Raw genomic sequence first — 72,089 nt, forward strand, 5'->3', positions numbered from 1 at the left:
TATATATAGTTTGATACGTCATACACTGAAGTAAAATGGCACATAAATGTGACCTCAGTCAATGGGTCCCCAGTTAAGTGGTCAGTTGCCTTTTTCTGTTACCCATCACAGCCGACTCAGAGTCCTCTCTCTTTAACTACCTCTGGCAAACATCGAGGAAAGGCAGCAGAGCACTGTGGGAATTTCCTGCCTTGATAAACAAACTGATTGAAACAGTATGTTTTGGAAAGATTCTATGCCCAAAGGAAATGGGAGGGGGGATGCTTTGTGAAAACAGGAACAAGAAATAAAAAAACGAACATTGTAGTAAGCACTATTAAAGGGAACACCTGGTGTAGAAAAGGCTACAAATGGCCTGCGTTAGCCCTGTGAAAGTCAAGGCCATGTGAATTCACAGTGACTATGTCCTCATAACACTAAATTTCCCCACCACGAAGCTGAACCATGGTGCAGAACGCATGCCCTTAGGTGTTTGATACAAATATGTGGTATGCAGTCATGGCACCTCCCTCTCAGAGATGAACTGCCAGTTACCCTGCAGTTGTTCAGTTCTGTCCTGTGCTCTTTCAGCTATTGGTTTAAAAGGTAGGCACTACAAATGCAGAGTATAAGCATTCAAACCTTGCTTGTTGCAACAGGCTTCTTGTTGCAACATTCCCCTCATTCACATATGCAACCACAGATATACACATACCCTGGAGGTGTTACAATGTGTCAATTTGACCATATCTATGATGGCGCAAAAGGACACAGCATTACAGTCTCCTCACAGTCACCGGATTTGGTGTCATGATATGGTTGCTTTAAACATCTCTGCTCATTAGTTAAGTTAAAGTTAAGTTAAAGTTAAAAAGTTAAGTTAAAACTTACTTTTTATCTCTTTATCTTGTTTAAAAAGACATATGATAAAACTGCATATATATCTGTGGTAAAGGAAATGACCAATGGCAAGTTGTCAACCATATTCCTCTGAGCGACATTGATATGAGTCTGTTGAAAGTCCTACCAAATCTGAACAGAAATGATGATAATTTAGCATTCTGGCAGCAGATAAACTGCAATTAACTGTGTCACTACATCTGTTAAATATATTTTCAATTGTGAAAGCATAACATAATTGAACCAGATAGCCTTAAGCATGGTCCATGGGCTACTTGTGCTGAACTATAAACTTCTATCGTTAATTTCTGTTTAGCTGTAAAAATGCTTTGGGTAAAGGAGCATCAAATCATCACATCATTCAAAACAAAAAGAGGCACAATATCTAACCTTGTAGGTTGATTTGGAGAAATCCTGTGAATAGAATGTGGTAAATAGTTTTCAAATAATTGAAAATACAGAAAATAATCAATGTAGTAAAAATGAATTGCTTTTAGTTGATACTGCCATATTGACTAATGAAGCAGGACCTCAGTTAGCTATTCAAGTTGGCCACTTTGTTATTTACCAAACTTTAGCTCTCACAGAACAGATGTTTGGAAATCTCACAAGGCCAGTAAATATGTTACATGCTTGGGTTACCATGACCAGCTGTGTAATTAATGTCTCATGTCTTTCTTTTGAACATCGGATCATTGGTATTGACCAACAGGGGCAAGCACTGACTTCTCAAGAAAGAAAAGATGAATTAATGGCAGTAGACAGAAGATAATGATTAATGTGAAACTTAGGATTCTCAGTTCTGCCTGTAAAATATTTTTCTCCACATACAAACAACTGCTGCCACTATTGTATGTAATATCAATACTCACTGTTTACATCAGATTTGTCATATAAAGGAGAAAGAGTTAATTGTCTTATGTCTTGTTACTTTATTTATATATGTTTACATACGTGTAATCTGAATGCCTTTCCTATTAAATTGTTATTAAATGTAATCTCATGTGTATGGTATTTTGTGTACTTTCCTGGTCAAGTGCCTCAAATGGCTTAGTAATATGTGAGAAAAACAATGTTATATGGATGCAACACAAGATACTTGGGTTCTTGGCACTTATTTAAATATTGCCATACAAACCTTCACATCCCAGCTAATAAAAAAAATATATATAGTATAGAAGTATTTGGCCACACCTGTTTTTCAGGGTTTGGGCTAGGCCCCTTATCTCCAGTGAAGGGCAATCTTAATGCTTCAGCATACAAAGACATTTTGGACAATGCTATGCTTCCAACTTTGTGGCAACAGTTTGGGGAAGGCCCTGTGACTGTGCCCCAGTGCACAAAGCAAGGACTATAAAGACATGGTTTGATGAGCTTGGTGTGGAAGAACTTGACTGGCTCGCACAGAGCCCTGACCTCAACCCCATCAAGCACCTTTGGGATGAACTGGAATGGAGACTGCAAGCCAGGCCTTCTCGTCCAACATCAGTGCCTGACCTCATAAATGCTCTACAGAATGAATGGGCACAAATTTCCAGAGAAACACTCCAAAATTTTGTGGAAAGCCTTCCAAGAAGAGTGGAAGCTGTTATAGCTGCAAAAGGGGGACCAACTCTATATTAAAGTATATGTATTTGAATACAATGTCATTACCATGGTCAGGCATCCGAATACTTTTGTCCATATAGTGTGTGTGTGTGTGTGTGTGTGTGTGTGTGTATATATATATATATATATGTATATATATATATATATATATATATATATATATATATACAGTATGGGTCTTTATGGTAAAGTTATTTCTTACACATGATATGCAGTACATTCTGTCTAAATTAGCGGAGAGTAGTTTCTCTTGTTAAACTTGTGATGCTTGCATTGAAATACAAGTTCCTTATTATATTGCAGGCAATGGCACAATATATCTCTTTTGAAAGTGATATGTTGCCACTCTGTAACGGTTGGATGGCTCTTCTGACTCACTGACTAGTAGCACTGTTCCTGCTCTCCAAGATGGTGTCTTCCATTATTATCAGTTAGCATGCACTGTTTGCTACGCTCACAAACTGAGTATCAAATCTTCAGTCTCCTGAGACACACACAATGCACACAGAGCCGCACCACCATTACTGAGTTGCGTTCCATATTCATCCATTTTGATGATGTGATGACTGATCTCATGGAAATTGTTTTTTTTTTGTGTTCTCTTGCCCTGCACCAGAAAACTAACTTATAGCTTTGGTGTTTATTGCATTGGAGAATGTGAGGCTGCAACATTCCTGGCAAGGTAGCAGGTTATTAATGACATTGTATCGCACTGAAAATGTAGGCCATTAATCATATGATTTTTACTGTGTCAACTCCATTATCACTGAAAGTGTTGCTTGTTGTTTTATGTGGTTATCTAACATGCCACACATGTTCAGTACCACCCATTATTACAGAATAATACACTAGACCTTGAAATCACACCTCAGACTTTGCTGAGGCTGCATTCTGAGACAGATTGTGTAAATGGTAATGGAAATCTGTGGCAGTCAATACAAGTAATTTCAAGAAACTTTTATTTGGTTTAAAAGGCAAACATTTTTATTCCTTCAAGCATACAGAGAAATTACTGAAAGTGATACAAAGCTCACAGACATATGACTATGAATCGCTGTACACGAGGGGTGTTCCAGTCCGTAGCAGCATCTACAAAGATTTAAACAAGAAGCTTCCTACCTTTTAAGAGCTGTGTGCAGTTTGGACCCAATTAAGAGCCATGTCTTTCTTTTAACTCTGCATAAGTCAAAGAAATCTACAGATTGCAGAGACAGTCTGACAGTCTGCATTTTGGCAGTCAGAAGTTTCCTCACATGCATGAGAGTATATAATCTTCAGGAATCAACAGCATATAAAAGAAAATGTAGTCCTCTTCCTCCTGGGTGGGATAAAATGGTATTAGCAGGGATAAAACCAGGCTGAGCATGCTTTGGTGATGACAATCTGCAAAATCATAATTCAACATGTTTATTACTGGCTGTTGGCATGTGTCAGCCTCACGATCTTGCCATCACTATTAGATGTCAAGGCTGAAAGACACTGATTTGGAATTTGGCCAGGACACATAAGTAGAGTGTTAGTAATGGGGTCTGCCATTGGCCACCTTCTGCTTTCATCTAGAGGACCTCACACTTCCATGCATGCCTTTCCTCACTCAGACACCACCTTATACCAAAGTGTTGTGCTGGCACACAAGTACAGGCCCACTGGAATATAGGTCCCATGGCCGTGAAAGGCTGCACAATGACTTTCACAGCTGGGCAATGCAGGCTCTGTGGGAGCTGAGGAGAGGTCAGTACACATGCATATCACTTTTATACCTCCACTTCACCCACTGCCATAGGCTTGTTAGCTGTCTGTGTGCTTAATCACCAATGACTTCATATTGGTCGCTGCAAGCAGCAGATGCATTGATCCTCTTAGAAAAGGCTTCTGTTGCCATAAACATTCACAGAAATGTTGTCTGAGTATTATTATTTTGAGTTGAACATGTAACAAAATAAATGTAGCTGGAACAGTTCAGAGTTTTAGACATATCTGAATATAAGTGGATGACAGTGTAGCATAGTGGTAAGGAGCAGGACTCCTACCCGAAAGGTGGTTGGTTTGGTTCCCCGCCGGGGCACTGCTACTTTACCTGTGGGCAAGTTACTTAACCCACAATTGCCTCTGTAGATATCCTGCTGTATAAATGGATAACATGTAAAAATTGTAACCTATATAAGTCACTCTGGAAAAGAGTGTGTGCTAAATGCCAACAATGTGATATTTATCTTTGCAAAATATTCCAACCATTCTGCATGTGTTGAGAAGAACGAGGGGACCTCATTCCATTTTTGGCAGAAATGTGAAGGGTACCCCATGGGGCAGATAGAGCCCCTCCTGCTGCATGCTACAGCCTGCAAAAGGGAACAATCTGGAATCTGTTTTTTTTCCCGCTGCACTTTTACATGAGCAAAACTGAAAACAAATGATCAATTTGTGTATCAGGCCCTTATTCAGTAAAACTAACAATGCTCACCTTTTTATGACAAGGCACATTTATATATCTGAAATTTTTGTGAAGACCTGGTTTCACAGCAGTATCCCAGATGAGATCTGAACCATGGCTGCATCACAAGGGGCATTTTTGCTCACTTGTCCCAGGTACTTCCCTTCAAAATGATGCAGAGTCATCTGCTCAAGGGTGTCCCAATTGAGACTGAATAACTTTCACTTGGGCGGTGTATATCTTCACAATCCTACATGTAGCGAATAGTGACAGCACTCTGTCACACTGCCCTCCCCTTCAGGAAGCGCGCCCATGCGCTTCACGCACCATGGCGTCCCTCACGCATTCTCTTGCCATACTTCTCCCATCCCAGGGTGCCCCACTCACCAGTGCTTCACCCATCTCTGGGGTCCCTCACACCGTGCTTCACTCATCTCTGGGGTCCTTCACACCGGAGTCAACCTAACCTGGGGGTTCCTCATACGGCTCACACACCGGGCACGCCTCCGATGGCCTCGCGGCAAGCCATCCCACTTCTGACACCATTTGTAGCAAAGGGCGAGAGCAGTCACCCCACCCGGCCTCGAACCCAGATCTATGGGGTACCAAACATGCGACTTTGACCGCGACGCCAAAGAGCCAGGCTCGTTGGTATGGCAGTCAGAGCGCATACTCAACTGTAGTGATGGCACTCCGTCACACTACAGCTGGGCAGTGCATTCAATAGAAAAAGGAACTAGTGCTACCTCAAAGGTCTCCCAAGGTGCATGAAAATTAGCCAGTGTGTGGAATTTCAACAACTCTTTGAGGCTAAATGGAAGAAAATTACATTTTTAAAGTATAGAGTATCTGTAAAGAAATAAACAGTAACATTTTCTTCCCTTGTATTTCCAAGGGTTTCTGAAAGAGCTCTGAATACGGCTAATCTCGTTCTGTCTCCAGGGTGATTTAGTTACTCAAGCATGTCAGGTTTCGCAAAGTCACTTTGACAAAGGGTTTCAAAACATGGCTGCATTACCAAATTACATACTGATGTCTGCAGCTCTTTCTTTGCTGAGAGTCATGTGACTGATAACCGATAATGTTATTCTCCAGAATAATCACACACGCTGATTACAGCAGCATTCAGTCGCATAACGCCAAACATGGAAATAAATGGATGGAAAAAGGGGAACAAATGTCAGAGTCTTTTATACCTAAATTCTGCCATACATGGTAAAAACAAAACAATGCTAATCTGGCTGCAAGAAGGCCTTGTCAGTACAAGTAAGGTGCAATGTGGATTAAGGGAGTTTGGGATGTGGAAAATATAAAGGCCCTGAGTCCTGCTCTTGGTGGCTGACACATCATCTGATAGGAAAGCTGAGTGAGAGCCACAGTTACCATCACTGGTCTCAGGACTGTGTGGGAACTGGATGCATTAAAGGAAAGTACCTCCAGATAAGTGTGAAACAAGGGGTCAATTACAAAGCTCCCCCTTAAGCTCTCAAGCCTTTAGTAAGAGTTTTCAGCTCGTAATGTGCCATGTGTGTAACGAAGCAGTCAATCCAGGATATGGGGGAGCGAAGCACAAAGGAGTCATAAAAACTGACAATGTGGAAAACACCTTCACTTAGTTGACATACTTATGCTGCTGCCCACTCTCTGTCAGTGAATGGTGTGACTGAAGAATGAGTCTTGAGTTCATAATATAGGCACATATGAAGAGAAACATATAGTAGTTCTTTTTTAGCTCTGACCCATATAGAAAATAACCCAGTGAGCACACAGCGCTACTGTAAGAGAAATGTGTTAGAGCATCTAATTGCTTTTCTCCACAAGTCAACATTAGAGGAAGAGGTGAGCAAGACAGCTGCTTTCCTTTTTCAAAGAGAAAATTCCATGCTTCTGTGTATGTATTTATGTACATTAAGATTTACTGTTGAGTTTACTCAGGCAGAGAGTGCAGTCTAGGCAGAGATGGGCAATGCCATGAAGAGCTAAAGTCCTGCATGTTATATTTACTTCTCAATTAGTAACATATATACTGTTGAAACACAGTTCATTTCCATCTAAATTAAACAGCTAAGAGCTTAAGTAGGATGGAAACCAGCAAAGAGTGTGGTTCTCTGCTCTGAAATTGCCCATTCATAGCTATTGTTACTGTATTTCAAAATTTAAAGTGCTGCATGGTGAAAGATGTGAATGCAATTGCAGTTCATTGTGGGCAATGCTGTTTATAAATTAGGTTGAGTGACATTCTGTGTCAGGTGGCATACTGAAATGAGTCCATATACTGACGACCTGAAAGGACAAGCACCAGTCACAGGTTTAGGTTCATCAAAGGTCCACAGTTCTTCTCTACAAACCTTTACTACACTTCGTTCAGGTTTCAGGGCACTTGATTCCAAATTTAGATATGATCATGAGAGTGGCCCATTTTGTATCATGTAATCTAATAAAAACCTTTTCTAATGGTCCATGCAACCAGCACATACATTGGACATGTTAGGAGAACACAGCATATGCTAATTAACTCTCAAGAGAAATCTGATGTTTTCCATATCAGCTTCAAACACACTCATTTAGAGTGTTAACAACCCACAATCAAAGGATGCACTGCAACACATAAACCCTCTTCCTTCAGCATAATCCACCCACTCCAATAATCAGTTCAAAGCACCTAAAAATAAAATGTAAAAATGTGAACAATCAAAATGAATTCCTCCGTACCCTTATCGAATACCACCAAAGCTGTATAAATAAATCAGTAATTAATGACACAATAATGCATTAAGAGATTCAGGAAGGCCCCACTTGCACATCACTGCATTACTCTTCCTAAATGTAAAATTTAAGTTACTTAAAAAACCTTTTTTGCATGTCACAGACAGAGAGAAAAACACAAAAAATGAAGTCTATGTTCAACAATGTTCCATTCATGATTTTCTTTTTTCCCCAAAGACAAAGTATTCCACTGACTCGGTCCTGTATCTGTGCGTTTACTAATGTGTAGCAGTGGTAAGCATCTTGGCTATTGCTCAGGGATTAAGCACTCAAGTCAATCCACAGACTTGGAGTTACTTGATTGGATAAGACAGTTTTATTTTCATATGAAAAAATACAGTCAAACACTGGGCCCAAACTTCATGTCGGCAAAAGGGAGTACAATTATATGACTGGAGCCATTATATGACTGACCAGGCCACATCTTTCAGCCAGCCCACAGCCACTCACCTGGTGCAACTCAGCTCTCCCATGGCATATTTAGGGTTCCCCAGTTTCTCAATGGGTGTAAAGTACTGTTGAGGGAAAATGCATGCAGTAGTGTGTTGACTGAGGTGATAAATGAATCTGGATACTGAATAATTTTGTATGAGAAACTGCACTGGTGTTTGATTCTGGATTGTGTATTGTGTACTACACTCTTGGACTTGGATTTGTGTGCTGCACTATGAATCAGCCTAGCTGGCCAGTAATACAGAGGGGCTCGGGGAGGTGCAGGTAAGCTCCAAACAGAGTTAGGATTTGTTTTCTCTCTTTGTTTTGTGCTGGCACTGTGGGCACTGCATGTACGTTGCACTAAAACTCATTGGTCCTTTCTGAATTACCTTGTGTTTGGTCCTTCGCTTCATTACAAAACCCCATGCCTTACCTCTGGTCCCGTCACAGCGTTTTACTGAAGATTTGTTCTGTAAACTCAGTATCACCCTACACCCTAATACCCTATATTATGAGGTTCATGAGTTTCAACATGGAATACATCCCGATGTGCCATCACAGATGAAACCAGCAGCTGTGAGTGTTCCTGCCAAGATCTTTCCTACTCCCGTTGCCTTATGTTGCATCTGTTGCAACAGGTTGTGGCTGACATCTGTCATCTGGTTGCAATAGATTTGAAGACTGATAAACAAGGTCCACCCAAAAAACTTTTAATCATGTACTCAATCTATGCACAGAATGATTGTTTAGTGTAACATGCCTAATATTGCATTTGGACATACAACTCTAACCAGGATATAATCATTTTAGTTCATTGAAAGCTTAAGTATTTATTATTTCTTCAACATAACACAGTTGGGTTGTTTTTCAGCAATGCTGTATGCTTACTGCTTACAATGTCCTGCATACATTGGCACTGTCCTATTCATCAGTGATTTCTATTGTAGATGAAGATTTACATTAGAATATGAAAAAATATAAAAGACTTTTGATTCAATCCAATGGAAATTCCAGGTTCATATTATTTTTTGTGAAATGCCAGCCAGAATAGATAACATCTAAGTAAACTAACAGAATAGGTAACATGTAAGGACTGGTGTCAGTGGCACAGTTTAGAGCTGTTTATTTTTTACCCCAGTGCTCATGCACACAATGGGACAATAAACATTTGCTCTATAGTGTTAATTGTATGATCAAAAGGTTTAAAAGCCTGGGCTTTCTTGCTGTGGTAGATCGCACATGGCCCCGCCTCATGAATTCCCCTCTGCTCAGTCACTGTGCATCCCAGTAATGTTTTGCTGCACACTGCACAAGTATGAAAATATCACAATGTTCATACAACAGTATAAGGTCATGTGTTATGGTGTAGGGAAACATTTTGACTTACACATATAAGTTCATTAAATTTCCCTGTGATGACTCACTTTAGGCTGTATGTACACACAAAGGTAGCAAATGAGAGTAAAAAATATTCATTCCTATATCTTATCTTTTTTCTCTGAAAAATATGTCCATGTAAAATATTATGTCCATGGCTAATCTTTTCAATGCATAAATGATGGTTATTCAGACATTTCTGAGTGCTTTGCATTTGTATTATCTGTAAAAATAAGGCTAATCTATTTTTACTTTAGAGTGACTGCCTAATATCCCTAGAAGTAATACTCTTAGAGCTACAAAACAATGTTTGAAAAGAGTGAACAGAACTCTTTCAGCCATTTATGACTGATTTATTGCATAGTGTTGTATTCTTTTCACCCTGTTGTCTCACTGAAAAATTCCAATGACTCATTTTATATGTGATGATGCTTAAAAAATATGCAGTTAGTTGATATTAACATTAGAAAAAAAGTGCATTTTATTCCCATTAAAACATATTCATCCTTTTATTTAAAAACAAAAATATCTTTTTAACATGTTATTTTAAAGAATAATAAATCCAAAATGGCACCAGATACAGAGAGCGCCTAGCGATGACAGAAATGTTGTTGATGTCATCTTATTGATGCAAGCACTTCTAAAGCCGTCAGATTCCAATCTTTCACTTTCTTCCTCCTCTCTATGGAATGTGTCATAAAGCGAGAATCAAAATTTACACAGCTGCGATTGCTGGGACACTGGAACGCTCCCCTTTTTACCCCTTCACATGGCCTTTCCTTCTCCCCTCACCCCAGTGTCTCGGTGCCATTTAGGTGAATGTGCTGGAGTGGAGTGGATAACCAGGGGAGACAGACAGGGGTAGGATCCTGGCAAAAGGGAGGTGAGGGAGGGGACTTGGAGATGGAGAAAGAGCTGTGGCTTTTTCATTTGGAGGCTTCAGTGCAAGACGCTTTCTTCTCTTGTTCAATATCTGAAAGCAAAGAGAGCTAAATGTCAATTAAGCTTTGAGCCAAGGTCAGAAGAGGAGTTGCATACCTGCATATGCCTGGGTTATGACTATATGGTTAAAACTGTGGCCTTGCATTGTGCATGGAAAATAATGGCAAAAAAGAGGCAACCATTGCTGACAGATGAAGCCATTACACACTTGATGGCCCATAGTGGTACAATGATGAGGCAAAGGGTCAAGGGATTGCAGCATTTATCTGAACTTCCACTAAACTAATGACTTCATGAGTAAACAATTACAAACCATAAATTGATACATTATTAAGTTGATCTTTTTGAAACAGAAAAGAGAAGCCTGATGGTGGGAAACTGCCATTATTGCTCCAAACATGACCACAATCACAGACAGGTTCTCAATAAATCTAATAGGTGCTCATTCTCAATTAATTTTTGAATTCAGTTGTGCTTTAATGCCAAGACAAAAGTAAGCAGTGTTGCCAAGGCATTCATGTCCAGTACAAAGTTTAAACACAACAGGACAGAACATACACAATCACACATATACACACAACAAACGGAAATATATATTTAAAAAACAACAAATAAAAAGTAAAAGTTATAGGTAGAAGTAAAAATCAACAATCATAGTAGCCACAGTAGTATAAATAATCCCTCTTCCATCCATGCAATTACAAATCAGATACTGTTTGAAAGATGGATGTAGGTTTGTCACTATTAACTGATAAACAGCACCATTAATGAGCCATCCTGTCCTGCATTCTGCTTCAGCTGTGGTCAAGCTGGAGTACAATTCAGGCTAAGCAGACATTTTCCTGCTGGCCATCAAAGAGACTGCTGATAAATAACAGCAGGGGCCCTAGTGCATGGTACAGAGGGGATCTGAACTGCAGTGGGGGTAATGTACAAGAGCAGCAGTCCACTTTGCGCAAGTGACACCACCCCATTAGCCCTGGCAGCAGCTCTGCTGTGTGGGAGATAGAAAGCAGCATTGCCAAATTCCCAAATTCCTGTTCCCGCCAACATGCAAACCCTGAACTTCTGCTGACTTCTCCCTCACTTGTGTTTCTTGGCCTGATTGCAAAGCACAGCTCAGGGAACAAAGCGTACTGTTTGATATGCGCTTCATTATGTGCCGGGTGAGTTATGGCTCTCCAGACGCAAGCAGCTTCCTTCCTCTCTGTGCCTTGGCACAAAGGGCCCACCATACACCCATTTACCCATTGTCAGCCAATCTACCAAAGAAAAATACAATGCATTTCATCTCAAGGATGTATGTCACCTTCAAGTTTTAAAGTAGCTGTAATAAAGAGGCCACTCAACTATAGGTGGAACAGGAAAAAAAAACACAAACTGGCCCAACAGAGTGGCAAATGTGTTATGGATAAAGCACTGCCAAATCATGAATGTAAAGTATCTACATCTACAAAACATCTCTTCACCTCCTGCTTTATAATTGTCTCCCAGTATAGCTAATGAAAAGGGAGGTTGACCTGTAGGGGGTTGAAGGAGTGAGGAGGGTGGTAGGAGCACTTACCCTCCTTGGAGGGCAGGGTGTTCTTCTCTTCCGTGGTGGTCTTCTTTAAACACTTCTTGTCAAAGTTCTGCACTTCCTCTTTGACGGGATTGTTGTCACTCATTTTGGTGGATCTGTCCACAAAGAGAAGGTTGGAATTGAATGCAGCGTACAGTTACAGTCCTACAACACCACAGAAAGCTACATCATCCTCTGCTTTTATTGTTTTTTTCTATGCCTTTTCCTTTAATGTAACCTATATTTTGGAATTGCCAACTAGGTTTGTCTCTCTGTAACAATCACTGCACCTGTGCTGGAGTGATGATGTGAGACTGCAATCTTCTGATACACTGGAATGGAGCCAACGGATATATTTTTCAAACTGCAAGTCACCCAGCACACTACAGTAGAGTGGGTATTCATTGAAGGATTGATAGATGCTATGCTACTGACACCAATCAAGCAAATCACAGGCATCTGGTGAATTGCAAGTGAAACAAGAGCAGTGAAACAAGGAAACCGTGGAAAACCCCTATCCGTGGTGGAACAAAGGAAATTTTGTCTGCCACTGTAGGTTCCCAGTCATCGTTGCCTGATGACATGCCTAAGATCAAAGCCAGGACATAGAGCTCAGACTGCACTCAAAGTGAGCACCCTAACCACTGAGCTACTCTGGGACCAGGTCTAATGCCTTATTTCATTCTTTCCCTCAGTTCAATATTAAACCTCCCACATGAAATGAGTCAGGAATAAGAGATTCAATCCCTCCTACTGCTGATAGGTCTCATATTGGGAGTGTGCAGAGGAAATCAGGACTGCACAAGAGAGGAAATCAGGGCTGCACACACAATGGGTAACTCATCTCAGGGGAATGGCTGAGACAGAGCCCATGTTTACTCAGGAAAGGAGGTTCCAACAATGGATGAATGGCAAGAAGAGGCTGACAGAAATATTTCCCTGAACCCATTTATAATCTCTTCAACACAATCCATTTCATCCAGGCTCTACCCTCAAAAACACAGTCATTTAAGGTGAACTCAATTTCCTGGCACAGCTTTCCCCAATGTCAGCATTTCATTTTGTAAAGAAAAAGGACAGTGCAAGACAGAGAGAAGTCAATGTCCTTAATTAGTATCCAGTGCTGGTCTGTAGATCACATTGGATCTTCCTCAAACAAACTTGGCTGCTTTGCAGTGAAAATTGATCCTACCCTTTCCTCTCTTTTATACATGACACTATAAGTGTGCTAGCAATTTGTGTCACAAAAGAGTGGCATACTCCCACTAACCCATCATTAATGAAAAATCGGCTCCTTGTATTGTCCAATCTATATTGCCTGAGGAACAACAGTTTGGAATGAGATGCATCAATATCACAGGTCATGGGCATTCCCTTTTGATGTGATTGGGGGGGGGGGGGGGGGGGGGGGTCCTACATGCCTTCACCTTGATTCTGTTGGTCAGTATCACTGGAAAAGGTTTGACACATTGCAGCAGGATGAGACTTGTAGCGACTGAAAGGCTGCTGGAGACACACTTACACAACTTAAAACCCCCCCAATTATATTCTATCCAGCCTCCTGCTGTTAGATAATCCAGTCTTCTTACGCAGCACTGCACCCCTCTGGGCCAGCCAGCCCTGCTGCATCCCCACCCCCTTTCCTCCACAAGAGCTGCCACGTGGGGAAAATCCTCTCCACAGATGGAAAATTAGAGCCACTCCAATGGAATTCACAGGTCTGAGCATTACTTACACATGACTTAACCGTTTTATATGTCATAAAAATAAATAAATAGTTATTCTATAATACATTGCGCAGAGGCCACACATTTTCTACTTTTTTAAACTCTTCACAGAAAGCAATTTTTTGGCATTTGTTGGCAGTGCAAGAGGATTACATTTAATCACTCTACATGTAGTTTGAGTTAAAAAAGCCGTTTGTTTACGCACCTGCGTGCACTGCTTGTAATACGATGAATTCATGACAATCAGTTATGTGAACAGCGAGTCGCCCTTCTGCCTTCCCTCAATGTCAGTGTTATTGTTCTCTGAAAAAAGCATCTATCTATAAAACAATATGGCGATTTTTCACAGTCTTCCTTTCATAACGGAATGTGCTCCAATCAGGGGACAAGACAAACAATTGACGAAACCACGCTAGAGAAATACGATAAAATATGCCATATTTAGTCGCGACCCACGAAGGATGCGAGAGGAATGGGCGACAGTTCCTGCGCCTGGTGTTGCGCAGCAGTCATTCTCTCGCTAGGGCTGCCCCGCATGACAGACAGGCTGCCGCAGACCGCGAGACGCACACAACAGGAAAGCGGCGGAGCGAATCCCTAGTCTAAATAGACAACTGAAAATTTAGGGGAAATATGTGGGTGCAACATGACTACAATGTTTTGCATAAATAATAACAATGTAGCGGTTGTACAATTTACACATAAAATAAAACAAAACACACACACACACAAAACGTTTAAAGCCGAAGGAAACATATAAGGAATGTCATACATATTAAATGATAGAAATTTATTAGATTAATCCAACTGGATTAAGATTTTAACAATGCATTGCTTCAGGTAAGTATTGTAAATACATCTAATGTTATAAAGTCCTGTTATGCAATAAGGCATTAAGAGGTTTAGCAGCTGAACAGCTATCTCGTTGACAATTTGCTAAAAAATCGTATGAAAAAGACCGAGGTGATTAGTGATATTTGATGTTTACCTATATCCACAGATTAAATATTCATTAACGAACACTGTATTGATATATCTTATCTTTTATTCCACTTGGCAATCCTACCTGAGACACAGCGCTGCTGAATCCTCTGTGTTATACTCCTTAAGGTATTTCTGTGACAACCGTACGCGCAAAGAAGTTTAAATAGAACAGTACGCCTACTCCACCTTAACTTTGGAACCAACCCGCTTTCAGACATTGGCCCAAAGTCACCCAATCCTCTGTATTATTGGACAGAACAGCAATCCCTCAAAATACACCTGACAAGTAGAAAGGCTTTGCGCTGCAAAACATGAAAGCTTTTATTTCATCCACGTTTACACATTCACAAGTCTAAAATAAATTACTTCGGAATTTAAGATAGATTCAAGCTCACAATCTACTGTGATATCTTTTTAAAATCACCCTGCGACGAGGAAGACGATCTAATTTCCTTATCATATGCGCGATGTCTTCATTTAAGCCTGTACATGATACAACGGCGCAACCTTCTGGCAAAGTTTGCTAGTTAGAGATTACAATGGAATTTCAAAGAGTCATGAATAGGAATACATGACAAAGTGCTCACACACAATAATGTTCTAACATAAATGAGACATATCAACTGAAAGCACTTTACGGGGAATGTGACCATTAAATGTAACATTTGAGCATGCGCATCAATGAAAGACCACGAAACAGCACCCTCTGTTGATACTGTTCTGGGTGACATGATTCATAAAATAGAGTAGAATCTGTCTTGGCATTTTGGGAAAGTGATTAAATGCAGAACAAAAATGATATACCAGGACTATGAAAACACCTCTCTAAAACTTATAAAACTTGTTGGACACCAAACATTAGTAATCCTTACAGAATCTCCAACATTGCAAGAGCTCTGCAGCCTCCATGGCTCCATTTGCAAATGTAACCATGCTCTGTACTTAAATAATTGAAATCAACATGATCTAACTGCATTTTGTCAAACTGTATTTTTATATTTATGCATACAAAAAATGAGACAGGAAAGAAAATCCACATATTGCTGCTTCTGAGTGATTTTATTTGCACATACAAATAAAATAAACAATGTCTTTGCCCCTAGAGATCTTCCTTACGACAAACAACATTGCCATCTGTAACAATGCGACATACATGCAAACTAACAGGAGGAGAAAATTACAAAACACAAATAATTTAATTTAAAACACACAAATCAGAAGTTGCGGGAGCACATCCACAGCACTGCTAAGTCAGAGCTCTTCAGCCACACCTGTACTTAAGTATTGCCAGTCAAGGAAGGCAGGTGTGGCTCATTAATAGCTGGTTGAAGCAATAATTAACCGGTTAATACAATAATTAACCTGTTGGAAGTGAACTTGGTGTACATGCATGCATAGGTGATTTAAATAAAGGATCCTTAACTATGTGTAACAATATATTAATTAGCTTAGATTAGATTAAACTTTATTGTCATTGTGCAGAGCATAGGTACAAAGCCAATGAAATGCAGTTAGCATCTAACCAGAAGAGCAAAAGAATAGTATTACTTACAAATGAGTGCAGGTAGAAGTATGTACTACAGCATAAGTATGTACAATATAAATAATAGTAATCTGAACAATTTGAGAAGTTCAACCTGTGCTGGAATGAGCAGTGCCAATATAAAAGTACTGAGACAGTGCAGTAATGAGTGCAATAATGCTTAGTGCTGTGGTATGGAGCTCAGTAGGGTCACAGCCTCAGGGAAGAAGTTCTTCCTGAGCCTCCTGGTGAGGGAGAGGAGGCTCCTGTTAACGCCTGCCTGATGGGAGGAGAGTAAAAAGTCCATGGTTAGGGTGGGATGCATCCTTGATAATGCTTTTTGTCCCGCCCATGCAGCGTTTATGGTAAATGTTGTCAATGGTGGGCAACTGGGTGCTGGTGTTCCGTTGGGGTGCTTTCACCACCCGCTGGAGTGCTTTAAGGTCTGATGCGGAGCCGTTGCCATGCCACACTGTGATACAGTTGGTGAGTATGCTCTCAATGGTACAGCGGTAAGAGTCCACCAGTATCCAAGGACACAAGTGAGCTTTCTTAAGGCTCCACAGGAAGTAAAGGCACTGTTGTGCCTTTTTGATCAGGATGGAGGAGTTCAGGGACCAGGTGAGATTGCTGGAGATGTGGACGACAAGGAATTTGAAGCTTGATGCACACTCCACTACAACTCTGTTGATGTAGATGGGGGTGTGTGCGTGGCTCCTAGCTCACCTGAAGTTCACAATGATCTCCTTGGTCTTCTGAGTGTTAAGGGCCAGGTTGTTGTTGGCTGTTGTTGTTGCTAATACATTATTAGCAACACAATACAGTATTAGCATAAATACCTTCCAGGTCAAATGTGATGTTTGTCGATGTTGATGTAATTGTTCTTAGTGCAAATTACAGACATTATACTATGTAGGGCAATGTGATACAAATTATTATTATTATTATTATTATTAATTTTAAGCAATTCATAGTTGGATAATTGAACTTATGCTATGTAACCTACCAGTTTCCACAATGACATCAATTATAAAGAAGTTCAAGGCTGGGATTGTTGCTTCCCTGTAAGAAAAAGCATGGCAGAATTTCCTCCTCCCACCACCCACAACATCCTGTAAGAAAAACAATTTTCTAGGACAGTAATTATTCATTTATTCAGGAAAATCATTTTGTCAAATTAATTCTCACATTTACAGGCATGCTTGTCAACACTGGGATTGCTGAAAGAAAGGTGATGCTGTTGTGAAAAGAACAGCATCCTCTCGCTCCTCACCCTAAAAATACCACAACTTAACCATTTGTTAGAAAGTTACAAACAGTCATATAATGTTTTTTTTTCCTTTAGAATACTGGACATGCCTTCCTTATTTATACTCCTTCATAGTCCTGTTATAATTATTTTGAGAAAAACAATTTAAAATAAAATCAAACTATGCTGCTCTTTTTAGAGCTGTTGGTAATATATTCCAGGATTTTCCCTGTCGAATCATATTTTGTTTTAACTTTTAACAGGTGTTAATTTATTGAAGTTTCAAAGGAAGATTCAGGAGGACAATCTTCCCTTCCCTTTCTTCTAGACAATCCCTACACAATTAACAAACCCATCCCACCCCCAAGTAGAAAAACCCACTAATCACTTCCTTTTGTGTCAGCTGTTTATGGCAGCCCTCCTCCACCCCATCTGCTCCTCATTTCTACTCCTATATATGATGTCCATTTGATGGGGATGGGATTTGGGGGGGGGGGGGGGGCAGCAGCAGCTTATTCTGTTAAAATTAATGCCTACTGCAACATTATGAATAAATCTGGAGGATGCTGTATGCCTGCACATGCATGCAGATGATATTACATATAAAATACCTTTTCAATTAACTTGAATTCAGAGACAAGTACCACTATTTCGAAATCAGAGGTTTTATTTCTCTTTTAATCCGAATACATTCTGCAGAGCCTCCTGACTGAGGAAGCAGATACACACACAGAAAAAGCAAGACAGCAAATGCCTAAAGAGATTTCACTGTCCTGCTCACATTTCACACTTTAAGGCCACAGATGCCCCTTATTTCAACAACGGGCACTCTATTTCCAAAGCAACTTCTTCTTAAAAAGAACTGCGATTTCAGCCAATTTGTATTGACATGTGTGCATGTGCATGCACGCACACACACCCATACAGACACATGCACTAATATGCATGCCCAGACACAGTGAAGAACAGCAGGAAACACATCAGAATAAAAGAGACACACAATACATTTTTGGAAATCTGACAGCCATGTGCATGATGCTCACGTCAACTCTCTCGTCTGTGGGTTTGAGGACACCACCCTACACAGGAGTTGTTAGAGGAGGACCATGTGGACCATCCAAATGGCAGGAGAGTGGATTTCATTTTGCTGTTCCTTACAGAGTGCATGCCTTTAAAGCTTTCTTTGCTAAATGGATAAGCTGTACATAATGATAGTTTGCACTACACTCACATCATAGGTTGAATGTTTTATCACAAAACAAAGCAGCAACATAACTAGTGTTTTAAAGGGCTGGTTGAACAGTTCTGCGACTTAATTTTTAAAATCCAATATAGCATTAATGAGCCATGGGATCAAGGACACTTGGAATAGTAACAACCGCTAATGCCATCAAGTGTGACAGAAATCTGGCAAACAAGGTTTCACTTTGAGGAAATGTGCAGAAACACACAGACTAATACACCAGGACTGCAAGCACATACACATGGCTTTATTTAAAAACAGCTGAAATAAAACATTACACATTTGTCTTTAAAACTCAAAGAAAAAAAATAGCAAATAAGCAGCCTTGTTTCTTCAGGAAGCCAAAGCCCCAAATCTGGGCAAAAAAATACCTTGAGAAACAGCAAAGTACAGACTTTTTCAATACGACCCACAATCACAGAGCAGAGGCTCCCTCTAAAACTGGGCTTCAGCAGCATTGTAAACTACAGCTCAAATTCCATTAAATGCTTGACGCTATAAAATAAACAGGCAAACTGAAAACTGAACTAAGTAACTGAACTCAGCAGCTAACAAGTCCAATGGTTGAGCATGTCGACGGTCAGCGTAACAGAATATGGCAAAAAGACCAAGGGAAGGGAGAAAATCCGAGGCTGGTTTGGAGGCCAAACGTAGCATGGCTGAGGGAGGGGGGAGGAGACTAGTAGCACCAGCCCATCCCTTGAAGTTGACTCTATCTGGCGGTCAAAAGACTACAGTGGGTGGAGTAGAGCACTACAACATTTCTTCCTCCTTTGGTAAAGCTGTGGTACAGCCTCCTCAGGGCAGACCGCAGTTCTCCTGGCACGGGACATGTTACAAGGGAACATGGCTGAAGAGATAGGAGACAGACTCGCCATTGTGCGTCCGGCGAATGGCCTCGGCGAGGATCATGGAGATGTCGATGACCTGCAGGGACAGAACAGATTAGCTTTGACTCAGGGCCATCTTTTCCATTTCCTATTACATTGGCGCTCCATAAGCAATGTCTGCAGCCATTTTCAGGCCAATGGAATTTAGGCCTACTTATAAGTAATTGGGGAACCACAGATGGAACAGACCTTTAGAAACAGAACTGTTTTAAATGCAAAATTGAAATCAAAATGTACAAATGTTAAGTATTACTGTTACTGTTACAGTATTACTATTACTGACCTGAGATCAGGAGAGGGAAAAAATTAGAGAAAGAGAGAGTTTATTTCTGAGCAAGTCTAAAAGTACAGTGATTTGATGACTTCTAAATGCGATGTTTTTTGTTTGTTTCTTGACTGACCACCAGAGTTGTCAGTCACCTGTTAGAATTTTCCATTTAGTTTGTCTGTAGCTAGCTAACTCACAAACCTTTCACTTTCATTGTGATCAAGCTAAAGATTGCGGTCTCTGATGAATTATTAGAACATGTTGGATCTGTGCCCATGGGAAAAAATACAAGGCATTCAAAGAGAATCACAAATGATGAAATGGCACAAATAGGCTGCAGTCGCTCAGCTGCAGCTAATCATGTTTATCACACTGACAAATGACCAGACGTTGATATAATATACTACAGGCTTAAGGGGAACACACTAAATGGGTCGATCTTGCTCATCAGTCATCTTCCTCCATAGTGATTGTGGAAAAATATAAAACTAGTCCAACAGATTGCAGTGGGATTACAGTGGGCATTTGCAAATAATGTCAGTGACCATTCACATGATGTAAGCAATGATGTAATTGCAAGATGGCTTTGCAGTATCTTACAGAAAGATAAAAAATACTTGTATAAATGTTTTATATATAAGTATACACTTTTTTACACTTAATTTTCAGCAAGGTAGCTCTAAATATGCTAAATATTCCTCTTTAAGTCATACGAAACTCACATCACATACTCATGGCCATGTGCCCAGGGTGAGGTCTGACCTGTATTTTAGAGCAGTGTTTCATCTTATCTTCCTGTGGGATGGTGTTGGTGACAACCACAGCCTCAAAGCTGGCATTGTTGATGCGAGAGATGGCTGGGCCAGAGAAGATCCCATGAGTCAGGATGGCGTATACTTTGGTGGCACCAGCTGACACCAACCTAGGAGTTCATTAAACATGAGTTAGAGCTGTATTTAGCTGCAGATACAAAAAGCATACTCCAAGATAACTGACAAATTGAAGTAAGGATAGTGATCTCTACATCCCAGCATTTTGCAATGAAACACATTTTGACCGATATGATTCATTTTGCCATTCCCATTTTGACAAGCCGTAGCAGAAATGATTTCACATATTATACTCTTCAGCTTGAACTGTGCTCTTGTGGACTAAACACAAGACTGAATGACAGGAATATGCAAAAATTAATAACAAATCTGTTAAATGCATATGAGTGGAAACCATGTGCAGTTTTTTTCATGGGTCTCAGAGGTACAATGGTAGTCTTGTGAATTTCCCTGCACAAGCACAAGTTTGTGGGCTCCCGTTGAAAGCTGCAAGATTCATGACCAAAGCAGGCCTTCCAATTCAGTATCACTGATCATGGCGAAAAAGTTTTGCTTTTAAGCATGTAAGCTAATGAAGGTTTCAGTGAGGCTAGAAACAGTTTACTGCAGACAATTCTTAGCTCATTATCAATGCATTACGTAAAGAACAACAATAGATGAATTTCTGTACACAATCTACTCCTATTTCCATACGGTTTCTGACTGGGAGGACTGGAGATTGGATATTGTAAAGAATTATTTGGACTATCCCCATTCTGGAATATCAATTTTGGCAATAAAGCTTATCTCCTTGGCAACAAGGTTTTTAGTCAAAAATATCCATGTATGCATTTGAATGAATCTTCCCTTCAACTATGACATGGACATCATGTAAATAAGTGACCACAGCATGTAAATCATCCTCAACACAAACTGCATATCACCTTTTCTGCGCCAAATGCCAGAAGCTCATGCTATCTTCCAGATAACAGGACTCCTGATTCACAATAATATTTACAGGATGTTATTGAGTTAATTATAAAGTCAAAGTAAATCTGATTATTAGGTTTTTCAAGAATTGTAATTGCAATTGTAAGCAAAACATCTACTGTGTTACTAAGATTTCATTTTACTAATTATTATTAACAGAAGAAATAATCTGTTTTTTCTAGTTTATCAAGGAAATAAATTCCTAGGCCTGTTTATTGCAACATTCAAAACAAGCCACTCAGGATTTATCCACCCCACTCCTATTTTCAGAGATCAACCCACATTCTCCACTATGTACTACATGGAGTTGTATTCTGTAGATGGCTGGCTACTATCCAATAATGTTTTTGTGAACCTGGGCTTCATCAAATATCTGCACTAATATTGTGCATGACAATTTTGAAACTGTTCTTTCCGTGTCTTGGTACCTAACCATTTTTGACACAATTTTCAGTTTGAATACCTGTAAGAAATATTCAGGATAGGGGCTCCTGAGTGGTACCAACAGCTGGTTTCAGGCGCAGGCTGAGCTGTATGATCCAGGGTCTACACTATCCGTGTCATTTGCCCTTGTTCCTCCAAGGTATTCTTGTCCATCTACTTTCAGCACCCTGAGAAACATTTATGCCTCCAATGGAATTTATGTCTAGATTCACCATCGGGCTTGTGTGGAAAACATTTGTGCTATGCCTGCTTATGTATCAGAGGATTCCGTGTACCTTACCGTATGTTCCTAAGTGGATTCCACAACTGTCTATAGGGAATGAGCCCAAAAAGAAATAGTTGGCATGACTGAGACCTTTGATTATTTTACAGGGTATTTTTAGAGTCTTGATGTTTAAGTACAGGTCCAGACAAAATGATGGGACGGTTTCCCCCTTTGAAGTTACAGTAGGTAGGTTTAACACTCAATGGAAGGGGCTTTACTTGTCAGCTGCATGACAGATGGTGCCACATGTGTCAGCCATGTCGTCAACCAAAATGGCAACCCGGTCCTTCACGTCCCCCACCAGAACCATGCGGTCAACCTCATTGGCCTTCTTTCTCTCCTTGTGGATGAGAGCAAAGTCCACATTGAGACGGTCAGCGATGGAGGTGACTCTGCCGGAAGGAAGACAGAGCTGGCTTTGTAAGTATCAAATAGGTCAGTACAGTGCATACAAATTTAACTGCTGACTTAGGTTTGCTTAACTAAACACCTAAAAAGTAGAGGTGACTGAAATGAATAACATCATTGTTAATTGATTAATAGATCAAAGGAGAGCAATAAAACAAAATGAAAGATGTCACAAATCTTTTGGGTAAATATATCAGTACAATTTCACAATAGCTTTTTTTTAAAAAAATTGAAATTTCTGCACACAAAAGCCACTGAAACAGAACTTGAAGCACACAAAACAAATTGGGCGTACCAACACATTTCAAGATTCAGAAGTGACATTCCACACCATAATTTAATGCTTCTCTTCAGCAGAAGTACACACTTTAAAATCTAGTTACATAATGATAGACCATGTACGGGGCTTGCGTGGGGAGTATCAGCTTTGACCAGCAGAGGGCACCTCACCTCTTTGCACCTCCAGCATCTGGAGACACGATGGTGCAATTCTTCCACTCATTGATGTTCTCCTTGATCCATTTGAGCACAGCTGGCTCAGCATACAGGTTGTCTACTGGGATGTCAAAGAAGCCCTACAAATCCAACAACAAGCAGGCAGGGGATAAAACTGGTCATACTTCATCTTTAAAACGGTGACGGATGGTCCATTTTGTGTGGCCACTGGCTTAACACACCAAGGTAATATGTAGGAAACAATTTAAATGGTTTAATTTATACATAAATTATAAAGAGAGATGCAGCTCTACTTTGTTACTTGTGTCCAACACACAACAAATTTAATATAATGCATTTTACATGCATGATTGCATTATCCAGGGGTTTTCCAGACAGAATTAAAAAAAAAAAAAACTGAAGGAAAAAAAAAGGATCAATCAGTGAAAATGAAAGCAATGAAAATTATTTCCTGACCCGTAGCAAAGAGGCAATTGAGTTAAAAACCCAGAAAATATTTCAATACAAAAAAAAAACACTACACAAATATATATTTAAGTTTGTGTGCATCATCACAAGGGAAATTATGGAATTGGGGAATTGGGAGAGGGTGGGCACCTGTATCTGTGAGGCGTGGAGATCCATGGTGATGATGTGATCAGCCCCGGCAACGGACAGCATGTTGGCCACCAGCTTGGCGGAGATGGGTGCCCGACTCTGCAGAGAAATGCCACTGTGAAATGCCACCTCCCACTGCTTCAGCCAAATGGAATAATTCTGTTCAGTTTGCTTGATTGTTCTGTAGTTCCATTTTCATTTTTTCATCTCTTTCCACTGTATTTCCATTTTTCCCTTTCATTGTTTTCAGCCTTGTTACTCCATTTAATAGAAAATATTTACATAAGATCATTTCAGTCATAAAAACAAAATTTAATATCTATGATCAAACCTTACAATTTACAGTCTTAATGACCTGTTTTTTAGGAGGTGAAAGGGTTCTCTCATATTTTAGCATACAGTAGAATATGTTATGATAGGTGTTCCTGTGCAAGAAAATGAGAATGTGGAAACTATTTGAAAATAATTTGAAACATCTAATTTCATTTGAAAACAAAAATTCCACTTCCAAAGGTAAATTATGCAATTCTGTGTGGGATTTTAGGATTGTGGAAAAGTATGGACCCTTCTTCCTGCAAATTATTAAGCACTTTGCAAAGGAACAAATGTTCCCAGTGTCGAATGTTAAAGCATATACAGGAAGTAATAGAAATGACCTGAAACTTTTAGCCTGATAGAAAAAGCTAGCAAAAAGTGTGCTTAGGAAGTCCCAAGTGACTCAGTAGGCAAGGCATTCACTTTAAACAGAGCAGACCCTATGGCCCAGGTTCCAGACTGGCCATGTCATTTGTTGACAATGTCAAGGAGAGCAGCAAAATCATTCCACCAGGAATAGGGGTGGGTAGGTCAAAATCAAAGTAAATGACATCAAAAGCGCATTTATACAATTGAGATGGTCACAAAGTGCTACTGGATTTGCCAGAGAGAATAAAAAAAACCCAGGCCAATTAGGGGAAAAAATGGAAAATTGTTCTCTTATTCCTGGAAAAGGTGGTTGAGAGACTCCTGAAAATACTGAAAACTTTAACATAGGGAGGTTGGCCACGGTCTCCTCATCTCACTGCCCCCAGGCACCCTGTGATTGGTCAGGTGCCTGCGAGTTGCACAGATGACATCAGTGGTGTAGTGCCCACCTCCACTGCAATGCACTGTGTGTCTTGTAGTGCAAAAAAAAAAGCCACTGGCTGAAAAATTGAGTACATCAGAGGACAGCATTCAGCTTGCCTCAGCACTCAGACATTAATAAAGACGTTGTCGCTACCACTGGCGATTCCAAAAATAGAGTTGCACAAAGGGCAAAAAGAACTTTAAAAAGGCTGCTTGGAGAGGTGTATAGATGTAAACCAATTCACCCATTTCTTTTTTTTTTTTTTTGTTTTAGAAGTTGCCACATCCCAATCTAGTTTTTTCAGCACCTGGAGAGCGGTAGGTTCAGATGCTGTGGAAAAGCAACATGCTGGTGTAAAAGGACTAGACGCGTCTCCCTCACCCCCACCTTGTCCTTCTTGTCTTGACGGGCGTAGGGGAAGCAGGGGATGACAGCAGTGACTCGGGAGGCCGAGGCGATCTTACAGGCGTTGATCATTATCAGCAGCTCCATCAGGTTGTCGTTGATCTCCCCGCAGCCGCTCTGCACTATGTAGACATCCTCCCCCCTCACACTCTCCCCGATCTCCACACTGCAGACACAGCAGGCAGGCAAATACTGATAAAAACATTTGTAAGAACTAACACTGTGTAGAGCGTTTTCTTTACCACACGCCTTATGTTACCACCAACCATGTTAACAAACCATACGCTCCTTGGCAATCTTAGGAATATGCAGTGGCTGTAAGAATCAAGCAACCCAGTTATAAGAATCACTGTTACATGCAACAGGATACTCTACCAAGTACACTGTCATGGGACATGCCATGTAATGAAACCATTTACAATTTGTATTTAAGTGTATTTTATTTAGTACATTTGTATTTAGAGGAAAAAACCTGAGCAGTTTTGTCAAGTGCCTGAATACAAGCCAATATGAAAAGAAAAGGAAGACTTCCTACAGGCCAGATATACTGCCTTGCTTCATCTGTAATTCTGGTTTTAAAACTGAGTAACTTATGAGAATCAAATAGCATGGGATGGATTTGATTCTTGTAAGTATATCAAACAGTAATTGTACTGTATCTAGCAAACCGCAGGTAGGAAAAAACATTCAAGTGCCATCATCTGACAACTATGGCACACACTTTAAATGTGCACTGCTTGTAAGAAAGACCACACAGTAATACTAGCTTTCCATTTTATTAAAGGTACTTATTCACTCCTGTTGCTAAGTCCATGCATTCAGAGAACAATGTATGCTGGAACCCACCCAACTATGTATTCAGTTTCAAAGGAACTGCTCGGGATGCTAATTGTGCAAGCGGACAGGCAAATGCTTATGGTTGCACACAGTGGCTTGGGGGAAAACATTGAGGCTGATAACAGAATTATAGTACAGTGAAATGATTAAATGCAGTGAATGCTTCAGAAAATATTTTGCCGAGTAATGACATTTTAAAATGGCAACTGCAGAATTACAATGGGAAGAGGACAGCTGAAAAAGTATCAGCTGAAAAAAGGCAACTGACTTGCAGTGGGAAACAATTTGTTACTTTCTGCTGGGCTTATTCTTGCCATAAAAAAAAACATTTCCAAAGAAAAAAACATTTCCTCAAGTGCCTTTTGTCAAAGGCATCTGCTAGTGAAAATTCCTCCCCTAAACCCATTCTCCACCCCGTACAGGCAAGTACACAACACTCCCACATTATTCTCTCCTACAGGACTGACCATGGCTTGCTTAACTTTGACATTTTCATATTTTAACTTAGCTTTTAAAAAGTAATACTACAAAAAACATTTCTATGAAAGCACAAGCATGTTTACCTCATTTAAAATCCAGTTTGTCTTGCCTGAGAGTTGTTTCATTTGGTTAGCCATTGCAGAGGAAAAAAAAAACAACCTGAGTCACACTAACAGCATATCCTGTGTGCATAACATCAAGGCCTGGGGCGTGATTTTGTTGCATCAGTGGATATAATTAGCAGTGGTTCTGCCTTGCCACTGTGAAGCCTCCAGTCCCTTGGGCTTTTACTCTATGCATTTATCCATCATCCAGTTCTGACCTTGAAAAAGGTAGGTTTTGCCAAAATTACTGGTAAAAGACAATTTTTCAGATGTACAACAGCATGACAAAAGCTCTCAGACACTGGTTAAGAAAAAAATGCTCCAAAGAGTTTTTGATTTGGACACAGATAAGTCACCCTGGTGGGTCTTCCAAAAAAACAAAAACAAAAAAAAAAACTAACCCATAAGCACGAAATGATGCAACCCAATAGGTATCAGTTCCTCATAATAGATTTTTGCCGTTGCGAATCAGCATTGTTTGGGGCTAAAGTTCCTAACCCTGATAGTGGCTAGACATGAGTTTCATGATCAATGTTTTAAGAGACAATGCATGTTAAAAGTCAATGTATGAACCTTTTGATAGCAAAGCTTTATTGTTGAGTGTTTACAAAAAAGGGAACATATACACATATTAGCTATGAAAAAAACAGATTTAAGCTCCAATGTCTTTGAAATCATTTGAGCTTTAGTATGCACATTAGTTTGCATTTAATGTGACGTATAATTGACAAAGGCCTGGCTAAACTGATTATTTATGGTGATGCTGGCCTTAAATGTCTGCCTTACAGTTAAATGTAAAACAGTTATAAATTAACTAATAAACTGTAAACGTATACAGTTGAGCATAACTTCTTAGCCATTCAGCTATTTAGTAACCTCTAAGCAATGTTGTTATGCTCTTTTCCCACTACCATGCCAGTACTAGAGCGTTTTGTTCTGCCCAGTTTTCCACTGCATTCTTTGGTGAATAAATTATGGTGAAACTGCCCTCATATTCCATGTGAGAGTTTAGTTGACTTACCATTGATGTGTCACTCAAAGCCAAAGCTACTGGATAGGAGGAATTTGGAATAAAACATCCTGACCCAGAAGAGAACAAATGTATGTGCATTTTGCGCCATCTTACATTTGAAAGAAATTCAAACCTAGTCACACCCATGTCCATTCTAAAAGTGATATACTTCTTATGTATGATTAATACAGAAATGGTCCTCCTGATAGAAGTGACCACTGGAACCTAGTTGTGAATGCCCTAGCAGCACGCAACTGATTCCAAAGCCTCTTTATCTCAACCTCCTGCTACTAATGCACCATGCTGCAACTGATAAGATTAAAGAGCAAGAGGCAGTCATCATAAACCTTTGGTTCTTGATGGTGTACGAAGCTGCAGATAGCCTAATGTCAAAATAAATGTTGGACTATTTGAGCAGTGGGCCCAAGTTTAATCTCTTTGCTGTCCTTAGCAGGTGTTTAGAAAGACTGAAATGGTTTGTGTGTGTATACATCTATGTGGTGCCACCTACAAAAGGAAAGTTTATATTATAACTTCAGCAAAACTGAATGCCGTGTCATGCGGTATGGACTATGTTAATCTGAGGGCGTGGATGTGTTTGTGCAGCATTTGTAAATCAGCAGTCAATTTGTCATGCTGTTGTAGAAGTACCTACCTCCTCTTCCATCCTTCCTTTAACACATTTTTCATCAATCTGTGATTAGCACCTATCATATTTTGACTTAATACATGAGTATTTTGCGTTGCTTAAACCAAGCTTGAATTAGCTTCATCAACCTATTCCTATGCTGCACCGATTTGACTTACAACTTTGGGGCAACTCTTTCTATAACCTTGGATGCCTTTGCACTCTGATATCCAAATCACCAAAATTCCAGCATGGTGTCTTTGGACAGTATATCCCTTTGTAGTTACTGGTCATCATCCTGTCTTCTCATTCTATAAATGTTTACTTTGATGCATCTGCTTTCATATTATCTGGCCAATCACTTTAGCTTCTGAGGTTCAACTAGCTTTAAACGAGCTTTAAATAGTATGAAATTCTTGGCTATTTTTTTTTAAACATTGATGGATAAATGACAAAGATTTTCTTTGTGTTACACTGAATGTGCCATACCTTCTCTCACAGAATTCTTTATTTTGCGCTGCCCATTTTGCACCTTTGTACAGCAATTATGCTCGATAGAGACACTATGACCAGTAAACCCCAAAGTGAATCATGAGGCTATTCTGACATAACTGCTTTAATATTTGATAGTGTTTCCTTTCTGCATTGTATTTACATTATCCATCTTGATGAATTTTTTTCTCATATTGTGTAAGAGCAGAGTGGGGCTAAATATTATACTAATGAGCAAGTGAAGTTCCATTTTCAATTTCACCTCCCTCTTATCTTGACCAACATTACACATTACCAACACCCCCCCCCCCCGCCCCCCCCCCCCCCCCCCCCAAACAACGTACAAAAACCTATTTACACGTATTGCAAGTCATTTTAAACACTTGCTAAGATAGATCTGCCAAGTTACCCAAAACAATCTAGGCCACCTCACACAAAGCACTATACTCACTATACTTAAGTAAACCTATAAAATGTGCGTTAATTGTTATGTGTAACGTACTCCTGTGTTCTTTACCTTTCCCACACACAGGATTTCAATTTGGACGGCAATTTATTATACAGGTTTTCTATTTTTTTCTCCTAACTGTAGGCCCCAATGTTAATTCAAAAGCCATCAATTAATTCTCATTTACACGATCCTTCCAAACACAGAATGGAAATTCGAGGATCTACATAATAAGGTAAGCCTACTTGTCTAGACTGAACGTCTTAAAACAAGAATGGCAAGCTCGCTGATGTTTGTCACAAACATAAATGAAACTGAAAGGCAGGAAAAAAACTGCCTTGTGTCAAGTTAGCTGCCAAGCAACAAAACTCTAAAGAAAATCTACAAAGGTCATTCATCTCCAGGAGCGCGTAATTCATACGACCAGATTCACTGAACTTGTGAATGACACTAGCTAGTAACAAATGGTTAAGTTATTATAAACACAGACAGCTAGTTAGAATAGCTTCATCTAGGTCACCAGATAGCAAGCTAGTTAAATTGCGCATCCTTGTTAGCTAACGTTGTTTACTAACTCTACCGCCAGCGGCTAACTACATTTTGAAGCATGCATTAGAAAGCTAGCCATCTCATGCACCATTGCTACTTAAAAACTCTATGTTTTATATTTACAGAGTCATAATCTAATTTACAGACTGCCTTCACAAGCCTTGGAGACACAGCGATAGGAACTTTAACTAATGTTAACCACAGCCAGTACATGTGTACTTCACGACGGCATGTCCCTGGGTATTTAAATAGAACTGGTCTTCCCTGAGCAGGACACCAGCCAAGAATGAGTGTGCTTTCTGGGAATTGAAGTATCAAACGTTCAAACCATAATGATGCGTAGAAACAGCACTCGTTAACCCACACTACGATTCCCAGAGTACCACAAAGTAGCGCGTGCAACAATCGCCACCCGATACTCTGCAGTCGTTGCCCATGTGGTAAGTAACACCCACGAATTCACTATGATTTAAAGCTACACCATTAACAATCTTAGCCAGTAAAGCGTACGGCACTCACCATGTCTCTTGATTGCTAAATTTTTTAGTGACGACCTTCCCAAGTTCCAGCCCCAAGCGGTCTGCGATTTTCTGAGTCAGGTCCGGGTGCGAGCTACCGCTGAAAATCTTAATGTTCGGCATTCTTGGACGTTCCAGGGCTTCGGTTTACGGATAGCTGTAACTAGTGGTATATGAAATGCGTGTTGTTTACAGTTTTAGTCTAGAACCGCTACAAAATTCAGGCAGTTCTCCTGACATCTGACGATAGTCACCTCTCCGCCTGGTTGAACGTCTTCTAGCTGGCTACCTCTCCACCATCATAACCTGCGCACGCGTCTCTCACGGTTTTCAGCAGGCGCCCCATTCCTCTAGCTACGTATTGACGTAATTTTAGCCCTTCCCCTGCGTGTGTGATTCGCTGTTGACACCACGCCCTTTTCTTCCGATTGTACTAATTCACGTCGCAGTTTGCTGTTATCATAATACTCCGGTATCATTAATTGTCAAACGTAGGGACACTGAATAGGGATTCGTTGTATGGGACCGTCGTTCATCAGATTATTTGTGGTTACCCCTGTCGAAAGACCACAAGTTTGTCCCAACTTTGACCATAACTTTGTTTCAGTGTCCCAACCGGGATGTTATACAGCTACAAGAACGTTATATATTGATATAACAATATAAGCGATATTTTAGAAAAAAATATCACTAATTTAGTCGTAATATTTTATTTTGTTTTCAATACCTCTTGTTTCATGTAGACAGCAAGGGCTCTAGTTTAAAACCTGTTGCAGACCTACCAGTCTTGACAGGCTCCATTTAGTGGCTGTTAAGTAGTGTAACTGTTAAGTATGTGAGTGATAAGTGGTATTTTGTTGTTTTATCTGGATAAGGCAATACATTCAGTACCAGATACAGATTATATTGTTATCCTTGCATATGCTGTTCATGTCTTGTGCAGTTTTGCATTACAGACCACAGGACTGAGAGCTCTGTGGTAAACACACACTGTTAAGAATGCAGAAACCCAGCTGTCAAAGCAGGAAGCATTCTCGTGCAATCTGACGCTTTCAAACCCTGCTCGCTGTCCTTGGAAAAGATGACCCTACACCAGGTGCTTGGAGCAGCTAATGTTATGGACAATTTGTGCTTCAGGAATTCTGCCGTACTTAGATAATTTACTGGAGAGACCAGCTGTTTTCCCTGAGAATAAAGATCGTCACTGAGGTAATATAGCTACATTTGCACAATGTTTTGTTTTCAAGACCTGGAAATAAGACAGTTAAGTGTACTTGTTCACTACTAAAAACACAAAGAATGTGTAAACTTATCTGCAACTCTAGACCAGTCAGACAGAGTTCTTTGAAGGCTACAGTGTGTGCTGATTTGGTTGTACCTTCATTCTTAATTAATTATTTTGCTTCACCATTTTTATACATTTGACATTTATATATTTATGATAATAATTATTTTACAAGCGAAGGTCACTGTGTTTCTGTACCCTAAGAAATATATTTTTGACTGAAATGTGTCTATAGCTGTGTCTGGCATCATTCTTTAAGTTTACCTTTATCGCTCCATCTCCCTCCCTCTAATCTGTTTGTATTAAGTTGATAACTCTTTATTGCTTTTAAAACAATAAATCATGTACATAGATAGAGGACCACAGCAAAGACAGAATCACTGACAAACAGAAACAAGTCAAAAACAATAGCCTGAATTACTATGAATCAAAGGGGGAATTCATATTTTAGGTTTGAATTTGAATTATGATACCACAACAAAATACACCAACCAATAATGGGCAATACTTTCCATAAAAATAATGTAGCAACAGCAGGCTTGGTAAATATTTTATAAAAATAAACATTGACCATACTTTTATACTTATGACAATAAATTCCTTAAAATATAAATTTTCACAATTCATATATAATACATTATAATGTAAAGTTACTTCTTGCAGTAATCAGTGAAGTCTTATTTGGTAATCTCCATACAGTAAACAGTTTTGATTATTAAAATGTGTATTCATCCTCACCATACCCACACCACATACCTATTTTATGTACATTATTTACAAGTAACTGATATAGAACATCTAAATACAAGTTAAAAGAAATGACACTGCAAAACATTTTGGCTCTCTGACTCGAACTCCCACTATGCATATCTCATTCTTATTTAATGTCTCTCGGATTGTAATGCGGCCAGATCCATTTCAGACAAGCAAAGGAGATCTATTTTTGCTCTAGTAAATGCTGAATCATGAGAAGTGAGGTCCAGAGCTCCACAGAAATCCAGGGATATTGATGTGAAAATATGGTAATCGGTAAGACTGTGTGATGCAAGAAGAAGTAGGAGGAAAAAAAAAAACAAGAACAACGTTACATTAAACACCTTATTGCATTGGGGATCAGGAAAATGGATGAGTATGACCATACCATCTTCAGAAGGCTTTTGTTTGTTGGGTGTTTCAAATGAGGACATTGGTAAACACAGGAGAAGAGCATGAGGTGTTTTATTTAAAGATGAATGTTAATGGAGCTTGTATTAAAATACACAAAAACTAATTTGTGTGTATGTTTTTTTTCTCCATCTCTATGGATATATAATGGACAGACACAAAAAGTACCTAATGTAATGATACAAATGGACAAAGACACTTTTTTTTTTCTTTTGTGATGCAGAATCGAAATTTCTTTTCTACGATACAAAACTAATTTAGACATGGACACAGACTATTATCACTGCCTATGTAAATGTCTAAAAATACTTGCTGTTCTAAAACAACAAAATCATTGAATGAGCAGTAATTGAGCATGGCTGGGTATGTGCTGATGAACAGAAACTATTTTCATTGTGTATGGGAACGGCGTCACAGTCCATGTGAATTCCAGGCTTACTCGTCCGTGACAGCCCTTTCCATTGGAATGTGGTAGGGACTGCAGTGGACAAGGTGCCAAGGCAATTTTGTGTGAGTGTCTGGCTGCCTCTGGTCAATAAGTAACAATGTGAGTGAAGCATAACAGCATCATAACCTATTGCTGTAAACAGAACAGACTGTCATTTCCACAAAGAGCAGAGTGTACTTACTGAGATGAATGAGCTGGGAGTTTACACGTCTGCTATACTGGCTGCCCTGAGCATGTGTGCCTTACCTGTGTCTCTTTCCCATTAGTCACTGGACAACTGAAGAGTTTTGACTCGAATATGTGGGAGTGATACAAATTCTAATGCTCTGAGTAAGGTTAATGTTTCAGACACTCCAGATACCCAGTAATGTACTTTGTATCATGATACAAGTTGAAAATATGAAAACAATGCACCACCAAGTGGGTTAATGGTTTGCAATAACTTATAATTGACACCTAATCAGCTACTTGACATTTTCCCCTGTGGAGTATTTTGCACCATACACATTAGATGTTGGATCTCAGACCATTACTATTTTTCTGATTACCATTATCTACATAATGATTTTCTGCAAAAAAATAAATAACTTATAATTTTGTGTCTGTTTGGCAATGGTGCTCAGAGAGTCTTGAGTCTTTATATGTCTCTGTTACGAGTTCAAATGACCCAGTTGGTTGTTGTTCCTCAACCAGCCCACTTTAGCAGCACAGATGTGCTAGATGTCTTGGATTTTGCACTTTGCACAGCCAGTCAGGCAACTTCAGTTTGTTGCATCTGTGAACGCATTGAATGGAGCAGTTGCATTGCAGTTGCATTGTCCAGTTAAACTCAAAGACTTACACGTATGAATGAGAATATAAAGAGGAAACAATGAAGGCACAGCCTACACCCCATACCCGGCTAACTAAAGTATATATCTTGACAAGTCTCATAGGTTAGAGCTGATGAGGCGGTGACCCTCATTGTTTGCAAAAAGGAATATGTTGCCTTACTTGATGATCTGAGTCTTTATTGAACGAGTGAGGGAACCTACGTTAGCATGGATAGGCATGGGGCTGGTGCTGCTTGTTTTACTAGGCAGACTACTGGAGCGGCCCATGGACTCCTCAGCAGCTCTCAGAAGCAGAGTGTAGTTGTGTGCCACCTCCTCCACCTTGCGAAGCAGCTGTAGGCGCTGGGCTTCAGAGCGAACCCCATGCACTAGCCTGATATAGGTCTGCATCAAGCCACACAGTACCTGGAAACTAGCAGCGACAGCACTCAGCATACGTGTGGGGCTCTTCTCCACACATGCCACATGCCGACAAGATGCCCGGAACTCCCTGAAACGCACAGCCAGCTCCTGCTTGTATTCTGTGAGCTGTGGTGCCTGTAGCCAGGGCCCGTCCTCCACCAGGGGGCTGCTGGCACACTGCCGCAAAATGGCTAGGAGCTCATTGGCATCCAGCTGGGCACTCAGAAACCCATCAGGCAGTGAGAAGGTCTTACATTGCAGTGCTTGTACTCGTGCCAGACTAGCCTCTAAGCTGCTGCAAGCTCTTAGATCGATCTCCTGTCCTTGAGGCTCTTCTTCTGGCTCCTCTTCCCCTGTGCAGTCCTCTGCATCCAGCACCTGCAAGGTCTTATTGACCACAGACAAAGCATTGGCATCAAGCTGCATACCAGGCAACACATGTACTGGAACCGAATAAGAGAGCTCATCCTTCTCACTGCCCTCTTCTGCCTCCTTGCATTTGCGGTAGCAGAAGCAGAAGGCATAGCACTGTTTTCCACCATCATCTTTCTTGATTGGGAGCCCCATAACTGCCTTGTCTGCCTCCACTGGGGTCTCCCGCAGCGGTTCCTCCCCTAGAATTGAGAAAGCCCCTTTTTTCTTCCTATCACCAAGCTGAGCATAAGTGGGTTCCGTAGGAGTGGAGAGCCTCATTCTAGTTGTCTTGATTTGCTCCAACTCCTTCTCCAAACTCCTGGATTTGATTGGCTTCACTTCTGCGTAGAGGGGCATCTGATCACTCTCTGGCCCACTGAGACTGTTGCTCCGCAGGAGCTTCTTGTAGTGTGGATCCCCCATGCACTCAGAGTGGGATGTGCAAGCGGGCAGACAGGACAAAGATGCTCCTTGAGGCTCTCGGGACTCCAAGCTGGAAGAACGGATTCGGGTGGTCTTTATCTCCAAAGAGTGGGGCCTTCTGAGACCTTCCTGCAGCTGCAAGGTCTTGGGGACTACGGGGGATGTCCTGCTGACAATCCTTTCTCTCCCTCTTTGTTCCAAGGCTGACACCACAGGTGTGTCAGGCAGTGGAAGCCCACGGCACAATCTCTTGCAGTCGCAGCTCCGCCGCTGCTCCCTGGAGACACCGGGGACCTTCTGCACAGGGCTGGTGCGTGGTCGACAAAGACACGGGGTGCCTGCAGGCACTGGTGATGAACCTTGAGGCATGAACTCCACCTGCGCTGTCTTTGGCTTCAGTAGCTCCTCCAGGAACTCAAGCTCATATTCACGCACCTTCTGCAGGTGGGCCCGACGCTCATCAGTCTCGCGCCGCTGCCGGGCTGGGAAGGTGGCTGACAGCAAATTCCGGAGGTTTGAGAAAGGGGCACTGCGCTGCTGTTTGGGCTTGCTGTTACCTTGTATCCTACACTCTTCAGCAGTCATGGTGCCAGCATACCCAATAGCTTGGGCTGATTCCACAGGACTGGGTAGGGGTTTAAGGCTTTTTTGTTGTTCAATGGAAACTTTACTCTGGGGAATTTCAGTCTTGACTTCAGTTTTCTCCTTGTGCTCTGCCCTGACAGTGGTGAGTGACAAGTTCCTAGGTGGGGTTGGGGTAGTTGATTTGACCAGACTGGGCTCTGGGCCTTGAACTACACCCTCTTTGTTACTGGGTAACTGCTGGCTTTTAGCTTTAGCACGAATGCGCTCATCATCAGTTGGGGAAGACGAGTGGAACACAACTGCTTTCTGAGCCTGAGACTCCTTCAGCTGCAGGAGTGGTGCTGGCTGTGGCCGCAATGGGCATGTGCAGAACAGATTCTCAGCAGGCAGGAGGCCTTTGGAGCTTGAAGACCTCTTGGTCCTAACACAGGCAGTCTCAGCACCTTGACACATGTTTGTTAAGCATACCTTAGCAGAGGAAACTTTATCTGCTGGCAAGAGAATGGGTAAGGCTTTGTTGGTAGTTTCTGGACTAGGAGAAGCAGATTTTTTCTGGTTAATATCTGGAGAAGGTTTGGAGCTTGGTCGGCTCTCTGCGGGGAATGACATCTTGTGATCATTGCTGCCGTGGCTACTTTCATTTTGGTTAGCTGCCTTTAGTTCCATGGAGGCCTGTGAAACAAGGCCAGTGGGAACCCCTACAGTGGGTTCCAGCTTGGAGTTTTCTGAGTTCTGGGCATTCTGATTGGATGCTTGTGCCACAGGGCTGAGTGCGGCAACCTCTTGACCAGGACTAAGTCTCAGGGATGCAGACTTAGTGAGGATTAGAGTTTTAGGAGGGCATCTACCTCGAAGCTGCCCCATGGAGAAGGCACCACCTGCTATGGCCTGCGTGCTGCAGCCAGGAATAGCCAGGGGGAAGTCACTACGGCCGAAGAGGCGATCCTTATTGATGTGGTGAGCCAGAAGGTAGGCAGGGGTCTGGTGCTGCTTCATGGCTAACACCATCTCGGAGACATCTGTCAGCTCAGAGGTGTTTGTCTCATGGCCAGAGTCTAGTGACGACTCTGGAGTGATAGCTGCCAGTACGATCAGCCCTGGAGAGAAGAAAGCACAGGGCACAGTTGGGGTTATAGTGAGGCTGTCATAGCTCAGTGCATCAATTTGCATCAAAATAAAAGGTTCCAAACTTCAGATGTGTATTTATGTTTACTGTGAGTGTATGCTTTGACCTTTTCTTTAGGCTAAAGACAAGAAACAAAGAAATATAAAACAGAAAATGAATATTTGCAAACTATGAATATTTTTCCTTATTATCTATTTGAAATGTTCACTAAGTAGGAGACAGACAGCACCTGCTATAATGTGGACACATTAAGCACTTTAATAAGTACATTACTCTATGCATATATTAGTAGCATTTTCATAAATTGGTTGATATTACATCAATTAATACAGAGTGCTTCCTCCTGTTTGCTCTAACCATCTACTATGAATTATCACATCCATTGCTATTTTTCTTTGATTACATTTATTCTGTTGGACCTTGTAAAGATTGCTTGATCAATTCTAACAGCAGAGTGTTAAATATCACATAAAACAACTTTAATTGTGTTGCAGTTAAAATAATAATTTTACGATTAAACTGTGTTTGTTCAAGATATCGTTGGAAACGTGTTCCCATTTTAACTTTCCTAAGTATCCCTGTTATTTATCATCAAAATGCATAAAACCTGAGATCTTGGGTGTTCATACTTGCTACCACTTTTGAAATAATGCAATAAATTCTGGGAATTATAGGACAAATTGGCTCAAAGTCTCTAATCTTGACATTTTCTCTCTAAAGCTGGGCCACTGTGGTTTTAAAGGGCATATACTCTATTAGCAATTTGAAAGACCCCTTCTTAACCCTAGCTCAACCTTGAATACATAAGTGTAACATTAGCAAAAGCAATATAATCAGCCCCTGCTGCTGAGCCAATACAAGTCATTTTCAAAATCTTAATATAATGCACAACAATGTGTTCTTATTTCATGACATGACTATAAATTGCCGTTGTCCTCTAGGTACTGCAGCTACTTGTTGATTTCAGCAAGTATTCCATCATATTTCTATAAAATTATATAAAAAAAAAACTGATTCACTTGTAATTTTCTTGCAAGTTTTCATTTCATTACACCATAAGTCAGCCCTGGGAAGCATATGAAAGAAAACTTATTTGAAATAAAAATCCTGAAGCATAATCGGAATATGGACATTAATCCCTCATTCACACAATCAACAAAATTGGAGTATTCTTTTCATTAATTCATAAAACCTACTGAACATTTCTGAGTTAAATTCAGTTCTTAGGTTGGATAAATAAGGGGTCTAGCATTCTATCAAGTTGTTAAACACTTGTCACAGGCCTACACTATACCCCCAGCCCCACTCCAGAATCTATGGAAGACTTCTCTTACCACCCCCAGAAAGGTTTTAATGTGAAATTGTGAGTAGAAATGGGCTTTAGAAGGAGCCTTGGATTATGTCAGTGTGTTTATCACAAAGCAGGGCCCCCAATGCTACATTAGGGGGTCCTCAATGCTGCCATAGGGCCCTGAAGTTGAAGTCAGTGTTTCCACCTGTAGCCTGTGGGTGCTGTTGGTGATGGTGGGGGTAGTCCTCTGATGCAGCCAGGGCCTCCAGTGCCTGCAGGGTGGACACTAATGCATCATCCAGCTCCCGGGCATGATCTCGCACTGTCCTTGTGACTGTGCCATCAATCAGTGTCATAGGCATTGCCTCGTGTGGCCTTCTGGCCACTCCTGGACTATGTGTTTTACGTGCCCTCTTGGGGTCGTCCTCATCAGAACTGTTGTCCCGGAAGCCAGGCGGGGGTGCAGCGATGGCAGGAGGTGGTGGCTGCAACGCACCTCCTCCTTTCTTGTCTTCCCCCACCTCCTCCTCCTTGTCCCCCTCACTGCCAGGCAGGGGGAGGGACATGAGGTCCACAGCATTTCCATTGCAGAAGGCACAGGTCTTGGAGTAGTGTTTCACGTCCAGCATTTGAGAGCTACAGTTTTTCTCCGCACTTGCATGCAGCTTGGCCTTGCAAGAATCACAGAAGTAGCTTGCCGCTTGCTTCACGGGGTCCAGTGTGCGTGCTCTGCCTCGGAACCCCTCTGCATCCAGGGTGAGGCTGTCTGATTCCATGATTGACTCTGAACTTTTGAGCGTGGGATCCGACTTCGTGCGTGGGCGAACCTCCTGCTGGCCAATGAGATTCTCATTGATGTCCATCTGCCCCTCCACCTGCTGCTGGAGATCTTGAAACTGCCACTGCTGTTCTTTCAGGTGCAGGTGGCAGAGGCCCAGTGCCTGGTGTTCTGAATGCTTCCCTTGTCTGAACACCATCTCGTCCCGTCTGGTGGCACCTGAGGCTGCAGACGAATGTCGTGAGATTTCATGGCCAACCCCATAATCTAAAGACAGAAGAATCACAACAATTGAAAAGTGGAAAAGTGGGAGGTAGATGTGGCATGTCAGATGGCAAAGCTACAGCCCTAAAATTTATCACCGGGAAGCCCTTAGTAGTACTGCTAGAGGCTGAGCATAGGGACAGGGACTTCTGTCCTCTGAGAGCAGAGAGATGAGCGGTTGCAGAATGGTAGCAGAAAGTCAAGAGCACACAGTGCAAGAAAAACATACATATCAAGCCAGGACATGCAAGAATGTGTCCAAAATCTTGGATGCTGAGGAAAAAATATGATTATCATGCTTTTTGCTTATGATGCTGTGGTTTTGTGAGTAACTTGACTAGTTGCTTTTTTGCTGTCTAGTAAAACCAAGAGGTGAATCAGAGCCAGAACCTCTTTGAACAAGTTATACATTTTCCTTCATTTATTCATTTGTTTTTGGTCACTACAACTTTATCTGAAGGGAAAAATATTGTCTACAATGAATCCTCACAGATATAAAATGCAGAAGCAGTGTTTGATATTTATTGACTGATAAATTGCTCCTTAAGTTCTTCTGCTGCATGTACATCATTAGCACAGCATGCTTTATGAAGGATCTTTCCTCTGAATGGCATAACATGGTCTGCATATCAAGATCGTAACTACAAAGAATTGTGTATCAGTGTATAATATGCCATTGTTACTTAGCACAAGAAACCAAAGAGATGGCTACAAACATACCTGCCTTGATCATGTGTGATTGACCAGGTGTTCGGCAGTAGATCGCCTTTTTGGGGTCCACAAATAGCTTGTAATAGCCAGAGATGAGGCAAGCAAAATTAGTTGCATCTGGCCACTCCATCAACAAGACCAGGGGCTAAGAAAGGGAGAAGTTGAAAAGGTTTGACAAGCAGAACCCAATTATATAGAGCCATTGAAGGGAATGGGGATAGTAAAGGTCATCAGTTTGTATTTTTTCCAGGCAGGTGAGGTATTCCCATTTCTAGACCTGACAGCTCTGAAACAGGTAATGTTTTTCTCTTATGTCTAGTTAAACAACATGGTATCGTATGATCCCTAAAAATGATCCCCCTGGTCCCTACTAGCATCCTGACTATATGTGCATGAAAGAAATAGCAACTTGACTTTCTGGAATTACAGTGGTGTGGCCTATAATGTTTGGATAAGTGCGTCCAGTCAACAGTCAAATGCATGCAAATGTCCTGCAGCCTTACAAGATAGGATCAAATAAGATTTAAAATCTTTATGTATTACCATGCATTCGACTGTTGACTGAAAGCACTCATCCAAACATTACACACATATTCCACAGGGTAAAAAATTATTCATATGCACAAATACTGTCCTCTTACGCCAAACAACCAACACTGTGTATGAAAATAGGCTTGTGCCACATAAATTACTTATCTCTTGATGGTAAATTACATTATGTGATGTGTTAGTTTAATATTTACAGTTAATGATGGATGGTGAAGCTATTATGGACTTAAGGTAAGGGGAGGGTTTTCATAAAGATAAAATTGGTAAACTGTACTGAGCTATGCTGTGTAGTAGGTGCACCACTGCTAACATGGCACCCAAACATAGTGGAGTCCCACCCCTTCTCACATCACTTCACTGGCCTTCTCACCTCACTGATGTGGCCTTATCGCTTACATCAAGTTCAAAACCTTCGCACTGGAATACAGGAAAGTGAATGGGACAGCCCCATCATACTCCAATTAGTCTTCAAACCACATGCACCAACCAGATCACTCTGCTCTGTAACCTTGAGGCAACTGACTGTCCCCTCTTGGTTGGGTTCCTCCTCCCAGACATGATCCCTGTCTGTACTGGACCCCCAGTGATGGAATGAACTACCCACAGGGGTAAGGACGGCAGAATCACTGGTCACCTTCCGATGCAGACTGACGACCCACCTCTTCAGATTGCATTTCACTTCCCCTTCAGTCCCCACCCCCATTACCTTTTGCTTGAATTAGTATTACCTGCTGCTTTTTTACTTATAGTATCATAATGTGGTATAGATATTGCAATTTAGTGACACTAGGATATATGGTAGTGTATGTACTTAACAACTTCCCATAGTTTTCTAGGCTGTCTAGTTTCAGATTAGCATAAGTTTACTTGTGGTGATGATTGAATGGTGTTGTACATGCTCTCACTGGTCTGGGAGTATTGTTGGCTTGTTCTGATGCTGTTGCTCATTTAACTTGGAGGGATACACTTCTGTTCTCTTTTGCTGGAAGTCGCTTTGGATAAGAGCTAAATGTCTGTAATGTAATGTAATGCGATGTAATACCTTAGCCTCCAGGATGGTCACCTCTACTCGGGCCACTCCCTGATATTCCCTGAACAGCTGAATTTTGGCCACCCGCCTGAACTCAACCAGCACTGTGGTGAGGTTGTTCTTGAGGTCGATGACATGACTGATCCCGTGCCGTGGCCCCACCAGCAGTGTTGTGGCTGAATGCTTCTCATCCTAGTGGAGCAGAGGAGGCATGACATGAGACAGACACAGCTACAGTCTCTCCACAAGAACAACAGTATTCCTGCCAGTACCCTGTACTTAGCGTTGTTCTTTGTAAGTGTATAGTTGGACTTACCAAGAATTCATAAATCTGCCTGGTAAGGAAGGAGACTAATAAACAGAACACCAATGGCTGATACAGAATGTTAAGCACAAAACACTGAACATCTTCTAGTAAATACAATATCTGTGAGAAATTCAGATTATTTGGTGTGGACTCAAAGCACTTACAATACACTTTTACTGGCATTGTTTTCAAGTACTTAATAAGGTTTGGACCTTATATACTGTACCTACATACTGAACAAACAAAAAAATATAAATCATTAATCATTTTCAAAGATTTAAAATGAGTTGTTTGTTTGATATTCTTTTTTGGCTCCTATTATAGAGGGCACTTTGTTATTCTTTTCTTAGTGCAATATTAATATGTGTAGAAATTAGTGAAAGTGAATTCATCATAACATTTAATGCAACTGTCTTTAAAACAAAACAAACAGCACTGGTACTTAGTGAACATTTAGTTAGTTGTAACATGCAATTAACAGTTACAGTGCATGGATTATGACCACTAATTTAGATTAGTGACAGTGACAATTAATTGACAGTCACCTACTACAATTAATGTTCTGTGAAGGAAATGTGAGTGGTCTGTGCAACTGCAGAGTTAAAAGCATAAATGTTTTCTTCATCTTATTTACGTTGATCAATTTTTGCCCCTCAGATTCTTGACAGCCATCTCAATTGATTAATCTTAATTAGCCATCAAGTTAACAACTAGTTAACAAGTTAAAATTTCATAACAAGTTATGAAATAACCTACATTACCTATAAAATAATCATGAAGCACAAATTAACTATAATAAACCTTGTGCTCTTTACTTTTATCTTTCTGTTACACAAACACACCACCAACTACTAAAATCTTCTACACTTAAAGCAGATAATTATCGGTAACAAACAGAGATCAGTGTTCAACAAACAACTCCCTCTTAACCTTGCTGATATTTGGCTGCTCAATTGAAATTAAACCAAACATATACATTGATCCACCATGACTGGGAAACAGCAGTGCTACAGGGAAGCTTTATGTGACATCTCAGTGCAGAAGATCGCTGGCCTAAGGTGAATATGGATTTCACTATTTCATCTGGCACCGAGCATAGAGTATCTGGCACCCTAATGATAACTAAAACCATGAAGAGTTCCACTCCAGACAGGCAAGTAGAGCAGATATTACCAGCCCCACAGTGTGGAAAAGCACCCCTCCAAAGGGTGGCAGCTCATTCAGGGCACGAATGTACTGCAGCTTCCCCTGCAAAGGAGGAACCTGTGGAGCAAGGGAAGAATTGCGAGTAAGGCAAGTTATGAGAATAAGACTGTGGGAAAGTGAATTATAGGGAGTTCATGTGACAGCATGCATACTTCACACACACACACGTATATATATATACATATATACATATACATATATACGTGTGTGAACCGGTTTCCATGAACTCTGCAAATCTACTCTAAATGTAAAAACCAGCCATACAGGTTTTATTGTGGGAGCAAGCATTATGTTGCACACAATGGTATAACGATACAAATGAAATAGGACGTTGTTGATGTATTATCAGATTAGTTCTGGCTCGCTACACCGACCTTGCGCTCAGCTTTAGCACTATCTGTATTGTATGACCTATACACATCTTGCCCTTGTGCCTGTCTGCCCACTATATGCACTTTTGTACGTCGCTTTGGATAAAAGTGTCTGCTAAATGACTAAGTGTAAATGTAAATGTAATGCAATGTAACTTAAGTATTAATTACAATCTCATGTCAAGTATTACATTTGATCACCTTGTCTCCTAACTACATAGCAGCACTTGTAGAGTTAATACCCTGTAAACCCTTACGAGTTGTGGTGCCACTGTAATATCTAACCTCAAAGTGTCTTTGTCCCATTGGCAATCATTATACCACATTTCATCCAAATCTGTCCTTAACCCCTCAGTTATTTGGTTCACAGCCGAACAAACAGACAGACACATAGGGGCAATCACATTAATATGCTACTACCACAAAGCAGAGCAGGGTTAGTATCCTTAAGAAACTGACAAATACATTTTGATCACCTTACTGCCTTACCTGCCTTACTATTTCTGTCCATTAGGTGGTACTACTGAATCAAATTTAAATTTATTATTATTAACGCTGTGACAATGCTGTCAGTGCTGGTGTGTTTAACTGTTGCACCTTCAGAATGAAGACAAACAAAAATCAGATTTTTATTGCCATAAAATTTTTTTGTAGTTATATTTATGCAGTTATATTTAATCTCACCAATATCAATATCAATATCACCAATATCAATACCACAAATCAAGGTGATCTGCCGGAGTTGGATTCCTCTATCCTCCAGCAACATCTTTAAACAAACCAAGGATTTTTTAAAGCAAAGTCATATATCCCCTTTGGATGAAAAATGTGCGAATTTCCTTTGAAAACCATCCAGCATTTTCCATTACAAAATATAGACTCTGTGTCCCACTGCTTTATAAACATACTGCCACTACATTATGATTAGAAGCATAGAGGTTGCTAAAGGCCAGGTGGTGAAGGAGGTACCTTGTTTCCAGAAGGCGGGGGATGCTGGTAAGTCTTAAGCAGCTGGGACAGAGACTTGCAGATGTTCTTCTCTTTGATGATGGGCAGCAGAGTGAGAGGGAGGAAAGGTTCGAGGCCCCACTCTTTCCTTGGCATCGGGAAAAGATAAATGAGAAGAGAGAGACAACAGTGAAGCAGAGATGTTAGGGAGCCATCAATAGGCTCATCACCAAAAGGTGGGAAGTATCAAATCTTTGGCAGGGCACAAATGTTGCACCGTTGACCAAGACACTTAGTTATCTATTTCATTGATAAACATCAAATAAAATCAAATGGTCAAATCAATCAATCATTAATAGGGACATCTACTAAGAAAATGAATGATTAAACATAATAAAATTATGCTTTTAAAGGACTCCACTATGCATTTGCATTCAGATCTACCCATAAATAATATATTCAAATATATTATTTAAAATGTCAGTGACAGGATATGTAAAATAGGTACTTATCAAGTGTGAAATATCAAAACAAAGCAATTAAAATTGTTAATCCAAAACACACTTGGACAAATTCACTGTAGTAACAGAAGGATTACAAAGCACAGCTGAGGAAATAACACATTTAATGAGTGAACAACTGATTTTCAATGATCTGGAGATATCAATGAATCAAACCAGTCAGGGAGAATATCAAAACATACCTGCCACAACAATTTTAAACTTTTTAAGCAGTGGTCACATCTTCCAATAAACCAAAGTGTGCTCTTTTTTCTACATCTGTCAGAACAGAATATATAAAACACCAGTTGGATTTTACTGCAACTACTCTTTAAAAGTCACAGATTTCAAATATTGTCAAAAGTATGGATCTGGACTTCAGAGTGAACAAAAGTAGGCAATTTATTTCCTCATAGAGACAACTGTATGCACACACAATTCAATTTAATGTACAGAGTAATGCCTAAAAATGTAATATAAAAAAATGTCTATTTTGTCCCATTATATGTCTATACTTGTTTGAAGTTGTTTACTTATTTTAAAATATTGTGGCAATACACAAATGTAAAACCCTAATTCTCTCCAGAATCACGCATGTATGCGCGCGCACACACACACACATGCACGCACCCACGCACACGCGCGCACACACACACACACACAAACACACACAAAAAAATAGGCTCTATGTCATGGCGCTTACTCTACGTGCTTGAGGGAGATCTTCTGGTTGGGTCTGGCAGCTGACACAGTGATGTATATGTGGAGAGCTGCCAGCTTAAGTGTCACGTCTGACTTCCAGTCAGTGCTGAAGCGCTCCTTGATGACATCATTTCGGCTCTGTGAAGGAGGGTATGTTGCATTTGTCTTTAAAAGTACACACTTATAGCTAAAGTATTCAAAGGCTGAATTACATCACATTAACAACAATTAACAACGGATGAATGAAAAAGTTAAAACGCAACAAAACCAATAAACACAGAAATATTAAAAAAAAAAAAACAAATAGTCAAACTTCTACGCTCTTCTCTCTCTGACAGATTCCATTTTATTATTGATAATACCATCCAATGGGAAGACCTTGGCAATTACATATGCAAGTGTTTGTTAGTACTGTCCCATTGTGGAAGGAGTGCTTGTGGGACAGATACCTGGATGTAGAGGTATTCAAAAGCAGCAGGGTCCCTCCTCAGAAGGTCTGCAGGATCCTTGGGGAAGAAGCAGATGCGGAACAGACACTTCATGCCCTGAAAGTAAGTCTTCTGGACCACCTTGGGGAGATGAACCACAGTAAGCCACCACAACACATCCTACCTGCTAAACTCACAGTGTGGAGGACATGAAGCAAGACTGAACGTGATGACATCTGATGAAATGATCTCTGGAACAGAAGTTTAGTATGGCAAAACCAAATCTAGCCAAGTGGCTGAGAAGTGGCTGGCTGAGAATATAAATGAAAATCTGACTGATTCTCCAGTTGCCATTCTGACTGTATTGTCTGATATTATAACTAAAGCTTAGATTGCATTATTGAAACTGAATGGCTGAAATGGTTAACAAAGGAAGGGAATGACAAACTGAATTAAGTAAACTGGCTCACTGAATACCTGACACTGTGATTACCATACTGACCGGCCAACACACTGAGTTATTGGTATGCCTACAGACTGACGGACAAACTAACAGCAAATGACTCTCCTATTGACTAATCTAAATTAATCCAAGAATGATCTCACATGGTAGAGTGGCTGACTCTCCTGTAGCAAGTGAAGCCGATGGTTCTGATACAGTCTGCCGGACTCCAGAACCAGGGCGAAATGCTCTATGTAGCGCAGAGACAGGCGGTCTTGCAAGGAGGATATCACATCCTAGGGGTGAAAGACAGAGAGGCAAGACTGTGTGGAGGATTCTCCATTATTCTTGAAAATTTCTTGAATTCGCACTGATCAAGACCCTCCATGGATGATAAAAACATATTTATATATTATTCTATTTTATATATTTTTTTATATTTTATATAAAATAGGAATAATTTTGCTACAGCTTTAGTCAATATTACATATTAATATTGTATACTGATTAGATCATAGTTCCATGTGGCAGTTAAAAGGAATTTTTGGGGGAATTTATGGGAAATAAGTGTTTTTTTTGTACACTAATTTCTCTGATTATCAATTGAACTTCAGGACAAATACAAACAGACGATAAAAGCTTTTTTTGGTTATAGCTCTGCATTTTAAATTAAGCAAATAAGACTTTGAAACATTGCCTGAAATCTTTTCACTCATTCTATATCTTTTACCTCTGATAACTTTGTTATGAGGTAAAATGCAATTAAAATTGTACATCAAAATTAAAACATCAGAAATCAAATTTTCAAAAATATAAAATTAAAGTTCAATGTCTTGGCAGCCGTAGCTTATTCATAATCCCTGTTCCAAGCTTAATGGCACTCTTTGACTAATGAAATCACCATTTCCTCCTCTGTATCATTGTCTAGCTGTGTAGTGGACTCCTCTGCGCTTGGCTAAGTTTTCAGTTAGCTCAGACAGCCACCAGTTTCTGCATTCTGTTGTTTGTGAGCCTGTTGCACACCATAATTATAAACATCAAACTGTACATTGACTAACTGCTTTCTATAATACACACACTCCTGTCAAATTAAAACATGTATGACACGTAACATCTTATTGCAGCAGGCCTCTGAAAAATAACATCACAATATCGTACTGAGATGATTTGATATATGTATCATGAACAAATTGTAGAACAAATGTAATCATTCATCTGAGATTTCAGAACTCAGGACACTTTTACTTGTGGAACTTTGTGAGTAGAAACAATCCATGATCCATTTTATGGGTTTAGGGCATTGTTTAAAGATAAGGAATATATTTATATTTTAAAGGGTGGTCCAGATACTATTAAGAATGTGCAGGATTTTAAAGAAGGTTAATTTCTAAAGTTGCTGAGACAAATTTCCTGTGGGAAATGTCCATGGAAAATTTTGGAATCCCCTCACCCCCTCCCAGCTTTTACAACACTAATCATAACAACAATGAACAACAAAAATTTTAAGGCACTTTATGAATAAACCTTCTTTCAGAATGGTCAGTAGTTAATATGGCCATTTATCAAAATTCCCTGAAAGGTTCATTTCCAGTTTTTTCCTTTATTTCTAATGTCTCTCTTATTCAGTTCATTTTCTGATGTGTGTAATAAGCCACCGTTTCCCACACCCAGAATTAGCACTGAAAACTTACAATGACCCCAGAATCTTTCAAATTAAAACGGTTCACAATTATGGTTCATGGCATAATGCAACCTAATAAGTCTGAGCTGGAGCAAACTTGTATTGATTTTCATTTAGCCCTGAGTACGTTTAATCAGGCTAATATTACAGGATCCCCCTTGTGTCCCTCTTCCTTTACAATTCTTTGATAGGAAAGAATTACAGCAATCCAAGAATGTTACTGATCACTTTGGAAAGGGAGGTTTGAACCCTTACAGATGCAGATGAAATTGACTGTCAGCAGTGTCCTTTCCTCCCTTTCCTCTCCAGGTCCTTTCATGATTCATCTGGCTCCAGAAATAATAAATTCTCAAATGCAAGAATGGCAAAGAAAGCTATGAGACGGCTGTTGGTGTAAAGATAATCTGCTAATCAGAAACCAGAGTCTGCACCTCCTAATAGCCTTATGCTTGAGAAGCAAAAAGTAAGATACACTAGATACAATTGTATCTTGACTGGTGGCTTCCAAGGAAATTTCTGCAGGGAATGATGTATAACATTTTTCAAAAATTGTAGATATAATGACAGTTAAATTAATTCCTTTCATTAACATATGACAATCTGCCAATTTAACCCAAGGTGATTGCAGCGGAAGGTCAATGTGACAATCTATCATGAATGGCCCCTAGCATTTTTCATGTGAATTGAAAGCAGATTAACTTTATTTTTCCACACACAACTCCTCTAACCCCCTCCCCCATCTAAAAGCATCTCCGTTTTACCCTGACAGTTGTGCGGCTGTCGAAGGTAAAGGACTTGATTTGTCCATTCTCCAGGAACACCTTCAGTACGTTGGGAATGAGGAGCAGTGAATCGTCCTTCAGCATTGTCTGTGAAAAGCCAGACACAGAGTGTGAGAGACAGAGGTTCGAAGCTAACCATGGAGGAAAAACACTGAAGACGGTTGTAGTGGTTGTGATGTCAACATTACATACCTAAAGGATTAGAGGTCAGCAAGATAAAAAAGAAAAATGATGATGACAAAATGGAAGAGGATTGAACATAAGAAATCATATTGAATCTAACTGCAATTTAGAGGGTAAAGTTTGCTGTAGCTCCCAAGGCCATATGGTCTACTGACTAAAAAAAGCACATTAAGCGAAAAACACCACCTGGATTGGGGAGAGGGCAAAGTTCTGCTCATGTAATTTTGCATTGCAGGATTCCATTGTGTTGAGATCAAAGATGAGGCTTTATTTTTCTAATATGCAAGCTGAATAATTATGCCCAATTTCAAGTGGTAGCAGAATTCATACATAGTAAGTTGTCACAAAAATAGGATGAAAATCATAAAAAGCATATCTCAAGGACATTTTCCTTTTCTTCTCTTTATTAAAAAATCTCAAAGTATATTGTTAAACCAGAACAAAAAGGGACTGTTTAGTCTGGTTCCCCTTATTGTCATGGCTGTCATAGACGAGACAGGGGGTGGCTGTTTTGTATCCTAAACAATAGATTCTGACGCCAGGTAAGAGCTGGGGTGGGGGTGGGCGGGGTGTGTGTGGTTGATGGATAGGAGGAATAGCAGTATAATTCATTTCAACATTTATATCCCACTTCCACTGGCAGCCTCAGCTGAAGCCCATTTGTTTTACCTATTTCACATCATCTGAAGTTGGCATACCGGCAAAATCCTGACTAGCTTCTTGCTGCTGGTGACAAGTGACAGAGACAGGAGATGGATCCTTAATATGCTGTTGAATTTGATTGCTTCATATTAATGATTCTTATATTCAACCCTTTTCAAGTTGTTATAACTGCAATTTTATGTTTGGAAAAGAGAACTGTGTACTCCATTTAAGGGTGTGTGGGCTGTAAAATCTTGAGTTTCAGGTTCACTCATCACTGGATGTGAAAGAAAATGTGTTTCTGAGAAGCACAAAGGAGCAGAGTTCTACAGATGTTCACCTGAGTGGGAAAATTAATCCAACAGGTCTGTTTAATTCAAAACACCAATCGATGCAGTTTCCCTTAGACGCAATGTCAGACGGAGATTATTGGCAGGCGATCACAAGCACCAACATGAGGGCCATGCTGAGCTGTTTGTCTTTCTCCCTCTGATCAATGTGCAATGGGGCTGATTAGCACCCCCTGCTCGTGATCACTCCATGGACAACCTATCATCATGCTTTTAGATGCCTCAGTGAGGGCGTTTTGATTCAGAGCAGTTTGTGTCTCCAGGGATTGTCCAGTTCAATTTCTCCTGTTGAAATGATAGATTTGCTATCCCCTTTAATGTCTCTGCTGCCCAAGGGAGTACCTGGAAAGGCCCCAGCTCAGGCCTGACAGTTTTATGTGGAACACGAGCCACAGATGGGTCCATTTGGCTGGGCTGTGTATGTTACTGATGACAAGGACCTTCTGCACCTAGAGAGCTGACTGCCTTAATGTTCCAGGGTGGAGTCCCACTCTGGAGTGGACAGCAGCCTCTTACATAGGTGTGGTTTACAAATCAAAAGTGAGGGGACACAAATCATAGACTGTTGGGGGTTCTTTAAAAGCCTTTCAGGTGGTTCGTTTTTGACATCATTGCTTGTACTTTGGTCACACTACAAATACTACACACCACAAATTACAGATGAAATTAACAAAATTAACTGATTTAATAGTCTTTTTATAATGACAGGCATTTACATTACTGCCCTTGACATCTATTCATGTCTGAATACTGTTTTTTTTTTCATTCAAAGGGTTCTTCTTCCTACGCATATCCTTCCTGTTAACATTCTTTCAGTTGTTAGTTCCTCACAATAAAAAAAATACATTGAAATTTGTGCTGTCAATATTCCAAAGGAATATTAATTAACTGATACAATAAATAGACTGTTCTGGTTTGGAAAACAATGCATTATACAGTGAACAATCTGTACAAGCAAACAAGTAATAATTTGAAAATTCAGCTCAACAATTGAACAAAATTTGGGACAACAGATGATATTTAGGTGAAAAAAAAGTTATTATTTAAATAAGTAAAAAAATTAATTAAACCTGTATATATCTGATATGCTCAGGAACATTAAATACATTGGTTCCTTTTGTGTACATTTTATTTATTCAGTAATGAGATTTTAGCCTAGATTTCAGACAGTGGTGCATTTCCTGACATCTGCAAATGTTGGGCCTGACCTGATGCAAATCCAAGTGCTGTAACACAATTACAGGACCAAGCTGGCTGGAACAGTTTGGGTCCCATCAGGTTAAGGTAGGTTGAAGAGCTTTAACCTGTGGGTCAGAGCTCTTTGCAGCTGTTGTTAAGGGACTAATAGCATATTCATAACTCCTCATGTTCCCTGCTGTCAGTGAATATATTTGGAAATGTCAGGAAAGAATAGAAAAGTCCACAATGCAGTCATTTTAGAAAATCTTTGCCTTCTGAGACTAAGTGGCTAATGCTGAATATGTTATTCAGTGGTGTCTGTATTCTACCATTAGAGATTTGTGTAGACAGCATCGAAGCAGGCAAAGAGCTTCAAATCCTGACATTTCCAAAGTGTTTTGTTTGAGTGTGACCAGTAGGTTCAATCCCTGATGTCTGAAAGTCACTGAAAAAGCTCAGAGGTAAGCACAAAGCCCAGGGGGATGAAATTAGTATGAAAATAAGCCCACACAAACCTCTAGCACTCAAATGCAAAACATTGTTGATATTGAAGTGCATGTAGAGTAGATCTCTGAAATACAGGAACCCATGCATGTAGTCCGACACTCTTCTTAGGTTTGACATAATGCTTATGATGTGCACATAGAAATCTTAAAACTACTACCCCAATAATATCAAGCTCATGGGACAATGGGCCTAGGTGATTTTCACTTGCTGAACAGAAGACAGAGATGTCTTTGAGATGACAAAGACTTTTAAAACTGTGAATGGTAAAATGACTCAGGAGCTTACACCATTGGGCAAGAGTAAAAGAGGCAGGAACTATTAGGGGTGGAGATGGGTGCTGGAGAGTGTGATGAGCGGTCTCATGAGGGGCAGAGGTGAAACATACTGATTCCGGATCGCTGATAGAAACTTCCTCAGAAAAGCGCACTTTGGGAGGGTTGGTCCTCAGATGGGCTTTCTTGGCTGCACTAATAAAGGCAGACTTCGGTGACTACAGAAAAATGGGGAGAGAGGGGGTAAATGTCTGTGACCACTTAATGACTTTGTCTAAATAGAATGCATTATAAAACCATGTGTCTTATACCATTAACACACAAAGCAAATATGTTAGCTGCAATTCCTTTATGATTCCAAAGTATGTGTGATAATTGCTTTTACACAATGTAAATTAAATATACTGCAATGTGATTGGACAAAATTTCACTGCATGCTTTGTCTATCTACAAAAAAGACATGAAGAATCAGAGTAAAATAGACTCAATTGTATGTACTATTCCTTTTTTTCCAAAACATATTTCCAATTTCCAGAAGAAAAACACTGTAGTTCCCTAAGTTTTATTCAAATCTGGGGATAATGTAAACAATTATGATGTAATGAACATAATATCACTCAACCTGATGTGGCTGTAGCACAGTGAGAGTAATGGACTCTTTACAGCTTCTGTGAGGAAAGAGAGAGAGAGAGAGAGAGAGAGAGAGAGAGAGAGAGAGAGAGAGAGAGAGAGAGAGAAAGAAATATATGTAAGCCTATCATGAACTTCTCATAAGAAAATAAATGTTTATAAATCTCTGTCACACTACCAAACTACAATATTTACATTTCTGAAGCATGAAATCAGTTGACTAAAAAGTACATCTGGCTTTTCACGATTTTTGCTTGTTTCATCGACTTGAAGACAGCACTGCTTTGCTTCAGTAAGAAAACATGCCAAGGATATACAGTTGCTCCAGTTGCATTAATTGCATGCCACAGAGTCATCACTTCTAAAAACTAGAGTCCAACCTACCCCCACAGGCACAACAAAGGATGCTACCTTACAAGGTCTATGACTCTCTCCCTGGACACGTTGCTTACAGGCTCCTCATTGATGGCAAAGATCTGATCTCCAGGAAGGAGCTTGCCTTCAGACGGACCGTCTGGGACAAAAAGACAGGCAGAATCACTGTGACATACAAATATCAACACTGAGCTGACAGGACAGAGAACTGTACTCCTTATGGCTTATGACCCCGCCTGGATGATCATCAAAATATCAGTATGTTCCCCATGTTGTTTTAGTGTTCTGCCCTTCATTGACATACAAAGTTAAGTGCTCCCTTAAAGAAAACATAACATCATTTGAACCTCTTCTGAAGCCTGGTGAAAGCCTGGTCAATAAAATAATACAACACAACAGAACATATTTCTGAGCACTCTCATCTGCCGCAAAAATAATTTCTTTATTGATGACAGTCCATTTATCTTTCTGTTTTTGGCTCAAAAGTGGTACTTGGTCAGAATCTTCAATAATAACACTCAATATTCATTTTAACAACGCAGAAATAATTTCTTGCTTCTGATTCAATGCTACTCATATTTACAGATTAGAATCCCAATAAAAGCCACAATTAAGTTGGCTGGTAAAAGCCATATTGCTGTTCTTCCTATGTCTTCTTATTCCATTGTCTTTTCTTTACCTAACACCTCCTACAGCTTTTCAGCCATACTTACAAATCTTGGCCAATGCCTTCAGATAGTATGGGATAGTCTTGCTTGTGCAGCTGCTAGCTACTATCATGTTAGGCTTTGTCAAGTCAAATTAAATTTTTTCTTCAAATTTCCTTTCTAGTTAATAGTTGCAATTCTATTCTCAGCCTACATCCTCTTATATTCTCTGTACACAAAATGTTACAAAGTCTCCAAAATTTACCAAAAATAAAAAAACATAGCTTCTTATCAAATGGCGCAGAGATCGAATTCTAACTGATCACAATAACCATGGGCTGAACACTTTCTCATCACATTAATTCAACATTGATGTAACTGAGTCTAATGAATGGTATTATTATCCCATAATGTTAAAACTCCTCAGAATCCTTTAAGACCCCCCTCATTTTGAACCCTGCTTGTATTCTGTTTTAAGTGTTTATTAATTATTATTAATTATAGGGGAAGTAGCCTCTGGGGGAGGTGCCTGAATGTTGTAAAGGATGTGGGGATCTGTAGATGAAATATTGCCCATGATAACAATGTATGCAATTTATCCTTATAGTGCTCTTAAAAAATAATTGCCTCAGTATCTACTGTAGAATTTTGTAATGTACAGTTTTATGCAACACGAATATTACATGGTGGATAAAGACTACAGTGGCATTTAAACCTAGACATAAAAAGACAGATATATCGAAGTTAGGTATATGCCAATTTCGTCTGAAATCAATCTCTGAAACTGTCAAAACATACCTTATACCATACCTGAGTAGGTGAAAAACCCAAAATAAGATATATGTTACTGCATATAACAGTCAGTGGTTGGGCTGTGGGGTGGTGGTGTCAAAAATAAAGTATAAAAAATAAAAAATTATACTTTTATTATTTTTTTTTATTTTATTTACACTTACCATAGCTCCAGTTTTTTGCCTTATAAACTTAAATATTTTAGCTCATATGACTTTCATCAATTCATAAAGAAATAGTTACCTGTGCACCGTAGTATGTATTCTGTTCGAAAATTATTTGTCATTTACATTCTCAAAATAATAATAGATTACATAAAACAGACTTGCTGGCACACAGACATGCTCGGACAGTGATATTCTCTGACAATGACCTCTGACCTGTGAAGACAGAGCGCACGACGACAGGGCGCTCGCTGCCAGCAATGAAGCCGAATCCGTAGCTAGGGTGTCGCTGAATGCAGACTTGCCGAGCTAAGCCAGGGGTCAGGCTACCACTGTCTACGCCATCCAGGTTCTCCTCTAACATGGCAGTTCTGAAACAGAAATGGACACAAGTGCAGCAGGTTCACACACAGCCAGAATGCTGACACAGCTCTCTCCTGCCCTCCCCTATTCCAGTAGGCTGTAACTGCTGCTATCCTCTGAACAACTACAAACTGAACAACTACTGTCATCTATATTCTTAAGCTAATGAGACACACACACACAACATGGTTGGTTGATGTACAGTGCAGTCGGTTGGGGTAGGCTGACAATATTTGAAAAAGATGTGCTGGAATGCGCACCTCAGCCACATATGGCTGACAGTTTATTTGTAGAGGTCCTTGTTGTGCCTTGACTCTGTCCATAATCCCTCAGTTTGCTGTAGTGCAGGTTCATAGGTACCAAGAAAAGAATAAGATACTAAAGGAACTCGCACTCTACAAAAATAAAAACAGGATCACACAGTTCAGTTAATACTTTCCTGTGTTGCCCCACAATTTAACTAATAGAATAGTCTTGAATATTACCAGGAGATAGTGATGTCCCTCCTTGACCATAGAGAGGGCCTTACTATGGCCTCTCACTATCTCAGAACACTGGTCATACAGGACCTGACTTTTGTGTTGCATTGATGGACATTTGTCAGTATGTGGACAGATAAGTACGTGTAGTACCTAATACATGTCTCTGTGTGTCCATCCTGGACGCAGGTCATCCCCTGGTAGGAGAGATGGGGGCAGGGAGCCGCTTTAAAGTGGACGGTTCTTCTTCAGATGTGCTCAGTCACCTACAAGGATTAGAGGGAGAGGAAGGCTGAAAAAAGATAGCACTGTGATTCTCTAAGGAATATTTGCTGTCATACTGAAAAAGCCTTGCATCCCGGTAGAGTTTTGTTACAGAAACTCAGCTGCACATATAATGTGGGATTAATTCATAGTCCAAGCATTCAAGACCCAGATCCAGATCAACACCCTAAGTTTCAGACTCTATCTCAGACTTATGCTGAAAACATACTTAGTTTATTACATGTATCTAGAGTCTTTAATTGATGCTAGCCAGTATTTGTTCAGTTAACATAGAAAGCTTTCTAGGTAGCATGTTGCTAAACTCAGACACATCATTCTGAAGCTCTATGAAGCAGATTGGTATGCTGGTTATGTGCATAAATCTATAAATATATAAATATCTACATAAGCAGGTTATTAAACATTGTTTTTTTCCTGATTTCTTGGCATATTATATAGGTGTGTCTGATGGAAGGGTGCTTAGCTGTGCATGATATAGGGGGGATGTAAGAAAGACTGGTATGACTGGAATCCAATACATGATGTTACTCAATTTGTAACCACCTGGGAGGATTTGCTCGCCAAACCCAGATGGTCATATCTCGTGATGCAATCAATCCCAGTCAATCCATTCAATCAATCCAGATAATCCCAGTCTGTCTCCACACATAGGTAGGTATAGCACACAGATATTTACTAGTACAACAGGTTCAGCTATAGGAAACCCCAAAACTATTGTATATCTACCACCCTTGTCATTTTCATAAAAATCTGTCTGAAAAGGTATTCTCTTGCTAAATAAATTAGATACTCATCTGGATTGGGAGGTAATGAGGCCCCAGTTTGCCATGTTCTTCATTAGTTAGATAAGAATAAGAATAAGAAATACTTTATTAATCACGAAGGAATCTCTTGCAAGAAAATAATGTCTGTGTTTTGGTTTCTCAAGAAAAAGAGAATCTTTTTCTCACAGCTTGATTCATGCCATTAACATTCCACATAAGGTAACTATTTGTAACTGAACTTGACAGTGTTAAGCTAAGCTAAGATGCCTGTTAGGAGACATCCTGTGTGTCTTTAACTGTCATACATAAATATGACATAATGATGTGCTTATCATTATTCCTACAAGATATATATGTGCAATTAAAAAGAAAGAAATAAAATAATAAGAAAACATAATCGTACAAAACAAGTCACACCCTGGTATTCTAGTGCCTGCATTTACCCAGCTGAAATGCTGACAGTGCCCACAATAACCTCACACATAATGGTGAAACAAGCAAACAACATTGTCACCTCAATTGATCTAGCTCCTACGTCATGGTTGACAGAGAACAAAAGGTTTTTAGAGAGTATTTGAACACTATAAGCAGCTCCTAGCAAGGATTGTCTACACTGCGGAACAAATGTTCCATCATCACATTCGTCTTTTAACCTATAAACCTGCATTAAGAAAGTGTTGTCACAAATGGAGTTGCAATTTCAATAAACAAGCAAGGAAATATTTTGAAAAAACAACATACTAGACCACAGTGTAAATCCCCACTTGTGGAGAAAACTTCAAACATATCCCTGAAGATTATAATGGTTGAGCATCCATAGGTCAGCTTGCCTTTTGCTTGAGCAGCAGAGAGGATTCTCATGACACCCCTATAGTGGAGTAGGTGAATTGCCAGAGCCCAGGGTCTCTTGTGTTCAACAGGCCATGGGTGGAGTGATCGGTGGCACCTTTCAATCTTGAAGACATGCCCATCATCAAGTCCCAGAATTATTGGCAACCATTTCTGGCAAAATGTCACTCCATCCTTCCCTTCAACACCCTCAGGGAACCCCATCTCACATGTCTTGTTCACACCCTGCTTAGCTGATAATTCACTTTATGGCTGTAAGCTTGATGTTTGGTATGGATTTTTTACACTGAATCATTAATTCAGCTCGGTCATTTACCGTGTTGAGACTTTTGGAGAATCTTCTCTCCGTCTCTGAAAGACACCACGTTGGTGGCAAGGGTTGGCAAAAGTACATTCAGTTCATTGGAAAGACTCTTGGTGGCTATACAAGCTTCTTTTTTCTTCAGTGTCATTGTAGCTTAAATGTCGAGTTATAGGGTTAGCGTTGGGTTAATTAGGATTTTAGAAGCAGAGCCAATGAAAACATTTCAAATCTCTACGGCACCATAACTAGAAACTAACACTGCTGTTCCAAGAACAACATTTAGAGTACTGCCAGCCTCTTAGCCTAGCCTGTCATTTTCCAACTTATTAACTTATTTAGAAAAATAGTGGTAAGACACCTAATCAGATACAGTAACCACCACAGTTCCACCATTTATCACTGTCTGCCACCATGAGACAAAATTCACTCATACAAGCAACCAAAAAAGCCTGCTTACAGAAAATTCTCCTTGGTAGCAAGGATGCAGCATGGACTAATGGTGGAAGGATGTGACTATCATCTTTGTCAGGCTTGAGAGAGACTGTTGTCTTGTCTGAGACTATATACCAAGGCCCAGACCAAGACCATATTTATGTGGTCTCAATGCCATGATTATGAGATAGAGATTATCATATCAAATATGAAAATTTGTCTCCCTTACCAAATTAAAATTTGGTATTCAAAATGTATTCAAAACACAGAATAACTGTATATGTCCATCGATTGATAGTGCCATACATTTCATATGGCATTGGTAAACAAGTCATTATAATGCAGTGATAATTTCATGGCACAGCTACACTCTGCGGAGAACAAGCACTTACCTGAAACTCAAAGTGGGATCAAGATGGGATTCAACGTGTGAAGTTCAAGAAAGGGTTCAATTACTTTTCATCTACAATTACCTTCCATTTCATATTCTGTCATGTTTGCTAAAGGCATAGATGGTCACATCCACAGACAAGAACTATAAACTCTATTACTGAAAATACTTTCCCTGGTGCTTGAACAAAGCAGATTTCCTTTAGCACAGGATCTAGGCAGGAACACAATTCAAAACTTATGTTATATAATTATTGATTTATTTTTTATTATAGAGCAGGCATCTTTTTTCAGTCATTTCAAAACGTGTACATGCTATGGCACATTCATACTGATGGTGTTTCTTTGGAGTAATTAAAATAAAACAGGCAGTATTATGGTCCCATGATCCCCAGGTCCATAGTTCAATGCCTTAACTTATGTACTGTGCTCTCTCTCTTTCTTTCTTACATACACACACTGAAAGGGAGGATCCATGACTATATTGGCATAAATTGATGGTGAATACTGTGTTCCAGACCTCAGGATAAAAAGTACTCAGTGTTGTTTAAGTCTTTGTGTTACTTGAATGCTCTATCTCTACATTCTGTTACCTATGACTGTCAGCCCAATATAGCAGCATATAATTCTAATTTACGTATCAGGATCAGAGTGACTGACACATGACACATATTGCTGCTTAGGAATGAATTATAGGACATGGGGGAGAAGATATGAAGGCAATAGGAAAAGACTGGAAAGTGTTGTAAGAAGATGTTAAAACCATTACCAGTAAGAAAAGAGAAGAATGGCAATCTTGAAGTAATGTCACACTTTCAGGCAATTATACAATGATGATACTGCCACCCACTCAGAGAGAAATGAATGTGATTTTAGGTGAAAAAGAAAAAAGAGAAAGGAATGGCTTCAATAAGACATTAAAATTGAAATATGTGAACAGCCTAAAAAGTTGATTTATTTTTCTTTGTCTTCAATAATGCATTGCAGCACACCATACCACTTGTACCTGACCCTCCCACATCCACTACTTGCATTATGATACCTTTTGAAACACAAACACATTTTAGGATCTTTTCAACAGTATTTACACAGTATCTAAATAGAATACATTTATATTAAAATGAATTTCTTCCGTGCCTTACTTGCTTTTATACCCCAGGGAAACGGGACACCCGCAGAGACATCTAAATAGTTCAGAAAGCCTCTACTGGCATTTGATTAGTAAATGTTCTTACAATTTATCAAATATTGGTGGCATCTATACACAAATCCCTTAGACTTGATGGCATCACCCCAAAGTTATAGTGGCCCTCTGGGATTATGTCAGCACATTGTGACTAAGATCTGCTCAATACTCTCCTGAGATTGGAGCATTTCATCATGATCAAAAGTCTGCCTTTATCTCTCTGCTATTTGGTAAAGAGTGGTAAAGACCCACTAGAATGTCTAGCTATAAACCTCTTTGTTTGATTTCAGATTTGAAATTGTTTACCATGGTGTTATCAAACTAGAGATAGTTCTTTCCAAAGTGATATATCATGACCAGGCTGGGTTTATTAAGGGCACACTAGCAACTGATAATATACAAAGACTCCTCCATATTATAGACACAGCATCAACCACAAAGATTACTTGTGGAATATTATCTCTAGATGCTGAGAAAGCACTTGACCACTTGGAGCTGGGGTTATCTGTGGGCAGTGTTGAAATTGGTTTTTATCAGTTTATTCCCATGCTTCCAATCTTGTATAATGATCCCTCTCCAGGTGTAAAAATGGGACAGCTCTGTCCCCCAAGCTTTGACTTTATTCAACACATGTGGATCATTTTCAGGCTACAAAACTAATTGGACAAAATCTATTTTAATGCCACTAAATTTGACAGGTGGTTTATCATTATCTTTTCCAGCCTCATTCCCCCTTCTGATGCAACCATCAGGTTCACTCACCTAGGTATAAACAATACTTCTTAGTGTAAGCACATTTTCTATAAATAATTACATTAGTATATTGGATAAAGTCAAGAATGACTTGGCTAGATGGTCACTACTCAACTCTCTGTCTGTGTGGCACTTACTCGACAAATTTTGGCTGGAATTTTGACTCTGTGGAGTGCACAATTCTTCCATTTCCAAATTTGAAAGCTCTTTTACCTGGAGCATTAAACATTTTATTTTTTTACCTAACTTGGATTTTCTTAACTGACACTTTTCTCTACCAACTGTGTGTGCACATACAGTGTCAATGATGTGTGTGATGTGACATAACATTCTTCAGTTCTGTCATCTGCCTTTTGATTTTCCCCTGTGGGCTTTGCGTGCTCACACATTTTGTTTTTCTCCCATATATTGTCCATTTGTGCCATTTATGTCACAGAGGTCAAAACATAAGCATAAAATTCAGACATAAACACAAGCTTGATCATTAAAAATGTGCAAAAACTGTGATTGTAACTATTTTGTGATAGGATATGATGAGCAAACACATGCAAAAACGCTACATCTTTCTTATTTGTGATTGTATCTGCGGGCAGAGGCTGTGTTGTCTGTATATGCATTCCTGCATCAGTGAGCCTGACCATCATCTGAGAGTGCAAAAACCTTAAAAAACCTGCAACGCATAGCATTAACTGCTAAATTCAGGGATAAGCTGTACCCCAACGAATCCTTACAAATCAAGCCAACAGCTGTTTTTCAGGTTTGGCCAACACACAGTTGAATAGACACGGAAACACACATGCAATGAGGAAGTGGTGTGAGTGCATCCCTTTAAGCAACAGTCCAAAGCACAATGAAATTGTTGGATGCAAGATGAGAGTTTGTTGAAAATTTTGAGGCAGTGTGTGAAGAGTACTGCAGTATAAAAAAAATGAACATTTATAAAAGTTGTGGGATCTGAGAAAAAAACAGTGGGAATGACATAAAATATGTTTGGCGCAACTTTGCAAACAGTTGACCTAAAGGAAATGTGTTCAGTGGATGATGGTTAGTGTGTTCACTCAATGTTCAGAGATAAACAGGAAAATCCATTTAAAGTTCACTGGGCTAGGAAAAAACTGCAGGATTGCAAGATGCATCCTCGTCAGATTGCATAATAAGAGCAACTGAAGACAGAGAGGACGAGTTGGACTTTGAGTATGGAAACACTGAGTAATTACTTCAACACAAGCTTTCTGCCTTGTCCCTGTGCATGCAGATGCAGTTACATTGATCTAAAAGTGCTCCTCAGCAGAATGTTGAAAGCATAAATGATATCATGTCCATCTCAAGATCCCATACACTTTGAGTTGTTGAAGAAATTTTGCTGAGACACAATTGTAATGTTGATCTCTCAGTTGTTGCTGATATTGCAGAGGCTATTCATAAAATCAACCCCTTTGTGAGCACCACCGAGGGTGGACCTCTGTGAATCAATCATTAACAGAACTTCTACTGTATTAAAAACAACTTCAGCATAATTGCACCTATTGAATATGTGTTCAGTAGAGCAAAAAAGGCAGATTGTCTGTCTCAGACAGTCTGTTTATGTTCCTCTTTTAAAGGCTCTAAAGAATTTTTAATCAGAGTGATGTTTTTGTGAAAAGATATTTCTAACTACTGTAAGTACAAAAGGATTGTATGCTTTATGTTTTGATGGGAATATTTCAAAGACAAGATTTAGGGACTGCACTTTGTTTATGTATTTATGATTTCGAAGTTGCCAATCCTCTGGACACCAAAAAAAAAAAAAAAAAAAACACACACACACACACAAACAGCAACTACAGCAATTTTTTGGGTCATTTTGAACTAGGCATCATAATTCAGATGAAGTCTTCATTCAAACCAATTAACACTGTTGGAAAGTGTAATGAAGAGAGAGAATATGGCTATAAAACATTTTTAAACCTCTTTTTTGTGATGAGTGGGATGAGCAGAATGGATTATTCATTGAACAGATTGGTGAGAATGTCAAGGGAACAGTTCTCACTCTGTTGATAATCTTGGAGCACATGGGCTGTCAGGGTTTCAGGAGAGCTTTCATGTGTGCATTAATTTTGTGGATTTTGCCTGTCATTGTTGAATGACATTTAGACAACTGAGGTAAGATAGGAACTCTTTCAACTGAGAAAGGATTGGAAAAGGGATTATTACTATGAATTGTTTCCTTGGAAAAGCTGTGATTTATACCTGAATAAGCTGAGAAACACTTGATAGAGACCACAGTGAGTAAATCAAGTCAAAGAAGTGAAATGTTTAGCACTCTGATGCTTTTAAACTGAAAATCCATGGATGGGCTTACAAATGGACTCTGATAGCCTTATCAGTCCAGGCTTTTAAAACAGCTTGGTATGCGTGTATCCCTGTGGCTGAATTATTAGGACAGCTACAGGAATAAATTATTTTTGCTGCCTCATCCCACCATAAAGACATTCTGTTAACTGGTCACAGGTGCACAGTCTTCCCAGCTTTCCAGATCCTGATTGTTCACTTGTTTTCACTGTTTCGGATGTTCTCAGGTTATCTGCATTGTTTTTTTCTTTATTGGGAACAATAAATGACCCAGCCAGGCCTTTTCCGCCATGACACTCCAGGCTCAATCTCTAGGTTACCTAGAGCACTGAGATTTGACTGTCATACTGATGCTCATATTTATCATTATGAGTGCCTTTGTTTACACATTAACAAAAAAAGCTTTCAATTATGTGATACTGTTGTATTGTTTGATGGACCTACTTGCTCTTGAAACATGTTGTTTTGAGTATGTGAGAGTATCTGAAATCTGTTTTGCCAAATCAATGACACTGTTGTCGGATTTACATTCACTGTTTTAAGATTGTATGTGCAGTTTCATAATGACGGAGCATGACAACTTTAGTTTAGGAAAAAGTTGCAGCAGGTGTGGGAGATGCTAGGGTAAGAAAATTATTTCTCTGAATGAAAGGACATAAACTGGTGTGTCTCCACAGAACTTGCATTCCATGCTGAGAACTATCAAATTAAAGCTAGTTATTTTTTCAAAACTAATGAAAGACTAATTGTTCAGTCACACACAAGCACTGAATCTGAATGACCTGAATGAGAATTTTCTTGTCAATTCTCTGCTGTGGAAAGACAGAAAAGTCCCTGGAGGTGGTATGATACCCATTGTCACTCAGCTAAGAGAAAGGTCTGTAATTGGAACTTATTGATCTACAATGCAATTTAAAGTGCAAATTGCCAAGTCATTGTCCAGTTTACTTTTTACTTGTGGCTCAACCATTGATTTTATGAATTCTTGTTAATAACATAGCAAAAAGAGGTCACAATTAAACATATGTGGTACAAGACTGTTTTAAGTTAAAAGTAACCATACTAGGGGCACGGTTTAACCCCATACACTGAAAATGTAATAGAAAATAGAATTCAAACATGAAAAAGTGCTAATTTGTGCCATACAATGTATTTGCCAAGATGCACATAAGGTGATGATGCATTTGGTTACATCCTGATCTTACCATGTTATTTTTCTCTGGTATTTTACTCTAGAATTCAAAACAATTTAGTTAAAATTGTGGTTTGTAATGCTTTATCACTGTATGAAAGTACTCCACAGGTTCCTTCACCAAAACAGCTGGCAGGATGGTGATTCACACATTCTGCCAAACTCAAAATTCATCCAGAGTTTACACGATAAGAGTCAGCACAGGCATGTTTCCTGGAAAACAGGGCACCCTTTATGGAAAACATGTTATCCATCTGGCTAGCATTCATTTATTTAGCAGACACTCTTATCCAGAGTGACTTCCAGCATAAGACAACAGAAATGTATACATCCAAGTTAAATGAGCAACAGAGCCAGATCAGGCTAACATCACTGCCAGACCAGTCAGTGTGAACACAACACTATTCAAGCACTATGACAACTAGTGCAGACACGCACATACACTACCATATATCTCAGTGCCATCCGGGGTTGGAGCAGTCCCATATTATATTCCAGCATCAGGTTTTGAACATGATGTGAGTGATAACAGGAAACCACTGAATAAATATCAGATCAGATGAGCTCAACAGAGGCACAAATTTTAACCCATGACCATGAGGGAATACAGCACCAAAGCATACATTTAGGGCCCAAAGGCCCACATTGGGGCTGAGGGGGGCAACACTATTACAGAGGTCTCTGTGGGTGAAGCATCCTAATGCCAGAGTTAATCCTAGCACCCTTTCAAATATGGGATTTTTTATTCTAAATGTAACTACTTTAAACACATTTTAATGGTAATTAGTGTTTTTTGACTACTTGAAAGACTATTTGAAAAACTGAATCACAAATACCAGTAAGGCATGATTTGTGAATGTACTGGAGATATAGGCTTGCAGGTAAACACAGCATTTGCACCATTATGGGGAAGGTACTCTTATCCAGAGTAAATTGTAAAGTAATGATATAAAGTGCTCTTTATGACATATAATAATATGCAGATTACACAAAAGAGAATATTATTATTATTTGCATTCCATCCTCTAGCACCAAATATTTGCATGTGTTTATAGAAAGACATTACTTACCCATTACTTCAGCATCTCTTAACTCTTAGCAATCACTTAGTAAGGCCTTGATGTGTTACTTATGGGCAAAAGTAAGGCAAAGAAGAAAGGAAAGAGCATCAACTTCAGCACAGTGTCAATAAACTTTGCAAATAGGGCACTTAATTTTGTGAAAGAACTCATTAAAATAAGTGAATAAGGGTCAGTGGAAGGTAAGTGAATGGTTTATGAGTACACCCTATTCTAGTGTACGCCAGAGCATTATAAAACCAATCTACAATGATGCACCATAACTGGAGATGTAATGTGGGCACATTGCTGCTCATATTGCTGCATTTATTTGCCCCTATACTGGGTTTATTTGGGAAAAACTTTATTGGACTACAGAATTCAACTCCATCCGACAACCATTTTAAAAAGTGTCTCAATAAAAGCCACTGCACCCATGTAGAAATCATTAGAAGTAAGGTATGTGAAAATAGAGAGACTATGTAGATATGTAGACAAGTTGTGCTGAGGAGGCAAACCTTTACATACCTAATAGAATTTATCATATTCTGTATCACCTTAGCAGGCAAAACATAATTTAACTTCAACATATGTGCAGCAGAAAATGTATGCAGCAGAAAACATTTTAATTCATAGAGCTTCCCTCAAATATTGATATCTTCCAGTAAAGCATTTTTAAGGCTGCATTCATTAATGTCAATAAATGCTTTTAAATCAAATCAACACATGTCATAATTGTAAATGCTCAAACAAACTATTGAAGAAGCAACTACTTATTCACAAACAAATAAATACTTTGAGTGTACTGTATGCAGTGAATCACTATCCCAAAAAAATGTTCATTTGATTCAACAGTCCTCAACTGCAGCTTGAAATACTTTGAACATTCACAGTAGCCTATAAAAAAAAACAACAAAACTAAACATCACAAGTATGTAGAGGAAAGTTTTACAGTGGACTGGGTTGCTATCCGGGCAGTTTATCGGCACTATAGAGTCAGTGAATATAAATTCCCTCATGCACTAACAAATTCAATTCAGTGTGCACTGGAGAGTACAATACCCTAATTCATTCAACTTCTCTAGTATGTTCAGTTTTTCTAATTTTTTCAGTACAAGTTAATATTGTTTTGACAGCTCTTTCAGGAGTCTGAGATTTCGCAAAATTTGTAAAATCAGCAAATGTCCTAAATATATTGAGATGAATGCATAATCCGATGATCACTGTAAATAAATTAGACATCAGACAATATTTTGTGATAGTGTGGCATTATGAAAATACAGGCTGGTTTATTGTCATTTTTCTGTGACATTGTATTTCTGCCAATAAGAAATATTTCCTAGAATAGTAAATATAGTATAGTAAATATTTCCTGCTTCTCTTAAACTGGGTAATTGGCTGGCATTCTCACCTGTAATTTTTATTATGATGGTGGCCCACTTGCTCTCAAAAATTAGTTCCAAAAACCATGCAAAAGCAACATTGAAATGTCTAGCACAACAGTGGGGTAATTTTTTTGTTTCGCTTGTGTCTGTGTACTGGAACACAAGTGAACTGTGGATTCACATTTGACATCAGCTGAGCATGTCAAAATAAGTCAGAAGCCCATGCTGAGGCAGACAAGCTGTGATGCATTTGAGTGAATTGAGTGCAGAGTGAACCAAGGTAAGATGCAACGCAATACATAAAAATATTGAAAGTGTGCACATCGAAATTGTAAAAGTATTTAAAAGGAACACTGTTTAAAGGGAACACTGTTCAAAATCATGATGGCACATGCCAAACAAGAAAAAACTGCACCAGTACAGAGAAACAGTGGTCACAAGTCAAAGCTCAACAACAGGGACAGATGGACACTTAAGTGAATAGCTGACTAAAACCACAAAACAATGCCCAAAATTTAGACTGTAGAAAATTACCACTGAATTTACAACTCCATGACCGAGTCTCTACAAAAACTGTACATTGTGAGCTTCACAAAGCTGATATATAATTATAGGGCTGCCATTCAGAACCTGTGATATTACAGGAGGCAATAACCCCTGTACACTGGCTCTACAGATTCAAAAGTGTTTTCATAAACACCAAGATGAAGTGAAATGCCTTCCATGGCCTCCCCAACCATGAGATGTAAACATCATAGAGACTTTATGGGAAGTTCTGGAATGTAGAGTATAGATTACATTTCCATCTCCTTCAACTGTCAGAGAAATTGAGCCTTTTCTTGTTAAAGAACAGTCCAATGTCTCACTAGGACCACTGAAAAACCTGTATAACAGCATTCCAAGAAGGGCTGAAGCTATTCTGAGGGCAAAGGGTGGCCCAACTCCTTATAATGAATAAATATTCATCTATTGTTCAGTGTTTCCATTATGTTGTCAACCCTGTATATACAGTATATCATATTATATATTATACAATAGTTTTACATGTTATTTAAGTCACATAGCCACTCTGTGGTCACAGGAACTACATGTACTGACTGAATTAAACCAGACTCATAGTCACTTACTGCAACAGCTAGAGCTATTTTATGCAAATGTGGGATGTAATTACTCACTCTTCTGACTGTCTGATTTTAACACATGCGATCTGTCAGGTTACCGACCTACTCTGAGCCAGTATGTCACTTGTCCCACCTGCTCTACTTGTATGTTGGATCAGTGTTATGGCAATATAGCAAATGCAGTATGTCAACCAACTCTTGTGAAATTGCTCCATAATGTCATTCATCTTTTACTAATATGCACACAGCTTGTAAAACAGAGGAGAGCAAGGAAGAGCTTATGAACTGCTTCAGCATCACTGCCTGGCATGTGTTCCTCTTTGATTCATGCGGTGATCTGCATGAACTGACAGACACGTGAACATCATATGTTCAGTTCTACGAGGTTCTACCAAAACAGTCAAAGCAAAGTATTTCCAAATACAAGCCATGGATGCCAAGAGACCTGAAGAGGTGTCTTGTTCTGCAAGGCATTCTGTGGCCATCTTGTGGCATTGTATTTGTTGGTACATTGAGCTAATCAGTTGTCTGCTGGTGCTATGGTTACAGTAAACCTTGACCTTGTTTTAGTTCTTGCTTAATATATTCACTGTTCTTAATGCATGGGAAGTATCATTTAATGATTTTTTGCCTGTGGCTCTCACTCCCCTATTGGCTAAATAAATGGAGAGGGATGTCAGTAATGACCTCACCTTCTCTGTAGTGGATTATGTGGGTCTTCTACAATTTGCACATTATGCACACAGGGGAACTAAGGATGCAACACTTGCTGTAGTAAACTTGATTGCGAATCATCTCCAATGACTAAAATCCTTTGCACATGTTTTATTTATTTATTTTAGGTCAGCATCTAACACAATGCAAATTCATATTTTTCTTAATCTGAATGGAAACTTAAACCACTAGATCAGGGTTTTTTGTTTTTACTGATTGACCTCAGAAAGTTTTTATGAATGGTTTGTTCTCAGAGGAACTTCTTATAAACACTGGTGCCCCTCGGGACTGTGACTTGTCACCTTTATTGTTTTCCATACACACCAATGAGATTGTAATTCATGCAGATACCATTAATTTATTTTAATATGCTGATAATATGGCTCTAGTGAGACCCTCTTTGTACCTCTTTCCTTTTGTGAGGTAAATTACTTTGAAATTACTTTGAAAAGGTTGCTGCTCTTCACAGATGGTGTCAGGAAACTGCAATGTACTTTAATGTAGATTAAAACTATATATAAATAAGTAAATAACTGCTTTTAAACTGCAACAACCTGCATACAACCTCATGTGTACTTTTGTGTACTCTTGGTACTTGTGTACCAAGATAAAATAGTCCCCTGAAGGAATGGATGCCTTTGCAGCCCAACATCCCTACACTGCCACCATCTGTCACACCGCAGGCCTGGATGAGGTTAGTGTTGCCACCCAGGCTACTACTAAAGTCCATTGAACCACTGACACAAGGGTGAAGCATATGCAAAGAAGACATACAAACAAACATAATAAAGTCTAAATAGGATGTGTACCAGCATCTGGTGATTCTACCCATTGCATTGCTTACCTTGTGTTCTGCTTGTATTGGGGAAAATTGTATGTCAGCCCATTTGGACATAGATGGAATCAGGGTGATAAAGATTGAAAAAAGCCTACAGAAATTCTTAAAGTTAACATTGTAAACTGACATAAAGTCATTTGTTTGGTTTTCTCATAAGCTGCAGTCTTGGTTTCATGAGGGACAATGGTTTCATGGTGTTTGTTGCATACATTGACCATCTCTCCTGTGGTCTTTAACAGAAACAATATTTTCAGATGAGGACTCAGTGCACTGAGTCATGCAGTAATTATTAATAATCTCTAAGAGGTCATACCATATGTATATGTATTTGTAATAATTACATGTCTTCTAATCAAAGTGCCAGTGCTAGATTTCAACCTTATGTTGAGCAGGAGTGAGCTTGGACATTACATTTGAGGGAACACTTGAAAAAATAACCTCTTTTCCAGCATGTCACTATCCTCTTTCTTCAGTTTAATCACGGAATGATGTGCTTCTAATTGAACTACTGCTAATAAGTCATTATCAGGGAAAAAGACTGATTGCAAGACACTTTAAGGACATGTTTTCCTCAGTCACATAATCAAAGAGTATATTCTGATGGTGGAGATGGTGTATATCAGTTTTCAACAGAGCACTTTTCCTTGGTGATGGAAAGCATGTGATCTACAACACTATAATCAGAAAACCTGAAAACCAGAAAACCACAAGTTCAAAGCAATACATGAGACATGCAATGATATAGATTACTGTTGCCCGCTGCAATAATATAGCAATTGTGGCACAGGGCGTGGAGGGGTATGTCACCTCAGCATGCAGAAACTAGTGCTAGTCTTCGCCCCATGTTCTCCCATAGACCTGGGCCAACAGACAGCCAACTGCCCAGCACAAAGCACTGAAGATCACCTGCATACAATGCACACTTTAGTTCTTATGTACTATTCTGGACGTACCTGTTTTATTTGTTGGGCACAATAAATAAGCTATTCATTGCAAGTCAAATGACTTGAATTTGGCAACTAGGTTGTCATTGTCAGCCTTGTATCATTCAACACAAACAGGGTCATATTTTTTAAACTGACTTCACTAAACATTTCACAGTTTCATCTGCCATTGCAGAGCATATCATACAATTTAGATTTATTGTATCAGCCAGAATTACTCTCAAATCAGCCCCTTGACTGGGCTTGATTGTCCCTGAAAAACAAGCTAAATATGCAAAACAGAATGAACTTTCATATTTTTGTGCCAACATCCTTATTCTTCTCAAAGGTGCCATGTGCCTGCAACGTGGCTTCATTCCCTGGCAGACTGGAGCCAGGCCACATCTTCCAGCCAGACTGCAGCCACACACCTGTCACCAATGAACTCTTGTCTGGCTTATTTTAAGCTCCCCAATTTCTCAATGGGGGTGAAGTATTGTTGAGGAAAAAGCGTGGAGGGAGTGAGTAGTGTTTGGACTGAGCTGGACTGTTTGGATTGTTTTTCTACAAAATTTCAAATCTCTAACTACAGAGCTGGTGGCAAACATCTGTCTGTTTAATGAATGCACCTACAGTTATATTAAACTTCTAAATGGAGAAACAGACTTAAAACAGCTGCATTTGCTATTGTGTATTGAATAACTGCATGAGTGAATTTTGGGAAGAAAGGCATACTTACCAGAGAGGGACAAACTGACCAAAGAAGTAATAAAAAACAGAAAAGTAACCATACAGCAAAAGGAAATGGAAGAAAATCTATGTATTGGCCCTTACACAAGCAGACTGCTTGTGTTGCTCCTCTGTCACTCTCGGCCTCAGATCACAGGAGACAGGCTGAGGTAACAGCCATTCTCTGTAGGCCATCGTTAACTGTGCTGTTATGGATTCTCTCAACTGCACACAGGCTTGTGATCCCTCTGTGATGTCGGCTATTGTTAGTCATGCTTCTCACACACAGATGAGGGAGAGAGTGAAGAGTGTGTGGGGGTGGGTGGAGGGACATAGGGATCAATGAGGATAATTTTTTTTAAAACATAGGACCAATGTTCTTGCCATTCACCTTAGTACATTACTGGGGTCTGCTCTATTAGTGGTTTTTCTGTGAGAGATGAGACTTTAAATGGGATTCCACCAGCTTGATTGATGGACCTACCTCAAAACTATTCAGATCCAGCTAGTGTGTGTGTGCGTGTGCGTGTGTGTATAATATATATATTATTTATTACACACACACACCCCAATGCATTCACACTGACCTCTGACCCAGCACAGGCACGGAGAATGGTGTGACATTCCTATTCCCTTTCACATTCTTTTTCCCTTTTTTGTCTTGGCTGGCTTTGAACCTTCTGGGCCTAATATTGCAGTACAGAGGGTGATGGATGGCCCTTTCCAGCTGCCTTGGCTGGTTGCGTGCTCTTGCCCATGTGCCGAGAATACTAAGTGCCTGTCCTACGCATGTGAAATGGCCTGCCGGCCTGGGTGGTGCTCCTCTGAGCTGCTGGCTCAGCCCCACACTGCAGACATACGCTGAAGGTAATAAACTCTCATGCCACAACATCACACCATCTCTGGAACAATAGGGCACACCCCCATTAGAATCAGTTTCAGAGAATATTCACTGTGTAGTCCTCATTTAATCGAAGGAACAGATTTCATTAACCACCTCTTGTCTTGCTGAAATATATTTTAAATAAATTGTAAAAGACAAAGCACTGACAGCCCAAACAAGAAAACAAAAATGACCCCGTCTCCTGTGCTTTCTTGCAGAAACTGTTTAGGTGAATGGTTGAAGCTAGGCTCTGGGAAAAAAAAATGA

The 72,089-nt window shown here is 39.7% G+C and overlaps 3 protein-coding genes across 5 annotated transcripts; all 3 read right to left on the bottom strand.

The window, feature by feature from the left end:
• Nucleotides 1-10,046: 10,046 nt before the first annotated feature.
• On the bottom strand, nt 10,047-14,874 carry LOC118774830 (thymosin beta-a-like). Its single transcript, XM_036524368.1, has 3 exons — nt 14,793-14,874; nt 12,003-12,115; nt 10,047-10,469 (listed from the first exon to the last, which is right to left on the bottom strand). The coding sequence occupies exons 2-3, from the start codon at nt 12,103-12,105 to the stop codon at nt 10,423-10,425; spliced, it is 150 nt and encodes a 49-aa protein (XP_036380261.1). The 5' UTR covers nt 12,106-12,115; nt 14,793-14,874; the 3' UTR covers nt 10,047-10,422.
• A 4,102-nt stretch (nt 14,875-18,976) lies between these two features.
• On the bottom strand, nt 18,977-30,803 carry LOC118775048 (ribose-phosphate pyrophosphokinase 1-like). 3 transcript variants are annotated; one of them, XM_036524740.1, is made up of 7 exons: nt 30,434-30,803; nt 25,341-25,530; nt 23,852-23,950; nt 23,249-23,373; nt 22,609-22,782; nt 20,645-20,804; nt 18,977-19,651 (listed from the first exon to the last, which is right to left on the bottom strand). In XM_036524740.1, the coding sequence occupies exons 1-7, from the start codon at nt 30,553-30,555 to the stop codon at nt 19,559-19,561; spliced, it is 963 nt and encodes a 320-aa protein (XP_036380633.1). In that variant the 5' UTR covers nt 30,556-30,803; the 3' UTR covers nt 18,977-19,558. The 3 variants fall into 3 exon arrangements, with proteins under 3 accessions (XP_036380633.1, XP_036380636.1, XP_036380634.1); XM_036524743.1 differs by lacking the exon at nt 30,434-30,803 and adding an exon at nt 26,765-26,810; XM_036524741.1 differs by having other exon boundaries at nt 18,978-19,651; nt 25,347-25,530.
• A 3,515-nt stretch (nt 30,804-34,318) lies between these two features.
• LOC118775450 (FERM and PDZ domain-containing protein 3-like) lies at nt 34,319-55,866 on the bottom strand. Its single transcript, XM_036525377.1, has 15 exons — nt 55,839-55,866; nt 55,060-55,214; nt 53,277-53,379; nt 52,858-52,903; nt 52,349-52,453; nt 49,082-49,189; nt 46,804-46,935; nt 46,219-46,338; nt 45,771-45,907; nt 44,589-44,715; nt 43,216-43,305; nt 41,748-41,927; nt 40,166-40,301; nt 38,609-39,448; nt 34,319-37,083 (listed from the first exon to the last, which is right to left on the bottom strand). Exons 2-15 carry the CDS (start codon nt 55,205-55,207, stop codon nt 34,319-34,321), a joined length of 5,037 nt encoding a protein of 1,678 aa, XP_036381270.1. The 5' UTR covers nt 55,208-55,214; nt 55,839-55,866.
• Nucleotides 55,867-72,089: the final 16,223 nt, after the last annotated feature.

The sequence above is a fragment of the Megalops cyprinoides genome, chromosome 3 (genome assembly GCF_013368585.1).
Source record: "Megalops cyprinoides isolate fMegCyp1 chromosome 3, fMegCyp1.pri, whole genome shotgun sequence".
NCBI lineage: Eukaryota > Metazoa > Chordata > Actinopteri > Elopiformes > Megalopidae > Megalops > Megalops cyprinoides.

What these genes read in the sequence shown, in the direction of transcription:
- LOC118774830 (XM_036524368.1), bottom strand. Translation starts at nt 12,105, where the DNA reads ATGAGTGACAACAATCCCGTCAAAGAGGAAGTGCAGAACTTTGACAAG. An exon ending in CACCCTGCCCTCCAAGGAGG is followed by an intron (nt 10,470 to 12,002) that starts GTAAGTGCTCCT and finishes CTTTGCTTTCAG; the next exon opens with ATATTGAACAAGAGAAGAAA.
- LOC118775048 (XM_036524740.1), bottom strand. Translation starts at nt 30,555, where the DNA reads ATGCCGAACATTAAGATTTTCAGCGGTAGCTCGCACCCGGACCTGACT. An exon ending in TCCACGCCTCACAGATACAG is followed by an intron (nt 23,374 to 23,851) that starts GTGCCCACCCTC and finishes TTGGATTTGTAG; the next exon opens with GGCTTCTTTGACATCCCAGT. An exon ending in GATGCTGGAGGTGCAAAGAG is followed by an intron (nt 22,783 to 23,248) that starts GTGAGGTGCCCT and finishes TCCTTCCGGCAG; the next exon opens with AGTCACCTCCATCGCTGACC.
- LOC118775450 (XM_036525377.1), bottom strand. Translation starts at nt 55,207, where the DNA reads ATGTTAGAGGAGAACCTGGATGGCGTAGACAGTGGTAGCCTGACCCCT. An exon ending in AGAGTCATAGACCTTGTAAG is followed by an intron (nt 52,904 to 53,276) that starts GTAGCATCCTTT and finishes CTTTCCTCACAG; the next exon opens with AAGCTGTAAAGAGTCCATTA. An exon ending in ATCTCCCTCAAGCACGTAGA is followed by an intron (nt 44,716 to 45,770) that starts GTAAGCGCCATG and finishes CCCGATGCCAAG; the next exon opens with GAAAGAGTGGGGCCTCGAAC.